The sequence below is a fragment of the Homo sapiens genome, chromosome 20 (genome assembly GCF_000001405.40).
Source record: "Homo sapiens chromosome 20, GRCh38.p14 Primary Assembly".
NCBI lineage: Eukaryota > Metazoa > Chordata > Mammalia > Primates > Hominidae > Homo > Homo sapiens.
This window is the reverse complement of record NC_000020.11, coordinates 24,301,186-24,373,274: the sequence shown is the minus strand read 5'-3', so window position 1 is coordinate 24,373,274 and position 72,089 is coordinate 24,301,186. Positions and strand designations below refer to the sequence as shown.

The window sequence follows — 72,089 nt, the reverse complement described above, 5'->3', positions numbered from 1 at the left end:
TGGAGCATGTTCCTTGGAGAACAGCAGTTGGTTTCCAGCATGGCTCTCCCAGCTGCCACTGTGAAGCAGAATGTCGACTCTGATTTTCATTAGATCAAAGTACACCTGAATGTTTTCCACATGGAAAATGTGATGTGCTGTGGAGATGTGACAATCATCTTCCCTGCAGGGCAAGATGATCCTTCTAGAAGGGCATCTGTTTGTGTAAGCGAAGCTGGGATGTGCAAGTGGCCTTCTGCGGCCTGTCATACGTTGGCCTCTGGTAACTTCTGTTTTAAATACAAGTGATTAAGGAGACTCTGTAGAAGTAGAACTAATGCAATGTTACACCAACTGAAAGTGTATTTTTACTCTGTGTGATTGAATCATTACAGGCTTTCCCCTGTAGTGATTACAGCAGCGTCTTGAAAGCCAGACTCCCAGCAGCACTGCTGCAGGACCACGGACTCGTGAGAAACGTTTTCAGTGGTGTCTATCTTTTGGCTTTGTTCTCTAGTTAGGATTCATCACTTTATGTTCCATTGTGAAAATGAAGACATATATCAGCTCTGAGAGTTATTCACAAACTCCAAACATGTTTGCCTACAATGTTCCACTGCTTTGAGGCTAGAGAGAAGAATGCTGTTGAAATCCCTAAATCCCAGCATGTCTTGAGGGACACCATAGAAAGATGACTCCATATTCCAGACAACACCTCCGTCCGCGTCAGCCACTCAGGATCATCTGGGATTCCAACTGTCAGAAACACTAATTTCAGAGTGAAAAACCATAAAGTAAAAGAAAAACCCATACCCACAGGGTCACTAATGACAAAGTGGCTGAGTGCCAACAGCGTAAACAACATTTAACTTAGTTAAATTAGGTAAAGTTTAGCTGAGTCTTAACTACTTAAGATTAATTACTGCATAAGAAAAATAAAAGTATCCTAAATTGTACAGCTCAGATATAAGGAATTTGACAGACATCTCCTAAAACTTGGCAACAAGATTAAAATGTATATGACATTGCCAATTATCAGTTATAAAGCTAAAAGAAACACTTAAAACCAATTAATAAGACAAAAACTTTTCATCAACTGTGTCAAGAAAACAGCAAACTCATCTTTCCATTTTCTCTGTGGAGAAGGATGCTGTGAAGTCATTGACGGTGGAGAGGGCCCCAGCGGGCAGGCATTAAGGAAGTACGTTAGAATGGCTGTCGGGCAGCTGGTTCATAGAAATGTGGCATTTTCCCAGAATTTGTGATGTTTGTAGCATCTGCTGGCTTTTAAAATGTATGAGCTGTGATTTCTCTTCTCACTCTAAACAGATAGTCTTTTTCTTAAGAGGATACCCATATTGGAGAAACTTCAAGTCCCATAAATCTGGGTCTATCTGTAGTTTTCAGCTTGTTATTTTGCTAAGCAATAACATTAGAAACTAAATCAGACTCAACCAAAGTGACCTACCAGCTATCTGCATTTTCAGTTCATAAAACAATAATATTTTAACATGAAAATAGGAAAAACAGTTGTTACTGAGATAAAAGGGCACCTTAACAAAAGATGTATGAAAGCACAAACATGCTGCCCTTGTTTCCCCCTTGCTTTTCTGGGGAACCTGAAACAGAGATGATGTGTCCACCGTCTGGCCAAAGCCACCTGGCCCCCAAGCATCCATTGCCCATGAGGCAGAAGGTGGGCCCTGACATCACTGCCTGCCATCCAGATGATCTATCCATGGCCTCCCAGCTGCACACCCAGCACCCGACAGGCCTCAAGGCCAGACCTACAAGGCCTGAGCACCTCCCCTCCTCAGGACTGTCTGCACGTCCCTCCCTGTTAGAGTGACCCAACTGTGAGGCTCTGCTGCTGCCCAACATGGGGATTTTAACCCAGAGGGCAACAGCTCTCCTGTTCTGGCAGGTGCTTCAGTGATCAAAGAGGGCCCCTGCTTATCTCCAGGAGTCTCAGGGCATGGAACTGGGCTCTGCCTCTAACCCCATTTCACTTTAGCCAACAGCCTCATTCATCATCAGCCTCCCTGCAGGGCCTCAAGCACCAAGATGAGGGCCATGGATTACTTTAAACACTTGAGTCAGGCAATAAGATCTAAGTGGACCTGTGCTCCCGTTCCCACCCCTGCCAAAGGAGTGAGTAACTGAACTCAATAACTTGGCTTGGCCTGGGCTCTGTTCCCAGTGAGCGGCCAACATTGAACCAGAATCCATGCTCCAGAGGATGCTCCCAGCATAGAACCAGAATCCTCCCTTCAGAGGAGGCTCCCGGGGCTTTGCTACTAGTACAAAAGATGGTAGGAAGAAGCTCTCACTGGTGAACTTGGTCGTTCAAGACAGCTGGCCCTACAGTCTGCTGGAGACCCTCACCTGCCTTTGTGTGAACATGGCCTGCAAGCCTGGGACCTGGAACTGCACAGATGATCCCGGACTGCCCTGGGCCAGCTGCTGGGTGGGGGATTCTTGGCCCCCCGGTCTCCTGTAGATGATGTGCCATACCCTCCTGCTGGGCTCTGGCTGTGTTTGTCTCAGGTGAACTTTTCATCCAGGATATTTTCTGAGCACTGGAAAAACTGGAAGCTGAGACTCCCAAGGTCTGCTTACTAATAAAGGCTGTGAGCCTGACTTTCAGCAGTTCCCAATACTTACCCAAAATAATCAAATTGGGTAAGACATCGTCCACTTCACAATGAAATCTTGCTTGTGGAGGTTTCCTCTGAGAGAATGGGGACAGCCACCAGGGATTCCCTCCATTGTGGGAGGCCCAGGGCTCCTGGCGGCTGTGCTCCACCCACCGGGGGATGACCCTTGGACCTTCGTGTTGCACATGTGCTCTAGCATGCTGGGACACAGCTGTGTTGTTCACATCTGTGTGCTGCCCACCTGGCTGGACCAGCTGGCATCCAAGGCTGCTCTCCACAGCCTGTTTCAACCCAGCGGCAGGTACAGCCTTAGCCTCTGTTGTTCTAATTGCTGTGACTAAAGCACCAAACTTCTCGGATTAATCCAGAACTGTGCCCCCTGGGTGGCAGGGTGCCCTTGCTGAGCCTAGTTACCAAGAGAGGGTGTGGACTGGACAAAACATCTTCTGGAATGCACTGGGTCTAGCCCTGTGTCATGGCATTCACATTTAATGGATAAATTTAAAATAGCAATAATAGTAATGATTAGCTGTGATTTCTTGAAAGCTTTATGGACCCTGATTTTTGCAGTTCTCGAGGTGTTTTGAGGACCTCAGGGGGTCCCTGAAACCCTTTCAGGTGTCCACAAGGTCCTCCCTTTCCCACCCACATGTCAGTGGAGGCTGGGTTTTGTGCACAGACTGTGTTCAAAGCAACACGTTGCAACAGATTGAGTAAAAAAGTGGATACGAGATTCCAGCTTCTTTTATTAAGGTAGACATTCAGTGAAGAGGTTTGCAGAAATGTAAAGCCAACATCACTCTTCTCACTTTTTTGAACTTTGGAAAATAGTTATTTTTAATAAAAATATGGTATTTATGTTAGCAGGTGGTGGGTTTGTTATTATTGTTTCAAGGTGGATTAATACATATTTACAACAGGTATTAGTTTTCATTGTGAATTTTGATCAATATAAAGCCCTTGGGGGATCCCAGTGATTTTGAAGGGTGCAAAGTGTCCTGACCTGGGCCTGTCTGTGAACCACTTCCCTATCTGTAGAGTTGTTATGAGGTATTATTATTGATTTCTATTTCTGTATATTATTTACCAATGAAATGGCTATTACAACATTGAACAGAAGAGGGAACTGAGGCACAGACAGCAGAACAAATGCTCAAAGTCATTCGCTGCAAGTGATGGGGCTGAGATTCCAACCACAGCTGTCCTGCTCCAAAGGTGACACAGAGTCACTATTTTATAATTGGAGAAATCTCGCAGATCTGTGTAGCTTTTAACCTAGACATGTTGAATTATCTCCATACTGCAGATGTGACGTTTCAACACATGCACTCAGTAAATAATATAAAACTGAGCTCTAATTAAAGAGCACAACTTCAATTATTCTGGAAACTTAAGCATATTCTAGGTGGTATTTTTATATTACACACTTCAATTGGTTGATTTTAAAAGATTTATAATCAGGGCTGAATGATGAAGGATTAGGGATGTGAACTGAGGGCGAGAGATTAGATTTGTGCCTTACCAAATGAAATATGAAATTGAAAAGTTATTTAAGAATGTGGAACCTCTACTGAATAGAATAACATAGAATAACAAAGTCAATACTCAGTGGGAATACCAAGTTTTTGCTTCAAAACTGTGAAGGGATGAGAAGCAAGGCTCACAGTGAAATATCTGCATTTCATCACACTACATTTCGTCAGCATATCAGATGCTCGAAGAGTAAATGAAGGTGCCCTCATATAGGATTTGATTAAATAGGACCTCGTTCACAGGCCTGCTGTGAGTACTACATGCACTCATATTTGTGAATTCCTCCACGCATGGCCCTGGTGGTCCCACACCAAGTAATGCAAATGCATTTGCATGAACATGCATAGCTCATACAAACAAGAGTTTTGATGTATTTGCTCTATTAATTAACCTTTAATTGAGGTTTCCGGTGAGGCAAAAGAGCAACCACTTAACTGTCCAATGGGCTGGCAGAGAAGATGCAAAATTAAAGTGAGATTACTAAAACCAGCATCCTGGAGGTCATGATCAGTGATTAAAAGGAAACTTCAGTGACTCAGAAAGGAAATCTGTTCACCAAGAGTGAGACAGGGGCTGGGTGGTCTATGCAGTGCTGGGGGCCACCCTTGGATGAAACAAACCTGGTCATGGCTTCTGCTCTCCTGGAATCCGGCACCTGATGAAGGTCTCCAAAGGACGATGAGCTCTGGGAGAGGAAAGTGGTGGTGTTAGCACAGGGTCATCCTGCATTCAAGGAAGATTCTTGTCTTTTTGTAACCACATGAAGTGCACATCCACTGAAGGATGAGGCACCACCAGCAGCACGGTCATCATGCTTGGACTACAAGTGCTGTGTTACCACCGCAAGGAAAGTTAGATGGGAAGTGGAGCCTTGTCAGATATCCTTGGCTCCCTCTCAATCTCTGGTTTGCTTCCTCTGATTGGCCTTACCCTCCCTCTCCTGGGGGCAGCCTGTGGATAGAGAGGGTGTTGGCCCTTCTGGGGATCCCAGCAGGTTTCCATTCCCCTCTCTCTTGCAATCCACACTTTGTTTTCCATACTCACCAGGAAGGAGCTTCTACTTACGACTCAGGCTGCTGGATCATGTCTCGTGCTCTCCCTGCCTATGGCTCATCTAAGCTCTAGCTCCTGATACACAAGGACAGCTTCTGGGTTTTAGAAATCCTTTTCTCTCTCCTTACTTTTGCCTTTAATTCTATGGTCTCAATATACAAAGACTTCAAAAAATCCAATTTCACAGCCAAAACTGATTAATGATTCCACTGTTTTGACTGGTATCTATCTTTATATTGAAGAAATGAAACTCTTCCATGGTGTAGTGGGGGTTACACAATGCATTAGAAAAGAAAACCGATGAGAGATATACAGGTGTTAAAAGTTTCATTAATAGTGTATCCTTTGCATTAACATAAAAACGAAAGTGGCAGAAAATGAAGTAGTAACAAAAACTCAAAGAGATGGAAGATCATGTAAAAACAGGTTAAATATGAGGGAAAAACTAGGACAAACAGAACTATAGGAATAACTTAGAAAATTTTGCCGAAAAAATGTGATGATAGGTTTAAACAACTATAAAGCAAAACAATATGTTCTACAAAAAATGAACAACAAAATAAGCCCTTAAAACAGAGACCACAAAAGTTACATTTCCCAGAACGGATTCAGAACTGTAAGGAGAGACAGAAATGGAAGCCCACCAGACTTTGACACCTGATAAAAATGAAGGGGATCAGTGTTTTTGTGGGCAACAGAACAGCTCCTTTGTCACAGTAAAATCCAACTGATGGATAGAAAGTGTTCCCGAAGTCCTTGCACCTAAGCACTGGTTGCAGAAGTTTTCATAGGATTCCTTCTGCCCAACAGCAGAGGATGAGCTGTGTGTCTAAGCAGAGGCGTGAGAACTGGACAAGGCTGATGGGCGGTGCCATCCAAAGCCCTGGGTTCCCGTGTTGGTTTTATCACTGTAGAACTGAGGGATCCTGGAGCAGTCTCTCCTCCTGCTGAGATGCCTCATCCTTAGCTGTGCATGTGTAAAACCGGGAAAAATAGGAAGGCCAAGCTCAAAATATTTGCCGTGAGATTAACTGGGATCATGAGAAAATGTGTGGCAAAATCCAAGTGCACACAGGTAATCAAAGCCTCATGCTCATGAAACATGTTGGGAAAGAGGAAAATATACTTCTATTGAGACCAAGGAAAGCAGGTGGGTTCCCCTGCTCTGATCTTCTGTTAGGACCATGCAGTGGCAGAGCAGCCCGCAGAGCTGCTGAGAGATGCAGAGTCGCGGGCACCGACAGGGAGAATGACGTGGCAGAGACCGTACGGTGGAGATATACGCTGGGAATGGCAATGGCCCTTTGTTAAAGGCTGCCAGAGGGTGTTCATTCTGTAAAGAAAGAAATGTGTCTTATAAATGAAAAGGGAACGTGAACAGTGACTAAGGCTGCAGCCGTTTAAAAACGAGATGGTAGGAGAAAGAGCAGAGCTTCAGATGTTGAGAGGAATGCTCACTGTCAAAGCATTAGTCTGGAAGTCCATATTTCCGTACGAGTCAGGAACAGAGCTGACCGGAGGACTAGAACACATTCTCCAATGAGGAGTCAGAAACAAAGGGCTAGAAAATGCAGTGATGTCAGTGTGTTGCATTTATGAGAGGTTGGAATCCAACACTTACCAAAATTGTTGGTTTTGGTAGTAGGCGCAATAGATAAGGAATACATATAATTGCAAAAACGTTTAACATGGTTTTGAACTCTGTCATCATCAAGTAAAACATATAAATGTAAAATAAAAGAAAACTGTAAAGGGCTATAAAAATCCACGAATTTCAACGTGTTTGTTGATGTTTTTGCTAATAAAGTTTTGAGGCTTTGTGTGTATAAGTTATATTTAAGTTAGTGTAAGACAGGCAGTTGCATAGGTGTGAGACTTTCAGGCATTACAAAAACTACATCTTTGATTTTAAATAGTCCCTAAAGGATTAGTGTACAAAGAAAGCCTCAATGTGTCAATTTTATACACATGAAAGTACATGGTTATTAATTAAAATAATTTCTTTGTACAGCTCCTCAGATTCTGGTGCACCCTACAATCTGCCATTGTTCTCTGGCCCGTGGTATCTGTGGAAGTTCAGTGAAGAGAGAAGCCAGGCCCTGAGGCTGGGGTTTCCACAATCTCCTTCCAGGTTCTAGCTTACAGGTGCAAGTAGTCTATGTATTTCCACTGGTTTTCCATCTAGCCTGGGTTACCCTTCCAGTTAATCATTTATAACCAACACTGCGGACCTCTGGATGGCATGCTTCCATGAAGTCGGTGAAAATGTTTAGGCATGGATAAAATGTGACCTATATGTGCATTGCCATCTGTAAGTTTGGACTATTTGGGTCAATGAAGAACCCATGGCAAATTCTCCTATCACTTTCTCATTTCACAAGTCAATGTAGTTCTTCAAAGTGTGCTGTGCACTTTTTATTTTTAAAATTCTTTAAAATCAGGATTTAATTCCCAAGTATGTTTCTAACATATTTAAAATGCAGCAGTTTTGTTAGCACTTGAATACCTGTGCTTGTTATGAAAAGTAGATGCAAATATATCTGTTTCATACGGACTGGCGAGCGTCATGAGCATTGGAAACAGTGGTTCTTAAATCCCCGATGTTCCTGCCTCCAGAGGCTGCTAGATGTGGTCAGTTCCCCCCAATAGGTTAGCCTCACTTGTCCTCCACCTTCTGTAGTTAGTCAGCTCTGCCCGACCCATGTTACTGGCAAAACGCCTTCATGTCTCCCCACACATGGCTCTGTTTCACTGAAGTCCTGTGTTGCTTCAGAAAGGTTTTCAGATGGAAAGGATATGCCTAAGCTCCCTATCTCTGTGTCACCATCCTATTTCAATTCACTACAGTGGGGCAGTGCAGTGAAGACATATCTGTGTCACAGATTACTAGCAAGTACAAAAGGACACATTTTAGCCAAGAAGGTGAATTGAAGACTTAACTTAAAATCAAAATGTGATATGTTTCCGAGATACAATAAAATGTATTTGCTATCTTTGGATAGCAAAGCAAAAAGCAAATGATAGAAAAATACTGATGAATTAGATTACATTAAAGTTAAGAACATCTATTCTTCCAAAGACCTGTAAAGGGCTGGGAGATAAACATACATGTGCAAACGAATGCAGAAATCATCTAAACATGGAGCATGATAAGGGCTGTTCAGAATATGAAGAAGGACAGTGGCACAGAGAGAAACGGGGTGGAGAGCGATTCACCCCAAGTGGATAAATGCAATAGGTTCTGTCTTGCTATAACCTTCCAGGTTATCTTTTCTGTTTGAATCCATCTGGGACTTCAGGCCTACTGTGAATGTTGACACTGAATTTCCTCAGCTGCTCTTATCTGATGATCTCATCATCACAATCTACGGCAGCTGCTACATAAACGTTTGTCTTTTTGGCTTATTGTCTTTGCTTTTCCTCCCTGATTTAAATCCCTTGTTGGTTTGCTAAGTCTCTAGATTAAAACAAACAAAGAAACTGATTCCACTCACTATCCACCCTCCCTCCCTCAACAAAGCTAATCAGTATTCTGACTTCCTGTCCCATAGATTGGTGTTTGTACACTTCATATAAATGGAATCATTTGATATGTGTTCTTTTAAATCTGGTTTCATTATATCTGTGACATTGATCTAATTGTTCTATAGAAGTAGAATATTTTTTTCATTTTCTGTATAAGCATCTCACTATATAAGTAAGCCACACTTTTAAATTTCTTCTGGCATTGATGTATATGTAGGTTATTCAGTTTCCTTGCTAACAGTCCTCCTGTGAACATTCTTGTACACGCCATAAATACCTGAATATAAGTTGTTGTGTCATGAGGCATATGCATGTTTGGATTCAAGAAATACTGCTCAATGCTTTTTTCCTAAATGTCAGGCCAATTGAGAGTTTGAGTTGTCCACATTCTCATGAATGCTTAGTATTATCAGGATTTGTATTTAGCTTAGTTTAGGCTATTCCGGTATATGTCTAATGACATCTCATTTTTGTTTTAGTCTACATTTCCCTGAAAACTAATGACATTAAGAGCCTTTTATATAAGTTTGTTAACACTCTGGATAGCCTCTTTTATCAAGTGTTTATTCAAGCCTTTAAACCCATTTTCCCATTAGGTTTTCTTTTTAAATTAATTTTTGGAAGTTGTTTTTTTGTTTTTTTTGACAGAATCTCTCTCTGTTGCCCAGGCTGGATTGCAGTGGCATGATGTCAGCTCACTGCAACCTCCGCCTCCTGGGTTCAAGCAATTCTCTTGCCTCAGCCTCCTGAGTAGCTGGGACTACAGGCATGTGCCACCATGCTTGGCTAATTTTTTTTTTTTGTATTTTTAGTAGAGATGGAGTTTCACCATATTGGCCAGGCTGGTCTCGAACTCCAGACCTCAAGTGATCTGCCCGCCTCCATCTCCCAAAGTTCTGGGATTACAGGTGTGAGCCACAGTGCCTAGCAATTATTGGAATTTTTAATAGCTGCCTTTGCCATCCTCATTCTCTGTCCCGAAGCTTTCTTTTTCACTTATTTCATGGTGTCTCTGATGAACAGACACAAATGCAGCCCAATCCAACAGTCTTCCCTTATTACAGTTCATGTTTTTGTTCATGTTTAAGAGAGCCTCTCTTCACTGTAAATTGATACAGGTATCTCCTATATTGTATTCTAGGAGCTTCTTATTTTTCAAAGTTATGTTTTGAGGACATGGTACTTCTTTTCTTTCTGTGAATATGTACACATATCTGGAATATAAGAATGCAGAGAAATCAAAAGAAATGTTTATGCAGTGAGGGCTGCGCATACCTGGAGACCGACGGCGAGCGGCAGCGCAACCCCTGCCACCACACACAGCTGTACCGGCAAGTTTCAAAAACCAAAGAAGTAGGGAGCTCTCAGTATTTCACAAAAAAGGACAGCGAAATAAGTTCCTTTAGAGATGAAAAAACAGTCAGCATATCACCAAGATAATCTCTAGGCAACCAAAATCTTGTCAACCTAAAGCATGCCTTATGCTAGAAAAGCTGAGTTTCGCTTCTCAAAATCAAATGCATCCCTGACATGAGGCTCTGGAACTTGTGGAAAAAATGCTTTTCAAAAGAAAAAAAAATACACACACACACACACACACACACACACCACGCCTTGGTCTACTAAAGTTTGTTGTTCTTTTTGGTGACACAAAGGAGAGGGAGGAGGTGGACCACACTCAGAAGCGGCTTTTCTGCTTCAGCGCTTCTGTCCACACACACACACGTGACGTTCCATGTCTAAGAGTCTGTGAGTTTGTTTTCCTCCTGAGGTAGAACCTGAGGTGAGGATTTTTCTGTAGGTTATCTGGGAGGTGATCCCAGGAAGCTCCCCTGGGCAGTGGGGAAGTGATAAGGGAAAGAGAAGCTGGCCAATAAAAGGCATGCTATCCAGAAAAGTATAGCCATAGGCCATGGCAGCTTAACACCCCTCAGAAAATTTAGTTTATTGGTGTGGCACAGACTTCTCAGGGTTATCAGTCTGAGGGACATGGGAGCTGGGGCCTTCTTGGCCATGCCCGTCAGCCAGCAGTTGAGGGCAAGTGGGGGAAGGTGTTGATTCTCAGGCACCTTTTGCCATGAGCAAAGCAGACTTTCAATGCCAGGCAGAGTCCTCTTGGTGTGGAGGCCTGGCTGCCAGCTCTGTGATGGTGCAGGCTGTGGGGACATGGGTTTTGCCACTGCAACTGCTGGAGTTAGGAAACTGAATGAAACTCCCAGGGGACACTCTCAGGGGCAGCACAGCTGGGTATAAAATGGAAGAATCCAGGGCTTCACCTCTCAGAAGGCAAAGGCTTATTCCTATGTGGAATTCCATACAACAAAACCAACAAAAACAAAATCAACTCCTGCCCTGTGCACCAGCTGGATTAGTGAAGAGACATATGTTCAAGTGAAAAAAAAAGGACACAAAGGAGTACACAGTAAATGACTCAACTTAGAGAAAGTTCATAAATACTAATCCATGTAAATAGAAGTCAGACTTACTTTTGGAGGAGGGGTAGTAAATGGGAGGGGGGTCTTGTCTATTTTTTCATTTGCTTAATTTGTGTATTTAGCAAGAAAAAAAAATGAAGAACAAGAATAAACCAAACACAGGCATTTATGTAGCAACATCATGACCTTTCCATCTTGCTCCACACAGTGCCGGCTGCAGTGGGGCATGGACCAGAAAAATAAACAAAAAACTGATGTAAGCTGGAAGTGCATGGGCCTGGGCGTTAGGAAGCTAGGATTGCAGCCCCAAATCTCTTACAGATCCTCTTTCTTCATAGACAAGACCCACTTATTCCCCTGGGAGTTGGCTGTGAAACATGTAAGTGATAAGTGGATTCTACCAGCAAATTCTCATAATTCCTTTCATATATTTGATCAAAGTCAGCCACTATTACTCCCTACCCATGTATGCAGGCTCAGGTCCTTCTTTCTCCTGGAGGAATCTGCCCTTCAATCTGCACTGGCTCTGTGACCTGCTTGGCCAATAGAACATGGTGGCAGTGAGGTTGTGACTCCTCCAGGCACAGGCCTTAGGAAGCCCGGCAGTGACCACTCTCACATCTGTAGGGAAACCAAACACCCTGCTGTGAGGATGCTCTGGTTAGACTATTGAAGGATGAAACACTTTGAGTGAAACCTTCTGGAAACTTCCAGCCCAGCCACCAACTGAATGCCACCAAGTGAATGGCTTCAGTGGGTGCCACATGGAAAGGAAGATCTTCCTAGCCACCCTTGCCTGAACTCCTGGCTCACAGAATCATGAGAAGTAGTAAATTGTTGCTGTTCTAAGCCGAGTTCTGTAATGGATTGTTATATAGCCACAGATAATGGAAGCATTGGCAAAATATATAGGCAAAGTATAAGATGTGTGTTGTCCTTCATGACACGTGTGACTTGCTCTTTCTAACGCTGGGGTTTGGACTTTTTCCAGCTTGTCCTTGGTGCACTGGCAGATGGGCCTCCCTCCCAGGCATTGTCCCTCTGGCCTTTGCAGTTCATTCATGCTTAGCTCTACCCCAGCTTCAAGGGGAATAGGTTGTGCTCAGTGGGTTCTTGGCCACTGTTTTCTATTTGCTAAATTTCCCAGTGCTGGCTCTCTGCAGCCCAATCCTCCAATGGCTCTTTAGCCAACAATGATGGGTGGTTCTGGCTCCTCTACCACTGACGCTTCCACATCCTAAAGGAGGGCCCTGCATGAACTTAGCTCCTAGGTCCCCGCCAGCTCCTATGCACAAAGTTGTTTGATTGCTTAAGCCTCTTCCTTTCCTTTCCTTTCCTTTCCTTTCCTTTCCTTTCCTTTCCTTTCCTTTCCTTTCCCTTCCTTTTTCTTTCTTTTTTTATAATTTCAGCTTGTATTTTAGCTTCAGGAGGCACCTGTGCAGGCTTATTATCTGGGTATACTATGTGGCGTTGAAGTTTTGGGTATGAATGAATCAGGTAGGTAGTGAGCATAGTACTCAACAGATAGTTTTGCAACCCTTGCCTCCTTCTCTCCCTCCCACCTCTAGTAGTTCCCAGTGTCTATTATCTCCATCTTTATGTCCATGAGTACCAAATGTTCAGCTCTCACTTATAAGTGAGAACATGTGGTATTTGGTTTTGTTCCTGTGTTATTTCACTTAGGATAAGGGCTTCCAGCAGTGTCCATGTTGCTGCAAAGGACATGATTTCATATTTTTTCATAAGACTCTTTCTTTATTCCACTGCTTCTCCAGGGCTGGAGGTTCCCTGAAGGCAAGTCTCATACCTTGTGAACTATTATATTGCCAGTGCCAGCTCATAGCAGCCACTGACTTCAATGCCTGTTGAATTAAAAACTAAATACCGTATCAGTGAAGACACACAGAAGAGTTCCTTATATACTGTGGTTGGCATGTAGATAAGGAAAACATTAAAAATAGAATTTTCCCCTCATTTGCAACAAATAATGCTCTATCCTGGGCCTGTTTCTACCTATGAAACTGTGTTTATGCTGTTCTCTGTCTCTTAAATGCTTTTCCTTCCTTACATTTAGATCTAAAACTAGACCCAGAGAGCTCCATTCTCTGAAAAGCTGTCTCTAAGTTTTCTAGCAGGAGTGTATCTCCTCTCCTCTGCGCTCCCCCGAGCGTTTCATCTGCACTGTCTCCAAACCTTCTGCTTACATTGTTCTATGTTCAGGCATCTGGTCCTTTAATTCATGCATTCATTCATCCAGCATCCACTTATTCAGTGCTTAACATGTGCCAGCTATTTCATTTGCAGTGACTTTTCAAGGCATGCAGATTTTAAGGAAGAGGCATTTGTTATAACCTCAAACAATATTAAAATTCACCAGGGATGGGCTGGGGAAATGTTAGCATTCTATACACCAGCCGCTCAAGGATACCTTGGCTCCCCAGACACTTAGGACACTTTGACCTCAGCTCCTTTGCTTCCAGGGCTCTCTCAGCATGGGACGCCCTGCCCAGTCCATTCCCCTGTCTGGCCTGCTGAGACCTCTGTGTCATTCAGGGCCCAGCCCAGAGGCCCTCTCCTCTGCGAAGCCTCTCTTAATGCTTCCTGTGGGAACTAAGAACTCCCTCCTGTGTCTCCTTCCAGGAAAGGCATTGGAGCTGCTCTGCAGCGTGTTTCCTGCTCTGCTGCGGTGGCCTTCCCAGTGTGTTGTCAGTTTTCTTCTTTGGATTTTAGATTCTCAGAGAGAGAAGCATGTTTCTCAGCTTTGCATTTGCCCCTTTGCCAACTTTCCCTAACAAAACACAAGATGTAAGATTTCAAAAAAAAAGGTAAAGGTGAAGAGATAGAAGAATCCATTACATACTCACTACAAGGGCAAAAACTAGAAAGCCCCAGCCCAAGAAACCAAACGCTGATGAGGCCACAGAGCTCCCCCCGCCACTCCTGTGCTGCCAGGAGACTGGAGAATGGGGAATGGTGCAGCTCCTTTGGAAAACTGCTTGGCTATTTCTTATAAAATTAAACATCTACCTACCATATGACTTAGCCATTCTACTCCTGGGTATTTGCTAAAGGAAAATGAAAGCATGTTCCACAAAAAGCTCATGCAAATGTTCATAGCAGTGTTTTCCACAATAGCTCCAGACTGGAGACAACTCTAATGTCCACCAACAGGTGAATGGGTGAACACATTGTTGATTCATACAGTGGAATCTTACTTAGCAGTAAAAGGAGCAAGCTACTGATATATTGCACAGCAACACCAAGTAGACATGCCACAGGACTCCATGACATGATATTCTGGAAAACTCAAATCTAATCCGCAGTGAAGGAAAGTGGATCCCTTGTTACCCGGAGAGGACTGACTGCAAAGTGGCATGAGATCATTTAGGGCAGTGACATGCTCCATAGCTTGACTGTGGGGATGGGTACATAGACAACCACTCATCTGAAGTCACCAAGCTATACCGTTAGCATGAGTGCTTTTGAGGGTACATGAATCATACTTCAATAAAGTTAATTCAAAAGAAAAATGCCCCAGGGTTGCTGTTTTGCAGGCTTTTAGCTGAATTACCTGTGACTTTATGGGGCTCTGGAGAAGTTGGAATTTGGGGAAGACAACAGGAGGACTAAATGTATTGTCATAGCAGGTGGTAGGCCATCATTCACCTTTATAGGTGGCTTATGAGGTGGTTTATGGAGCGGAATCTGAGGCTAAGGAATGAGCTGTCCTGCAGCATAACCTGAATAGGAAGCATGTTAAAGATTCACACCGAGTTTGCCTGAACCAAAATACCTTGATTTTATTTAGCTGTTTTCACCATACCTAAAAGAGGGTGAGTTGGAGTAGGAACCCCTCTTAGGGGCATGCTGGGCACCCATCCCCCAGGGATGGAAATAAAGGAAAATCTTGAGTTTCTTCAAGGGCCATTCCAGGCACCCAGCCAGCCTTGAGAAGTGAATGAACAACTTAATAAGCAAGAATGTAATAGTAGCTTAAAACAACAGTGAAGGAAGTTAGAGTCACCTGTCATGAGATGCTCGGTTCCCTACAGGAACTAAAGAGAACATCTTAACATACAACCCTGGGTTGTTCTCACAAATCTGGGCCTCATCAAATGAAAATGTCGTCTGCTGGCACCTGGGCCTCAGGGAAGGGGAGCTGAGGACTGAACTCTGCTGTTCTTTGACCAGAATTTCTTTCCAAGGAGCCTGGAGGAGGTCATGGTCACAGGCCAGAGCTAACGTTCTTTTCTGCTGACCCCCAGATTTTAAACAAAGCGTTGCCCTCTTAACCAATCACAAATCAGAAAATCTGACTCCTCCTATGACTATGACCTGTGAGTCCCCACTTCGTCTTTAGGTCAAAACAACGTAGGGTCTCCATGTATTGATTTAGGACTGTGCCTGTGACCTCTGCCTCCCTGCCTTTAAAAACCCTTAGCTGTAAGCCATTCGTGAGGTCAGATCCTAAGCAGGAGCTGCCTGATTCTCCTTTCTTGTTGCCCTGCAAATAAATGTCTTCCTTGTCCCACTGCAAACCTCTGAGTGGATATTTGGCCTTTCCGTATCAGGCAGGCAGGGTGGTGCAGCAAGGACAGTGGAGGGGTCTTATCGGCATGTGTCTTTGCTGCCCTTCCCTGCAGTCATACTGCAGGAAATGTGCCTTAAGAGCCACCGTCTATGGAGAACTGCCCTTGTGGACATTGGCTTTACTCCAAAGCCTAGCCCTCTGTGCTGGTAGTCAGAATCCAGGCAGGTTCTGCTGTGGGAGCTGTAGCAAAAGGCTCCTCCTCAACATCTGGGCCATTGCAAGGGAACTCTGTGTGGGAGTCCTTGGACTATCAGGCATGAAATAAGCTGAATGAATGAATGAGCTAACCAAATCAGGAAAATATAAGAATGGGCAGTAAGCTCAAATAATTTATGGCAGTTTAGAGGAGAAAGGACACCTTCCTACTGGAGAGTTCAGACAAGGTCTGTGAGGCTGCACTGCATGGGGACCACCTGTATCCCATGGCAGGGAGCCACCAAAGCCCTGAGATGCGGGGACTCACCGCCCAGGCAAGGTGCACACGGGTCTGCCAAAAACAAAACAAAACAAACTCCCCTCAAATATCCGCACTGTTTGGTTCCATCTCAGTGATCACAAATAAATGCCATAATGCTTGTTTGGAAACAGAAGCTCTGCATTTATTGCTCAGTCTCTGCAGCCCCTGCCAGTCCTTCCCTCGCACACCCTCAGGATGGCTGGGGATTGTCAGACATTCCAGCCTCTGATGTGAACAATGCCACATCCTTCTTTTTAACATGAGATATCCCAATAATTATATACAAAAGCATAAAATAAAAGTCAGCTTCCTGTCCTAAGGAAATAAGTTATTTGCTGAGAAACAGGGATGGGAGCAAAATAATCACAGAGCCCACACCATCTGCCGGAAACATCACTTTCAGAGATAGAAAAAGCATGTATCCGCAATTCAAAAGATCCTCTTTTTCTGAGTTTTACTTTTAGGACAGGTCTTAAGGCTGATCTGTGCTTTTTGGGGGGCCATCTTTTTCCTTGGTTCCGCCTTCAAAGCCGTGCATGGTTGCTGAGCTGGTGGTGAGCCTCAGGTCTGAGGGGGTGGCTCCTGCACAGCCTGGGAAGCCTCTGGCGTCCACACTCTGCCTCCCCCTCCCCTCTGTCCTCTTTCTCCTCTCCCTTTTCTGCAGCAGAAGTGATGTCATGTTTCTACAAAAAGCTTCTTGAAAGACTTATTTCATTACAAGGCAAGGTGGAAAATTAAATTTTGGGTGAAATAATTTTAAAATTTGATTTTACCAATTGGAAACCACCTTAGGGGCCTTGGTTATGCAGGGCAGGTCCAGGGCCTGGTCTGATGAGGACGTTTGTCCCTGGGGCCTAACAGGACTGCCCTTCATAATTAGTCAAGGGGACTTTCCTAGGGCCATCTTGTATTTTAACTGAAGATTTATCCCCTCTGGTGGGGAAGGGGATCTTAGAGTGAGCAGAAGAGAAGCCAGCAAGAAGGAACTAGGGAGCAGGACCCCAGCAGCAGGTAGGTCTCCAGGAGGGAGCAGCCATCTGGGCATGGGCTGTGAGATGTGAGCGTGGTTTCCATCTATCAGACATCTTTCACTTTAAGAAACCAAACAGCGTATGTATAAAGGCACGGTGTATACTATTTAAATGACAGGACCTATTCCGTTCAACATTTCGTAGTGCTGTTTGTAGAATGTGGAATTAGTGAATGACAAGGCAAAGGCAGAGACCACAGTGAGCTTGGGGGACCACATGTCCATGAAACTAGAGTGACAGACTAGAATGGAGATGTCATTGGGTCTAACAATGAACCAGTGGCACAATTAACAAGTCAGGGGGGAAGGAGAAAAAAGAGGGGTGCCCTAAGGATATTTAAAACTGTAAATAAAAGAATACATATAAAAGAATACATATATAAGTGATTTAGCAATAGACAAGAGATGGTAATCAATTAAACTCAGGTGGAGGACCAGAAATATGACAGTGGGGGCTGAAGAAGAACGTTAATTAGGTCGTTACTAATAATCGGCAACTAAGCAACACTGTCCAAAAATAAAAGGTATTGTGGAAAGCCATGTTTATAAATGCAATCCACTGAAATAAAAATACAAATCTTCTTTATAATTAGAGAAAATTGTACAAGAAAAACAGAGCATACAGAAATAATTTTAAGCTATAAAAAGGAAAACAATATAAAATGACAGAACTAAAACTAAACATAACTGTCATTTCAATAAGAGCAAATGGGATGAAATCATCTATTAAAATGAAAACCCAGCTTTATTCTGTGACAAGACATGTGAATAAAATTAGTGATTAAAATTTGAACATAGAAGTATGTGCAAAGTATAAACTAGCCTTTGTTTTCAGACAGAAAACAGGTTATTTATCTTAACATCAGATTAAATTGAATCCGTGCCAAACATCATTAATCAAAACAAAGAAAGATGCTTAAAATGCTAAAGGGTGAAGAACACAGCTTGATAGTTGTGAAATAACATAGCAACCACATTAATAACGTGAAAACTACAAGACGTATAATGAGAACTAGACGCCAATAGTGGGAGTCTTCAAAGTACCTCTACAATGTAAGGCAGACATGGAAGGCTTAAATATCATAATTAATAAGGGCTGTTTACTCAACAGATTCAGATAATACACCCTGAAAACAAAGTCTAAACCTCCTCAAATGCCCATGGAACAGTCACAAAATGTGATTTTACAAGGGGTCTAAACAGAAAAAGAAAATGACAGTAAATGCTAAAAGTCAAAAGTACAACCGTTATCTGATCTAACATAATAAAGCTAGAATTTAAAAGCACTATGACAAAACAAAAAGTCCTTAACACTTGGACTTTAAGGTGCTCTCAAGCAATTATTGGCTGAAAAAATAAAATCAAATAAAAATGTCAGAACAGAGCCAGGCGTGGTATCTCAAGCCTGTAATTCCAGCACTTTAGGAGGCTGAGGTGGGCGGATAGCCTGAGAGCAGGCATTCAAGACCAACCTGGCCAACATGGTGAAGCCCCATCTCCATAAAAAATACGAAAAATTAGCCAGGCCTGCTGGCACATGCCTGTAGTCTGGCTACTTGGGAGGATGAGGTGGGAGGATTACCTGGACCTGGGGAAGTTGAGGCTGCAGAGAGCTGTGATTCCACCTGCCACTACACTCTGTGCAACAGAGTGAAACCCTGTCTCAAAAAAAAGTCATAATAACTGTAAACAACAACAAAAATAACAATAACAATTTCACATATCAAAACATTTGGGAGATAGCTAATGAAGGATTCAGAGAAAAATTCACAGCTTTTAGTATAGGAAAGAAGTCACAAACATACAAAATGAGAAATTATGAGAAAAAAATCAGATAATTAAAAATTAGAAAACACCTCATAACTTAACTTTGTCAAATACATTTGAAAGCTAGGAGGAAATGCTAATTTTGTAACAAAATATAATTTGTCAAAACTGACTCGAGGAAGACAAAATCTAGAAGAGATAAAAAACAAATGTGATTATAGAAGAAATTAAGAGATTTATTAAAAGACTACTCAACCTTCAGCAAATAGTGAAGAATCCTGTTATTTGAAGAGTTGATAATTCCTAAGATACGAAAATATTTCAGACCAAAGAAAAATAATTGCTTTTTTCATAATATTTTGAAGAAAAAAGCATGTTATTTACACTAAAATGTGACAATGATTGCATAAGAAATTCTAAATTACAGTCCAATTTTACAAGTAAATGCTCATTCAAAAATCCTAAGATAATTAACAGTAAACCGAATAATTAAAGCTTTTTAATAGAATTGTACAGCGGGGGGGCGGGGCTAGGCACAGTGGCTCCCACTTGTAATCTCAGCACTTTGCAGGCTGAGGTGGGAGGATAGCTTGAGGCCAGGAGTTTGCGACCAGCCTGGGCAACATGGTGAGACCTCATCTCTCCAGATTTTTTCTTTTTCTTTTTTCTTTTTTTTTTTTTTTAAATAGCCAGGGGTGGGGGCACACACCTGTGGTCTCAGCTACTCAGAAGGCTGAGGTGGGAGGAGCCTGGGAGGTCAAGGCTGCAGTGAGCCATGTTCGTGCTGCTCTGCAGCATAGGCAACAGAGCAAGACTATCTCAAAAACAAAGAAAAGAAAAGAGAAAGCATTATACAAGGGTTTGTTTCAGGAATACAAAGAGGTTCTATATCAGAAAAAAAACCATTTTATTATTTCCAAAGATGTTGATGAGGCACATGATAAAATTCAATTTCCATGCTTGTGTGTGTGTGTGTGTGTGTGTGTGTGTGTGTTAAATAATACTCTTAAAAAGAATGCACTGACACTTCTCTGTGGCCATCATGCGTATGTTTGTACCAAAACAAACACTGTGCTTTATAGGGACACACTAGAAGCATTCTCACTAACGTCTGAGAAAATACAAAGCTGAAGCCCCTATTTATCTCCAATATTATTTGTTATTACTGACATTGCACTACCCACCAAAACTTAGAAAAATAAATTAAAAAATTAAAGATATACAATTGTGGGATGAAAGATATAAAATAGCTGCCATATTAGATAATATTTATCATTTGTCATCAAAAACTAAGATAGCCGACCAAAAAATTTTGGTAATGATAAGGGACTTCAGAATTCAGGTATTTGGAAATAAAATTAATATACAAAAATCAGTGGCATATATATATTTTATATTGCATATAATATTTTATATTGCATAAAAATTATATGAATTGTACATATGGAATATGGGAAGCTTTTCTGACTATGAAGAAAAGCCAAGAAGAAGGAAAAAGGTGATTAATAAATTTAGCTACATAAAATAAAAATTTTGGCATTGTATCAACCATACAGTGAAATCAAAAGACAATCAATAAGTTGGGGGAGATTAGGATATGCCACCAACATCACTGAAACAGCTCATTTCCCTAATATGTTAAGTGTTCCTCTCAAACAAAGACCAGCATTTGATACAAAAATGGCACAGTTGGGGGCGTAAGGCTCCAGGGGATGGGTTAGGCGGGTGCTATGTCCAGGAAAGTCCTGCCTGCATCCAGGGACCTTGTATGGGAGCTGCAGGAAAGGGTGAAGGACTGGGTGCTCCCTCTGGGTGAGTGGGACCATCACCATCGGACAGTCACTGAGTGAAGTTAAACCCAGAACATATTCCAAAGACCCAGCCACCACCGCAGGCTTCAGCATTTGCACAAATCCTTTATCCCTTTCAGTCATGCGCAAGCTCTCCAAGGACCTGGTTTGTTTTGTTGTCGTCGTTTTGTTTTTTATTTGTTTCCTTTATTCAATGTCCATCATTTAGTAGCATGAAATGCAAGACTTATGTTTGCTTAATAAACCTAGAATCCAGTCATTCCCAAACTTAGCATATTAACATGACCTGAAGATTTGAAATAATTCTGAAGACCAAGTTAAACCTAAGATAAATTAATTCATAGTCTTGAGGGGTTTGCAGACAAGTGTGGAAACCTCTGGAATAATCCCATGGTGGGGGAGACTTTTCTGTTTCTTGTTCTTGAGACAGCCATCAACCACAGTTAAAGGATCCCATGAAGGGGTGTGTGATCTTCAGCTGGGAGATACACAACAAGCCCTCGACTTCTCTGTGGTCTCCCATATCAAGAACTCTTTCCTCCCAAAGGCAGCTGAGCTAGCCCGCTGAACACCTAAACCACTGACTCTACTAAACAAAAACAGAAATCCAGAAACATTGAATAGATGGAGAATGGTGTATGCAGAATATTTCCTCCTTCCGCAGGGCTGGAAGCATTTCGCTGTTGTGGTTGTTCTCTGTGCCTTTTGTTTCGTTTTGTTTTGATTTTTACTTTTCATTTATGAGAAAGCTGGAGGCCAGCTTTGTTTCTTATCTTGCAGAACAGGAATATAATTTCCAGTAATGGCAACATTTTCAAGAACATTCTATTTTCACTAAAACAAATGACCTATCCTGAATAAATTTTCACTATGAGTGAACAATCCCTTCTGTGCATTTTGTTCTGACTGCGGAAAACCTGAGAGGCTGAATAAGGAGGAGGGAGGAATAAGGAAGCCAGAGGGAGCCGCTTCCTTGGAGTAATCCCCGCATCAGTATGGCGGGCACCAGACAGGGTCTGGGAGGTCACGTCCTACAGGCAAGGCTGTTTCAAGGGCTGCTACCTTAATCAGTTATTCTGGCATGAACGTGATTGACTGGGCCGCGCCTTCCTGCACCACCTGAGAAATCGGCTGGGCTTCACCTCCTGTCCTTGCCAGCTCAGATGTGAGTGATGCTTCTGCTGGGCCGGGGCTGGAAATCACTCAGTGACTGGGGAGGCCAAGATGTTCTGACTGACAGAGGCCTTGGGGTTGGCTTCCTGGAACAGCAGTTCTGAAAAGATCTCTCTGTGTCTTTGGTTTAAAGATTATCTTGGCTCATCTAAATTGCTTGGCCCTCGTCTTCAAATTGGTCTCATCCCAAAAGTATGTCTGTTCTTTGACCAGAATTTCAGATTACTCAGACTTTTCTTAGTCCAGACTCTAGATTAACTGGGGTTTGTTATTGCTCAATAAAACACCGTTGTTTCTCTTACATTTGGTAGGATGTGTGGTGGGTGTGGGTAATAGGATCTGGGCAGGAGAAACTGTATAGGGGAGACTGTGGAAACCGTAGGCACATTCTCATTAATTTTGTTTTTAAAAACTAATATTATGTTTAATTGACAAATCATAAGGAATAACATGTATAGAAGACACTGTGGCGTTTTGATGGATGTTTACAATGTACACAAGGGAAGGGATTTGTTGTAGCAACACCCCACTTCCCTGGTACCAATTTTCTATCTTTGTTTTGTGCTGTTGTAAAAGAATGCCTGAGAACAAATAGTTTATAAAGAAGAGAAATTTATTTCTTACAGTTTTAGAGGTGGAGAAGTCTAAGACTGAGGAGTCAGAAGGCAAGGGCCTTCTTGCTATGTCATAGCCTGGCAAAAGGCATCACATGGTGTAAAGGCAAAGGGAAGGCAGGGTGGGGGGTGGGCAAACTTGTCCTTTTATAAGAAACCCACTACCATGATAATGAGCCCATTTTCCACAATAAAGACATTAATCCATTTGTGGTGACAGGGTCCATCTGGTCTAATCACCTCTCAAAGTTCCCATCTCTTAATACTGTTACAGTGGCCATTAAACTTCAGCATGAGTTTGGGGTGACAAATATTCAAACCACAGCACAGCTTACCTGTGAGATACACTCATGTGCCTGTCCCTGTGCAAGCCCCGTATGTGCAGGAGGAAGCAGCAATCATTTTTGTAGTCACCTCCTATCCCCTTGTCTTCTCAGACTTCATTCTCGAAATTATGCATGATCCCTTCTTACCGGATCATCCTGTCTAGCATGCAGAGACACTGTGTTCATGGGAACCGATGAGAGTATGGGCTGATGCTGGTGGCCTCATGTAATAGATAAGCAGGAGCAGGATAAAAGACTCTATCTTCCCTCCAGGTGGGAGATCCCTGAAGTTCAAGTCAGAAGATGAGAAAATTCTTGCGTTTCCACTTGGAGTCCTTCTGACTCTGTTCCTTTTTTATCTTTTTTAAAGATGTGAGTTGCTCTTCTAGCATCCAGAAGATAATCATTAGTTTCCATTGGAAACAAGATGACGTACAACCCCTTTAGTCTAGTTTCTATAGTTGAGTTTCTTTTTTCTCTCTTTGCTAGGTTCTTCTTTGGACACTAAGGATAAATTTCACCACTGCTTGAGATTCCCCTTTGTTATTTCTGTCAGAAGGATTGTCGGTAAAAGCTGACTTCTCAGTTGAGTACAGGGCTTCTGATGGTCACTCACCTTTGTTCTCATTGACACTGACTTTTGGATTTTCTGCTTACTGCCATTAATTTCCTTCTCTTTATGCCAAACCTAGGCTAAGGGCCTAATTATTTGCAGATAGCATTCTATAAAGACTGGCCATGCTTACTCTGAAGGGAGACAACTCACTTTTGTGATTGACATCATGATTTTTTTAACTGTGGGCCTATGGGCAAGCTCTTCAACCCTTCTTTGTCTTTGCCTGATCATCATTAAAAAGTGGGACATAACAGCAACTATGTTTTCAGGATTAAATGAGCTAATAGGGATAAATGCCCAGCATGGCATGAGACCTCCCTAAATTATTTATTTATTTATTTATTTATTTTTGAGACAGAGTTTCACTCTTTCACCCAAGCTGGAGTGAAGTGGCATGATCTCGGCTCACTGCAACCTCTACCTCCCAGGTTTAGGTGATTCTTCTGCCTCAGCCTCCTGAGTGGCTGGGATTACAGGCACCCACCACCACGCCCAGCTAAATTTTTTTGTGTGTTTTTAGTAGAGATTGGGTTTTACCATGTTGGCCAGGCTGGTCTCGAACTCCTGACCTCAGGTGATCCACCCGCCTTGGCCTCCCAAAGTGCTGGGATTACAGGCTACAAGCGTGAGCCATAGCACCTGGCCCAATTCTTTTTTTTTATTTTTTATTTTTGAGACAGAGTCTTGCTCTTTCACCCAGGCCGGAGTGCAGTGGCACTATCTTGGCTCACTGCAAGCTCCGCCTCCCAGGTTCACGCCATTCTCCTGCCTCAGCCTCCCGAGTAGCTGGAACTACAGGCGCCCGCCACCACGCCCGGCTAATTTTTTGCATTTTTAGTAGAGACGGGGTTTCACCGTGTTAGCCAGGATGGTCTCGATCTCCTGACCTCGTGATCCGCCCGCCTCGGCCTCCCAAAGTGTTGGGATTACAGGCATGAGCCACTGCGCCTGGCCAATTATTCTTTATTATGATCAAGATCATTATTTCCATTTCTGTCTATATACTGCAACCTCAACTCATAGTGATGAGAATCCACTCACTACGTTTTTATCAGCATGGATAGCATGGACATATTGGAAATATTAATTTTATTCAGGAAGACAGAAAGACAGTGCACAAGAGGAGTTTATGAAAATCAGAGGGCTTTTAGAGCTCCTACTCTCCTGTCGTTTGATTTAAGTGATGTTTAGAGCTTAGTTTTGGTGATTACTGGCACTAAGAGATGGAAAGGCCCCAGGAACTGTAGTCTTTGCACATGAGTGGTCTCTATGGAACAGAGTGGTGCTCTGGGCAACAAGTCTCCTGTCCCTGCTGTGGCATTGGGAGTGCAGCCTTGCAGACAAGTTCCCACAACTGTTCTATGAGGAAATGTGATTGGTGGGCACCTGAGTGTCTTAGTAGCAATAAAACATCATGTTCCATAGAATAACCCTCTGTGGGCCAGCCGCGGTGGCTCACACCTGAATCCCAGCACTTTGGGAGGCTGAGGCAGGCTAATCATTTGAGGTCAGAAGTTAGAGACCAGCCTGGCCAACATGAAGACACACTGTCTCTACTAAAAATACAAAAATTAGCCAGCTGTGGTGGTGGGCACCTGTAATTCCAGCTACTCGGGACGCTGAGGCAGGAGAATCTTGCTGAACCCAGGAGACAGAGGTTTCAGTGAGCCAAGATCGTGCCACTGCAATTTAGCCTCCGTGACAGAGTGAGACTCTGCCTCAAAATAAAAAAGAAAAAAAAAAAAGAATAAAAAAAAGAATAACCCTCTGTGTCTGATCCTAAGTGCTTCATGTGGAAATCTATGCAAGAGATACTGCAGGCTAAACACAACCTGCATTCGAGCAGTGTAACCTGCACATTATTCATCATGCATGTATGATAACTACTAGGGTAATTGAGCTGTCGAGACCAGAGACCAGGTGGCATTCAGTCTCCCCCAAACAGTTAACTGTCTGGATTATGTATTTAGAACATTGCTAATAAATATTTGGAAACAAGAAATTATAATTTCATTTTTTCTTCAAGCATGATACATGAAGATTTTAGAAAATAAGACATCCTTCTTGGTTCTTGAAGGCAAATTATAAGCTACATCACACTTGATTTATACTCTCTGGCTTTCCTTAGTGGTTTATGCAGATTAATGACATGATAGCTTTTAAAAACTATAAAGTCCACTGCAGGTTTTTCAGATTGATATTAAAGGGGGAAGTAAAGGATACCACGGTGAGGCCAATAGATTAGTACTGTCCAATAGAAATAGAACACAAGCTGCACATGTTACTTTAAGTTACTTTAAGTTTTGTAGTAATTACATTAAACGAAGTTTCAAAAAGTGAAATTAATTTCATTTTAAATTTCTTGAATTTTTATTATTATTTTTTTTGACACAAGGTCTCACTTTGTTACCCAGACTGGAGTACAGTAGTGCCATCTGGGCTCACTGCAACCCCCGCCTCCTGGGCTCAGCCTCCCAAGTAGCTGGGACTACAGGCACTCACCACCAGGTCTGGCTAATTTTTGTATTTTTTGTAGAGATGGGGTTTTGCCATGTTGCCCATGTCTGGTCTCGAACTCCTGGACTCAAGAGATCTGCCTGCTTTGGCCTCCCAAAGGGCTGGTATTACAGAAGTGAGCCACCGTGCCTGTCTCTGAAATTAATTTTAATACCAAGTTTTATTTAAGTGTAGAATATCCAAAACCTTGTTATTTTGATATCATCAATATAAAAAGGTTTATGAGCTGTTATACAAACTTCTTTCATATTAAGTCTTCAAAATCCAAGGTGCACTTTACACCAACAGCACCTCTGACTGTGGACGCTCCAGGTTACACGAACTCAGTGATCATGTGAGGCTCGTGTCTGCTGTGTTGGATGGTGGCAACTTATAAGAAACAATTCAGAGAATCTCCAGGACCCTTTCCCTCGTCACTTCTCAGTTTGTTGAGTGTTCCCAGTGGCTCTTCCAGATCTGAAGATGCTGCAGGTCTCCATGACTTCGCACTTCTGCTCCATATTTCTGAATCATTCTGCCCACCACCCTCTCCCCACCTCTTGTCTCTGACAAATCCTTGTTCTTCCTTCAGAATCTCAACCACGTGTCAACAGCCTGGGGAAGAGTTTTATACCCTAGCTTCCAGACACAATTAATTTGATGTTCTATTTGTACCCTTGACTTATTTTATCATTTATATTTATTTGTTTTCATGTCTTTTTCCCTATCGTGAGTATCTTGGAGACATGAACTGTGTATATCATGCTTATTACCACAATGAATATAAATGCTAACATACCGTATGTGCTATAATAAATAAATGGCTCTAGATCTTAATTTTAAAGTCAGGCCTAAGGATGTTTCTATGGGCTGCCCGTTGCTTCTTATGTAGTCTATTTACAAAGAATGCTGGAAAGGCCAAATCAGATATTGGTTTCGCGCAATGTAACAGAACCATACTAATAAATCTTAATAATTAATAGTAAATATTAATATTACCTTTTACAAAATTTAACTTTTAACTTGTATTTTATGTACAGCATATGTGAGGTTTGTTATAGGTAAACTTGTGTCATGGGGGGTTGTTGTACAGATTATTTCATCACCCAGGTATTAAGCCAGTACCTATTAGTGATTTTTCCTGATCCTCTCCCTCATCCACCCTCCACCCGCCAGTAGGCACCAGTGTGTCTTGTTCTGCTGTATGTGTCCACGTATTCTCATCATTTAGCTCACACTTATAATAAGAACATGTGATACTTGATTTTCTGTTCCTGCATTAGTTTGTTAAGGATAATGGTCTCTAGCTTCATCCATGTTCCTGCAAAGGACATAATCTCATTCTTTCTTATAGCTGCATAGTATTCCATGGTGTGCATGTACCACATTTTCTTTATCCAGTCTACCATTGATGGGCATTTAGGTTGATTCCATGTCTTTGCTATTGTGAATAGTGCTGCAGTGAAAATATGGGTGCCTGTGTCTTTCTAATAGAAAAATGCATATTCCTTTGGGTATATACCCAGTAATAGGATTGCCAGTCAAATGGTATTTCTGTTTTTAGGCCCTTGAGGAGCTACCACACTGTCTTCCACAATTGTTGAACTAATTACACTCCCACCGACAGTGTTTAAGTGTTCCTTTTTCTCTGCAACCTTGCCAATATGTATTTTTTTTTTTACTTTTTAATAATAGCCACTCTGACGTGTATGAGATGGTGTCTCATTATGGTTTTGATTTGCATTTCTCTAATGACCAGTGATGTTGAGCTTTTTTTCATATGATTATTGGCCACATGTATGCCTTCTTTTGCAAAGTGTTTTTTCTTGTAGTTTGCCCACTTTTTAATGGGGTTGTTTGTTTTTTTTTCTTGTAAATTTGTTTAAGTTATAGATGCTGGATATTAGACCCTTGTTAGATGCATAGTTTGCAAAAATTTTCTCCCATCCTGTAGGTTGTCTGTTTGCTCTGTTGATAGTTTCCTTTGCTGTGCAGAAGCTCTTTAGTTTAATTAGGTCCCATTAGTCAATTTTTGCTTTTGTTGCACTTGCTTTTAGTGTCTTCATCATGAAATCTTTGCTGATTCCTATGTCCAGAATAGTACTGTCAAGGTTGTCTTCTAGGGTTTTTATAGTTTTGGGTTTTACATTTAAGCCTCTAATCCAGCTTAAGTTAATTTTTGTATATGATGTAAGAAAGTACTCCAGTTTCAACCTTTCACATATGGCTAGCTAATTATCCCAGCACCATTTATTAAATAGGAAGTCCCCATTGCTTGTTTTTGAATAGGAAGTTCCCCATTGCTTGTTTTTGTCAGGTTTGTTGAAGATCAAATAGTCATAGGTGTGTGGCCTTATTGCTGGTTTCTGTATTCTGTTCCATTTGTCTATTTGTCTGTTTTTAAACTAGTACCATTGCTGATTTGGTTACTGCAGCCCTGTAGTATAGTTTAAAGTCAGGTAGCATGATTCCAGCTTTGTTCTTTTTGCTTAGGATTGCCTTAGCTATTTGGGCTTTTTTGTTTGTTTGTTTGTTCCACATGAATTTTGAAAGTGTGTTTTTTTTAGTTCTGTGAAAAATGTCATTGGTAGTTTGATAAGAATAACATTGAATCCATAATTTGCTTTGGGCAGTATGGCCATTTTAATGGTATTGATTCACCCCATCCACGAGCATGGAATGTTTTTCTATTTGTTTGTGTTATCTCTGATTTCTTTAAGCAGTGTTTTGTAGTTCTTCTGGTAGAGATCTTTGGCCTCCCTGGTTAGCTGTAGTCCTAGGTATTTTATTTTATTTTTGTGGCAATTGTAGATGGAATTGCATTCTTGATTTGGGTTGGTTTGGCTGTTGTTGGTATATAGGAATGTTAGTAATTTTTGCACATTGATTTTGTATCCTGAGACTTTGCTGAAGTTGTTTATCAGCTTAAGGAGCTTTTGGACTGAGACTATGGGGTTTTCTTGATGTAGAATCTTATTGTTTGCCAACAGATAGTTCGACTTCCTCTCTTTCTATTTGAATGCCTTTATTTCTTTCTCTTGCCTGATTGCCCTGGTCAGGACTTTCAATACTGTAATGAATAGGAGTGGTAAGAGAGGGCATCCTTTTCTTCTGTCAGTTTTCAAGAGGAATGCTTCCAGTTTTTGCCCATTCAGTATAATGCTGACTGTGGGTTTGTCATAGGTAGCTCTTATTATTTTGAGGCATGTTCCTTCAATACTTAGTTTATTGAGAGTTTTTAACATGAGGGAGTGTTGAATTTAATATACCTTTATTTTTAAATTTAGTGTCCTTCTCAATCTTTGTGCGTATGCCTGCTAATGAGCTCAGTGATCAGGTAACTAGGAAGCAACATGAATTTGTCTGAAACTAAATGCAGCTTTCAAAAAGGGTAAGCAGATTCTGTCAAGAAAGAAGAGGGCTGGGCACAGTGGCTCACTCCTGTAATCCCAGCACTTTGCGAGGCCGAGGTGGGCAGATTGTTTGAGCCTAGGAGTTAGAAACCAGCCTGGGCAACATGGTGAAACCCTATCTCTACAAAAAAAAAATAAAAAAAAAAATTAGCTGGGCATGGGGACGCATGCCTGCAGTCTCAGCTATTTGGGAGGCTGAGGTGGGAGGATCGATTGAGCCTGAGAGGTTGAGGCTGCAGTGAGCCATGATCACACCACTGCACTTCATCCTGGGAGACAGACAGAGACCCTGTCTTAGAAAAAAAAATAATAATAAAGAAGAAGAGGAAAGAAGGAAAGATAAGATGCATATGAAGACCATTTTATTTTGAATATGAGAGTCAAGGAAATGGAATACGATGGACCATAGAGCTAATACAAGAAATTATTAAGATTCTAGTTTTTATATTGAGTAATAGGTTCACAGGGTTGACATTACCCAAAATAACTAACAAACAGATTATTGAATAAATAATATAAAAGAAGAAATATAAAAAGAACCTAGCACTTTGGGAGACCGAGTTGGGTGGATCACATGAGGTCAGGAGTTCGAGATAATCCTGGCCAACATGGTGAAGTCCCGTCTCTACTAAAAATTCAAAAATTAGCCGGGTGTGGTGGCACATGCCTGTAATCCCAGCTACTAGGGAGGCTGAGGCAGGAGAATCTCTTGAATCTTGGAGGCGAAGTTTGCAGTGAGACAAGATGGCGCCACTGCACTCCATCCTGGGTGACAGAGTGAGACTCCATCTCAAAAATAAACAACAAAACAAAAATCCTGTATTCAAATTCCTTGCAATGTACTCAATTAAGACACATATATTTTGTTGTGCTTTTCCACATTGATGACAACTTACTGACGGTTTGCATCTTATCCTTCTATTTGATTTGTTCAACCAATACCTGGATGCTTTTCTTCTCACTCAAATAGTTTCCCCTAGAATTTCTTTTACAATTTCCCACAATTTTTATACATCATTTAGTCAATTTTAAACTTCTTGAATATTTTAAAACTTTACCTATTAAATATCTATAAATCTTTGTACAGGTTACCTATTGCTGCATAATCATTCCAACACTTAATGGCTTAAAAAATGTGTTAAATTTCAGAAATCTGTGAGTTGCCTGGGTTCGGCTGGGTGATTGTTGCATGGGATCTCTCATTTGGTAACAGTCAGATGGTGCCAGGGCCGCAGTCACCTCACCTGGGCTGGACATCTAAGGCAGCTGGCAGGTTGGGAATGCTGGCTGTCAGCTGGGAATGCAGCAGGGGCTGTTCACACATTCACTGCCCAGCACCCTTCCTGGTGGCTCGGGCTTCTCACAGGTTCTAAGAGCAGAAGCTTCACATCTTATACTGTAGCCCTTGGAAAACTCAGGAAGTCACTCCTGCTGTTTTCTACTGATCAAGTGAGCCACCAAGGCCATAACCAGGGGAAGGGGATTAGACCCCACCTCTCATTGGGAAGAGAAAGAAATTAGTGGCCGTATTTACCACACTGCTTCTTACATACCTTTTAATGCACTAGAACTGTTTTAATTCAATGATGTTTTAAAAATATTAAGCTTAATTTTAAGATGAAAATACATTCTCAGAAATATATGTAGTTTGGATAAAAAGTCACTGCATATTCATCCCATTTGAAGTTTAATATGATTGGCTTTTATAGAATCACTGGATGCTTGTGCAATCTGTGATTAAATAATTAGATGGAAACTCTGTCCAGTTGACCTTGAGGGAGCATCTGTATGTAGATAGCACACGTAGTGATGAGCTGGCTGCAAAATATGACCATGATGCATTTAAAGTCAAACGCTAAAAGCATTGTTGGGCCATTTGTTCTTTTTATTGAGTGACGTTGCTTCCTTTCTTCATACCTCTGGATAATAAACATGGCTTTTATCTAGAGACTTTATAGCCATTTCATACTAAACCTGTGTGCTCTTGCTTTTCCCTTCAAGGTTGGTATCAGCACCTCTTCTTTGTTGTGGCAGATTATATTTTTCTAAAAGGGTTTCAATAATATATGCTGACCCATATGCTCTTTTTTTTCCTTTTTAAAATAAGCTTTATTTTTGAAAACAGCTTTAGACTATTGATAGGAAAACTGTGGCGCTAGTAGAGAGGGTTTCCATGTACTCTACAACCATTTCCCTTATCATTAACATCCGAAATTAGTATGGTATATTTGGCACAGTTAATTAACTAATACTGATGCATTGATATTAACTAAAGTCCCAACTTCATTCAGATTTCCTTACTTTTTATCGCATGCCCCTTTTCTGTTCCAGGAGCCCATCCAAGATCCTGCATTGTTGTCATGATTTCTTAGCTCCTCTGGGCTGAGATGTTCCATATGCCCTTTGGCCCTTCTCTCATTGAGAGATGGGGCCTGTTTTCTGCCCCAACTCTGTCAGGCTGATGACTACATCACATGTGATGCCATGCGACTCCTGATACCAGGTCAGAAAAAGTATAGGGCTTCTACCTGTTCCTTTAGTTTACTGGCGCTTGGAACTCAGTCATGCTGTGAGGAAGCTTGAGCTAGCTCACTTGGAGACACCACATGGAGAAACCATGTGTAGATATTTCTGCTGACAACTCAGCTGTGGTTCTGGTCAATATCCCACAGCAATTCCCAGACATGAGTCTTAACATGTTTTCCATCAATTTCAGCCTCTAATCATTGAGTCATCCCAGAAACAAGTCTTCAGCTGAGGCTCCAGACATCACAGAGAAACAAGCCAACCCCACCTTGCCTGGTCTGCCCTTGATACACAATACAGAAGGATAATACAGTGGCTATTTTATGACACAAGTTTGGGTCGTTACAAAGCTGTACTAACTAGAGCACTTGATATTTCACAAACTGCTATAAACCTTGACTGTCATACTCTTACCTGAGAGGTAGTTGCTAAGAGAGAGGCTACTCCTGAAAGCAGCTAGGTGCAGAAATCAGTCCTAATTGCTACATGCCTGGCATTTTTCCTGTTTTCCCATTTAACCTAACAATGACCTGATTCATTGTTGCCTAAATATTTATTGAGTCCCCACCATATGCCAGGCATGATTGTAGATGCCTGGGATGCATCAATGAAGAAAAGATCCTCACACTTGCTGAGCTTCCACTGCAGCAGAGGAACAAAAAATATCATGTGTAAGTTAAGGCATAGCAGCTTAGAAGGTGTTGAATGCAATACAAAAATATAAGTAATGCAGCAGGCCAAGGGGACCAGGAGTCCCATGGACATCTCAGAATCACACAGGTGGTCAGAATGTGCCTTCAAGATACATGAGCAAAGGCACTAGGGCATGACTGAGCCCAAGCCTTCTAGAGAGCAGAACCTGAGGCAAGGATAAAGGGAGAACAACTTGGAGGTGGAAGCCCAGGACTTGGGTGGAGAACAGGGCAAACGAGCTCAGGACGTGAGCAAAGCAATGTGAAATGGTGGGTTACCAAAAGGAGCCACTTTATCAATGGCCACAGAGAAGGGCAGATGGCATGGCAACGTGCTCCCTCAGGAATCCCATGTTCTCTGGACCAACTGCATTTGGGAGCCGCCATAGAGAGGGGAGGGGGTGCTGCCTGACTCCCATTGTCTTTCCTCTCCCAGTGGCCCGTGTTTACCTTAAGGATAGCTACTGGCCTGGCACTCAAAACCTGTGTCTTCCTTGGTAATGACGCAGGAGTCCAGACCCACAGCCAGCATGTGCCTCTCATTTGAGTGCAGAAGCAGACTGGTGGTTGAGCAAGAAGTTGGACATGAGGTTATGTGGGCCTGTGGCTGTGGCTGGGATCCTTGCTAGTAATGCAGAGAATCTGAGAATGGGCTCCAGGTCTGTGTCTATTATTCCATAGGTGAGGGACTTGGCCATGTAGATATCTGGGCCAAGAACACTCCAGCACAGGAATGAGCTGGGTCTGGCCATGGCCTGAGCCAGATTAGCTTGTTGGAAAACAAGCAATAAGGCCAGCATGGCTCAGATGTGGGAGGAAAAGGGAGGGTGGGGGAGAAAGCTTCTGAGAGGAACGGGGCCCAATGCACTAGCGCCTGTGGGCTTCAAGGACTTTGGCCTTCACTCTGAATAAAGGATGGTTGATCAGATGACTGATTTGAGTGAAGAATGGTATGGCTTGATTTACATTTTGGAAGGTGACTCCGGCTTGTAAGTATTCAATGAGGAATGTGTGTTGGGGAGCTTAGAGAAGCAGAGGCACTAGTTAGCAGCCTACCAGGGTAATAAAGGAGAGAGTGGGTGGGGGCTGAGAACAGCATGGTGACGGGGAGATGTGGATTTTCTTTGAAGGTGGAGCACATAGGCTTTCCTAATGGATTAGCTGTTGGGTGTGAGAGAAGGAAATATATCAAGATGACTCCAAGCTTTGTGGCGTAACAGGACGGATGGAGTTGACCTCACTTTGGATGAGGGAGGCAGCATGTGGAACTGCTTCCTGGGGAGCTCAGACATGCATGTTTGGACCTGCAGAATGGAGCCATTTTAAGCAGACATTGAATATATAACTAGATGAGTCAGAGAGAAAGACGTTGCTCTTCCCTATTCAGGGTTGAAACAGAGGCTGAGAAAGAAAGGTTCAGTTGAACCCCGGCTCTGGGCTGTCCAGCTCTGGACGATTGGGAGCCTGTCCCCTGCTGTGGCACTAGCACAATGGGCAGAACTGGGGCTGGCTCCAGACGGTGGAGCAGGCTAGTGGGTCCATCAAACAACTGCAGTATTCTGGAAATTAAGTGGAGCCCCTTCAATTTAATCAGCGAAGATGCACACCTGAAGTATGTTTGGCCCTGTGGCCTCCACCTGGTTACAGCCTCCCAGGTGCGGGTTGGAGGAGCCACTGGTTAGCCAGGGCTGGATGTCACTGTGGCAGGCTAATCTGTTTTTGTATCCCCTTCACTCGTTTAGAATGTCTTACCTTGAGGATGTCACTGGCCACCTTGCCACCACCATGTCCTCACTTTAAATTGGGAATAGTGGTGACCCTTAGCTCACAGCACTGTTTGAGGAATGGGCGAGATGTTTCTTGAGCACAGCGGAGTCTGCCACTTAGCAAGTGGTTCGTAGATGGGAATTGGAGGAGTTCTTTTTTATTTTAAGAGACAGTCTCACTGTGGCCCAGGCTGGAGTGCAGTGATGTGGTCACAGCTCACTGCAGCCTCGACTTCCTGGGCTCAGGTGATCTTCCTACCTCAGCCTCCCAAGTGCTGCCACCATGCCTGGCTAAGTTTTAATATTTCTTGTAAAGACGGGGTCTCACTGTATTGCTCAGGCCAGGTCTTGAACTCCTGGCCTCAAGCACTCTTCAGGCTTTGCCATCCCAAAGTGCTGGGATTACAGGTGTGAGCCACTCCTCCAGGTTTGGGGTGATTATTATTATTATTATTTTAATAGAATGCGTTTTTTTCTGAGAGCACTTCCTCTAATTTCATAAACTGGGAAAGTGTTTCATTATGTGACTTCTCGTGATGCTTCTGGGTGTGTAGGTTTGCGATATTTTGGGGATTTTGTTTGTTAATAAAGCCAGCTTTTAGGTCTCAGTTGACAATTATAAATTAGCAAAAATACCTCTGTGGCATCAACTATCCATAGCACTCTCTAAAACAGCAGGAGAATGAAATCCAAAGAGATAAAATGGGGAAAGTTGTATCATTTGGGACAATATACTGAGAAAACATCACGAAATTTACACATGATCAAGCCCTCAAATGCTCAACTAACAGATACAGTGGAGCAGGGAGGTGTGAAGAAGCATTTTTGAGCAGCTTCTCTGGGCCAAGATTCATACTAAAGCATCTGATAATTCACCCTCATGAAGGTCTTCAAGGACATCATCAATGTTGTTTATCTGACTAGGGATCTGCATCTGAGAGACCGTCAGTAGTGTGGGCAGGGGCCTTGCCTGAGTGAAGCACCAGCCAGGGCCTGAATTGGCTGTCTGTCTTCACACTCCTGCTCCCCTCTGACCTCACTGAGGGGCTGCCAGGGCCATGGAGGGGCGGCGGGGCTGCCGGGCCAAGCTGTCCTCAGTGGGCAGGAGTCTATCACCCAGCATTTTGGTTCCATCCATGAAAGATTTTTGTGCTACTGGTCTGCACTACATGATCTTGGAATGGAAGAAAAGAGTCAGTGTCATTGTGGGACAGAGTTCTTCATTGCTGGGAGAGGAGTGGGGTTTTGCTTCACCGGTGTAGAAATAGTAAGACTCTATTTTTGCACTTTCTTTCAGTGTTCACCAGCAGAAACAGTAGCTTTATTTTTTAAATGCATCCCCCTGTGCATTAAAACTTTCTCTTCAGGTGCTATTTTTTCCTATTAGTCCTCTTCTGTGTTTTGTGACATCCAACTGTCTCAAGACTATCCAGCTCAGGGAAATGAGGCTTCCTGCAGCCCTAGCCTGTGGCCATCCTATTCAACCACATCCTTTAGCCTCAGTTCCTGCTGAAGCTGACTCAAGTCTCCTGGAACCTGCCGGGTCACAGGGCTGCCCGGGAGGCGTGCTGAAAACATTTCATCCTTCTCACGTACCTTCCTTTTCCCTGCAAGACACAAACTGAACAGAAGGGACCACTTCCTTTCAACTAAGAGAATAAATGCTGGTCAGAAACAATCTCATCACCCCTTTGAAACCAGGGGCTTGGCACTAAAACTATTTACAACAGGCCACAGAATGAACTCAGAACCCTCCCATGAGTGCCCTTGGAAGCACATTTTCTAAACTGCTTTAGAGGGAAAAAAGAAACCAGCTACATGACTGCTACTCAGAGCTTTCACTTAAATGATAATTTACTGATCTTTTAAGTTAACCTTACAAAAATCTTCTCACATTTGGGTTTTTTCCTCCTTGCAAGATTTGGCACCTTATCTCTGTAAAGTTCCATTAGCCCCTGCTCTGTGTAGCCCTGCTATCTCAGCTCCCGTTTGAATTAGTACACTTCTTAAAGTTTTATTTTGTTTTTAATTGACACGTAATAATTGTACATATTTATGGGGTGAAGCGTTATGTTTTGACACATGTATACATTGTGTAATGATCAAATCAGGGTAATGAGTGTATCTATCATCTCAAACACTCATCACTTTTTGTAGTGAGAGCATTCAAAATTCTCTCTTCTAGCTGTTTTGAAATATACAATACATTATTTTTAACTCTAGTCACCCTAGTGTGCAATGGAATACAAGATCGAATTCTCCTCATCTAACTGTAACTTGGTAACCATGGAGCAGCCTCACTGCGTCCCCCCCCTCCCCATCACTCTCCCCAGCCTCTAGGGAAGCAAACAACAAAGGGGAGAAAATATTTGCAAACTGACATTACACACCTGACAATATCTGGAGTTAATATCTGGAATATATAAGGAACTCAAACAACAGCAAAAAAAATTCTGATATTAAACGGATTTTAAAATAATCTGATTTTAAACACCTCAATGGACATTTCTCGAAAGAAGACATACAAATGGCCAACAGGTGTATGACAAAATGCTCAAGATCATTAATGGGTACAAAGATTAGGTTAGGTAGAAGAAATAAGACCTAGTGTTCAAGAGATCAGTAGGCGACTATAGTTAACAATGATCCATTGTACAATTCAAAATAGCTAGAAGAGAAGAATTTGAATGTTTCTGGCATAAAGAAAAGATAAATGTGTAAGGCGATGGATATCCCAGTTACCCTGATTTGATCTTTACACTTTATAGGATTGTACCAAAATATCAAATGTACACCAAAAATATGTACATCTATTATGCATACATTTAAAAAACACAATGAGTTTTCACCTCGCCAGAGTTAGAATGCTATTATTAAAAAGACACAAATTAACAAATGCTGGTGAGAATGTGGAGAAATGGGAGCTCATATACTGTTAGTGGGAATGTAAATTAGTACAGCCATCTGGACAACAGTGTGGAGGTTCCTGAAAAGATTAAAAATGGAACTACCATATGACCCAACAATCCTACTACTTGGAATGTATATAAAAATAAAAGTAGTGTGTAAGAGATATCGTACCCCATGTTTATTGCAGTGCTATTCATAATAGCCAAGATATAGACTCAATGTAAGTGTCCATCAACAGATGGATGGATTTTAGAAGTGGTATAGATACACAATGGAATACTATTCAGACATTCAAAAGGGTGAAATCCAATCATGCGTGATGATACGGATGAGCCTAGAAGACATTACGTTAAGTGAAATAAGCCCAGCACAGAAAGACAAATACTGCCTCATCTCACTCATATGTGAAATCTAAAAAAGTTGATCTCTTACAAGTAAAGAGTAGAATACATTTTTTTATTTTAGACTAGTTTCAGATTTGCGAAAGTTTCAAAGATAGTACAGAGTTCCCATTTACCCCTCACCCCGTTTCCTCAATTATTAACAACTTACATTAGTATAATATATTTATTGCAATTAATGAAATAGTATTGATAAGTTATTATTAACGTCCTTATTGTAATTATAATTATAATTAACTTAATTTAATTATAGTTAAAGTCCTTACTTTATTGAGATTACCTTAGTTTTTACCTATGTGTGTATGTGTGTGTGCATATATGTGTGTGTGTGGTGTGTGTGTATGTGAGGTGTGTTTGTGTTTGTGTATGTGTGTGTCTTTGTGTGTATGTTTGTGTACGTGTGGTGTGTGTGTATGTGTTTGTGTGTCTGTGTATATGTGTGGTGTGTTTGTATGTGTATGTGTGTGTATGTGTGTATTTTTGTGTGTGTGGTGTGTGCGTGTGTGTGGTGTATGTGTGTGTGGTGTATGTGTATGTGTGTGTATGTGTGTATTTGTGTGTGTGTGTGGTGTATGTGTGTGTATGTGTGTGTTTGTGTGTGTTTGTGTGTGTGTGTGCTCCAGAATCCCATCCAGGATATTATATTGCATTTTGTAATCATGTACATTTAGGCAAATCCTGGCTGTAACAGTTTCTTATAATTTGCTTGTTTTTGATGACAATGTCAGTTTTCTTGCTTTCTGTTGAAACTACTATTTTTTTTAGCATGCTTTCTATTGGGGTTTATATGTTTTTCTCATCATTAGAGAAGTCATGGAGTTATGAGTTTTGGAAAGAAAAACAACAGGGCTGAAGTGTCATTCTGATTACATCATGTCAAGGGTACATGTCATAACAGAGAATCTATTTTTCTTGTCTGCTTCATTTTCTAGAGGCTGCCTGTACTCTGTGACTTGTGGTCCCCTTTTACCTTCAAAGCTCCCAGTGGCTGATAGAGACTTCCTCACATACCGTCACTCTGAAATGGACTCATCTTCTGCCTCTCTCTGCTACTTACAAGGACCCTTGTCATTAATTTGGGCCCAGCCAGATAATCTAGAATAATTTCTTCATTTTAAGGTCATCTAATTAGCAAATTTAATTTCTTCAGCAACTTTAATTTCCCTTAGCCAGTAACCTATCATATTCACAGGTTTCTGAGATTAAGATGAGGAGAGTTGAGATTAAGATGAGGAAAAAAATTAATCTGCCTACCACAAAACCCAAAACCTGGGTGTTAGATATATTTATTGCTGCTGGGGTATCATTGTTTCTAGACCCTCTCAGCAGATAGAGCAAGGAAATATATGTGTGTTTACTAACATCTATTTTTCTATCTTTATATTAAGCTAAATATAAATTTATGCTGATGTCTCCAACTCTAATCCAGCATCACATGAGTTCTAGCCGTTGATTTTCTACAACATTCCACTCCAGCAGTGAGAAACCTAGCTCCACCTTCTGCCATCAGTTTACTCATTTGTTCCATTGAAGTTTACCTGTACACTGGTTTCAGAACCATTTACCCATGTGCCCCATTGGAGACAATTTTATTAACTAGAACACAGTGCTGATGGGCAGTTCCTTTGCCTTCTACATTCTATTCTTCTCTAAAATTACTTAGGTCAATACCTTGCACCTCTATACCTTTCAGTGAGATTATTTCATACATTTGTAATAACACTTTTTTGGGGGGTCATAATTTGAATTCTGGGATTTTCAGTCCCTTTGAATAGAAAGAACTGAAACAGAAGGGTAGGATGATAAATCAGAGTCCAAGGGTCCCTGAGAGTAGGGACATGTTATTTGTAAAAATAACCCAACAGCCCAGGCAGTATACCTTCCCAGATCGCCCAGCATCATCTTGACTGTCCATTGAACTACTAGTCATCTTTTAAAACCTGCTGTGAATGTAATCCTTTCCCTGAATGTCTTGTCTTCTTTTCATTTCCAAACTAAATGAACTCATGCTGTCCTAAGAATGAGACTGCTTCATTTTTAAGTCTGGGGTAAATAGACACCTGTGCATTCATTGCTGCTCTTCGTAAGTGAATCCCACTGTTTCCCCTTAGTGCTTCAAGCATGCCTGTCTTGTAAATCTTCACAGAATGTGTTCACATACCTATCTGTCCTGTTACCACAAGCATAGCCCAAGGACATGTTCTTTCTTTTTAGTATATGAAGACCACAGGTCTTCAAAAGGTAGTGATAAAGAAAAGTGTGCTCTAATATAACACATCAAAGAATGACTGCTCTTCCAGCTGTAGGTCTGCCACATCCTCATTCTCTGCCTCATACTTCACCATTTGTAGGGTTACTCCTGGTTCCTACATGTTAGTGGTGAGTGATCTATCCCATTATACACCCTGGGGCAATGACTGCTAGATAGAATTGCCAAGCCATTTATGTTGGGTAAAGGTGGGGAACTATTTTTCAGAATTATGATATTAGTGTCTCTTAGTACTGGTCAGGAACATAGTTATTTTTCAGAGCCAATTTCAAGGTTTATGTATCTTGTGATGTGTTTCGTCACTACTCTAGTTTCTACTAATACTTTCAATCTCTGAACTCTGAATGAGCTGCCTTTTTGTGCTTGACACTTGGGTCTTAAATACCATGCCACCATGCTGGTCACATTTCCATATGCTTATACCTCCTAAATTATGATAACTACAAGAGATTAATTCAATTTATTCTCCTCTCTAGCTTTCACAGTGCATGTCATGAAATTTTCTATGTAGTAAGTGACCAGTAAATTTATGAGGATTGAGAATGGAAAGATACCTATTGAAATCAATTCCCCATCAAATGAGTGCTGTTATCCTAAGAATACCTACCTTCTGGCCTTATCCAACACAACAGTAACACATATTCACCACTTCCCAACATGGAAAACCAAACACATGGGTTTCCACATTTTCATAGGTTGTAGGCAAGCCAGTGCCTTTACCTGGGCTCTGCCAAAAGCAGAGCCCAACACGTCGTTCTGGGTGCAGGTATTTTATTTGAGAGGTGATCCCAAGAAGGATAAATGAGGGGAAGGAGACAGGAACAGACAGGAAATCAATAGAAGGAACATAATTGAGCTGGTTATTGCTGTGGGCAATGGCATCTTTGTCTAACTAATGATCCTCTGAGAAGCCCTGTAGAATTCACCTAAAAGCTATCCCTTTAAAAATGGGACATTTATGCACTGGCTGCTGGTTCTCATTGGCAGTAATTGTGCCTGGGACACACACCAGCACTATCCCATCACCATTCCCCTCCCACATTCCCAGGCTGCACCTTTGGAGAGAGCCTTGAGGTAGACGCAGCTACCCCGCTGTGTGCCCTTGTGGTGGGAGCTGGCGACGTGCATGGAGCTACCTTGCACAGTTGCACTGACATTGATAGGGCCAAGGGGCTGCCTTGTGAGGGGCAAATGATGTCTGCTATGCAAAACATTGCTTGATTTTTTGAAAGATAAGCTGAGAGTCTAAAAAGCATCATCTAAGTCCCAACTGGGATCTGAGATGAGATTTTCATTTAAAAAAATTTATCCTAAGCATTAGTCTTAAGTGTGTACTCTTCTAAATTTGAGTTTCATAAAATTTGATGGATGTCATTCTAATTTAATATGATGCCTTGGCAGCAAACCACATGAATTTTTGAACATAGGAATTAGAGTATTTACCAAGGCCCAGTTTCTCAACTGGTGAGAGATTATGTTTGAGCCGGTAATGCGCTAATCTGCAAATGTGTACTCTTCAGCAAAGGAAGTGTTATACTGCATTTGTCATTTAGGAACTACTCACCCACAGTAGGAGGGCCCAGAAACCATACTTTTCATCACTACTGTGAGAAACAAGTCTGTGAGGGGAGCCCCAGCATCCTTGAAGAGCTCTATGGTCACTCTTCTCTGATGGCTGAACCTTACATTGGCAATGACAGCCACTCAATTAAGAAACCTAAATGCAATGGGAGTAATTAGATCCTGGGGTGCCAGGGGCCAAGAGGCAGCACTCAGCCACCAAAGACGAGATAGGCATGGTTACTCTAATGGAGGGCAGGGCCAAAGCAGCAATCAAGTAGACTGACTCCAAAGCACCTGTGGCATCAGCTAGGTGATCATGGTGTTCCTAGAAGTGAAATAGACAGTAAGCCTACTAAATTCCTACATGATTTTATAAACAGAAAAGTTTTAGGTCAACTGAATAAAAATCTAACCTGAAACATAAAAACTGAGAATCACGGTCCCTCAATCAATTCCCAGACCTAAGCCAGTTTATAGACCCAGAACTCCTTGAATGAAGGGGAGGACAGGTCACCTTGAGGAAGGATCCTGGCACTCCCAAAAGTCTGTGCTGTTAATCTTGCTCCTAGTCTTCCCAAAATGGAGGCATGTATGTATATATCAGTATAACTGCATTGAGGAAAAGGAAGTAAACCTTTCAGAGACTGCTAGACACTGACTCTGAGCAAACATTAATTCCAGGAGACCCAAAATTTCACTGTGGCCCACGAATCAGATGTGGGTTTTTTTTTGATGGGGCTAGGAGTGGGGAGGGATTCAGATGATAATGGAGTTTTAGCTTAGGTCCATCTCACAGTGGACCCAGTGGGTCCCACAGCCCATCCTGTGTTTATTTTCCAGGTTCTGGAATGCATAATTTGAACAGGCATACTCAGTAGCTTTCAGAATCCTCTCCCACACTGGTTCCCTAACCTGTGGAGTGAGGAGTAGGAAAAGCCAAGTAAAAGACACTAGAACTGCCTCTATCTGGGAAAATAATAAACCAAAAGGAATGCTGTATTCTTAGACGGATGGCAGAAATTAGTGCCACCATCAAGGACTTCAAGGATGCAGGGGTAGTGATTCCTGCCACATGTATTCACTGGCCGATGTGGCCTGTGCTGAAGACAGACACATCTTGGAGACTGACCGTGGCTTATCATAAGATTAACCAGGCAATGACTCCAGTTGAGCTGCTGCATCAGATGTAGCTGAATTGTTTAAGCAAAGTAACACATCCCCTGGGTCCTGGCATGCAGTTATTGATCTGGCCAATTCCTCTTTCTTCTTACCTGTTTGTCAAGCCCAGGAGGAGCAGTTTGCTTTCAGTTGTCAAGGTCAGCAACACACCTTCACTGTGCTGCCTCAGGGCCTATCAACTCTCCAGCCCTACCGCACACTTGTTTGCAGGGATCTTAATTGCCTTTCCCTTCCACAGGAGACCACATTAATCAACGTCATTAATGACACTATGCTTTACTGGACCTAGTGAGCAAGGAGCAGTAATGACTCCAGACTTACTGGTAAGATATTTGTGTATCAGAAGGTGGGAAATAAATTCAACAAAAATTCAGAGGCCTTCTACCTCAGTGAAATTTCTAGGTTTCCTGTAGTGTAGAGCCTGTTAAAATATCCCTTCTAAAGTGAAGGGCAAGTTGTTGCATCTGGTTCCTCCTACAACAAAAAAAAGGGGCACATTGCCTTGTGGGCCTCTTTGTAGTTTGGAGGCAACATATTCCTCATCTGGGTTATTCATCCCATTTGTCTTGTGACCCTAAAAGCTGCAAGTTTTGAGTGAACAAGAGCAGAAGAAGCGAACACTTTGCAGCAGGTCCAGGCTGCTGTGCATGTGACCCAGAAGATCCAATGGTGCTCAAAGTGTCAGTGGCAGATGGGGATGCTGCAAGGAGTCTTTTGCTTGCTCCTATAGGGGAATCACAGTGCAGGCCCTTAGGATTTTGGATGAAAGCCCTGATGTACTCTGTGAATAACTACTCCCCTTTTGAGAAACAGCTTTTGGCCTGTCATTGGGCTTTAGTATAGACTGAACACTGGGGTTTAGTATAGACTTAACCCATGGCTAAGTAGCCATGGGTCACAAAGTTACCATGCAACCTGGGTTGTCCATCATGAGCTGATTGTTATCTGACCCAAAAAGCCATAAAGTTGGGTGTGCACAGCAGTACTCCATCACCAATTGGAAGTGGTATATATGCGACTGGGCCCAAGCAGGCTCTGAAGGCACAAGCAAGTTACATGAAGAAGTCCCCCAAATGTCCATGGTCCCCACTCTTGTTATGCTGCCTTCTCTCTCCCAGCCTGCACCTGTGGCCTCATAAAGAGTTCCCTAGGATCAGTTAATAGATGAAGAGAAGACTCAGGCCTGGTTTACAGATGGTTCTGCACAATATTAAGGCACTGCCAGAAAGTGGAGGTTGCAGCACTACAGTTCCTTTCTGGGACATCCCTGAAGGACAGCGGTGAAAGGAAACCCTCCCAGTGGGTAGAACTTTGTGCAGTATACTTGGTTGTGCACTTTGCTTAGAAGGAGAAATGGCCAGGCATGGGAAACAAACTGATTCATGGGCTGTGGTCACTGGTTTGGCTGATGGTCAGGAACTTAGAAGGAACGATTGGGAAATTAGTGATAAGGAAGTTGGGAAGAGGCATGTGGATAGATCTATTTGGAGGTAAAAAAGCATGTGAAGATATTTGTAATCTGTGTGAATGATTTCCAATAGGTGACCTCAGCAGAGCAGAAATCTAATAATCAAGTGGCTAGAATGACCCAATCTGTAGCTATTGGTCAGCCTCTTCCCCCAGCCACCCCTGTAATTGCCAAATGGGCTTATAAACAAGGTGGCCATGGTGGCAGGGATGGAGGTTATGCATGGGCTCAGCAACATGGACTTCTACTCACCAAGGCCAGGCTGGCTACAGCCACTGCTGAGTGCCTAATGTGCCAGCATCAGAGACTTACATTGAGCCCTCAATATGATACTATGCCCTGGGGTGATCAGCCAGCTACATGTGGCAGGTTGATTACAGTGAACAGCTTCCATCATACAAAGGGTGGTGTTTAGCCTTAGTGGAATAGACATTTACTCTGGATATGGATTTTTCTACCTTGTATGCAGTGCTTCTACCAACATTACCATCTGTGGACTTACAGAATGTCTTCTCCACCATCACGATAGTCCACACAGGATGGCTTCTGACTAAGGAACTCATTTTACAGCAAAATAAGTGCAGCAATTGGCCCATGCTCATGGAATTAGCTGGCCTTACCATGTTTGCACCTTTGTGAAGAAGCTGGTTTGATAGAAAAGCAGAATGCCCGTTTGAAGACTCGGTTTCAGTACCAGTTGGGTGGCCATACCTTCCAGGGTTGGGACAGTGTCATCCAGGAGGCTGCATATGCTCTGAATCAGCATCCAATGTATGGAGTTGTTTCTTCCATAGCCAGGATTCATGAGTCTAGAAATTAAAGGTGAAGTGAGAGTGGCACCTCTCACTATTACCTCTAATGACCCACTAGCAAAATTTTTGCTTCCTGTTTCCAGAATCTGATACTTTACTGGCCTAGAGTTCTTAGTTCCACAAAGAAGAATGCTTTCATCAGGAAACCCAAAAATGATTCCACAAAGATGAATGCTTTCATCAGGAAACCCAACAACAATTGTTAAGACAATCACCTGGCCACTTAGAACTTCTCATATCTCTGAATCCACAGGCAAAGAAAGGTGTTACTATGCTGGCTGGGTGGTTGACCCTGACTACCGAGGGGAAATTGGACTGCTCCTCAACAATGGGGGTAAGGAGGAGTATGTCTGGAATACAAGAGGTCCCAAAGTGCATCTCTTAGTATTATCATGTCCTGTTAAAGTCAATGGAAAACTACAGTCTCATTCAGGCAGGACTGGTAATGGTCCAGAGTCTTCAGGAATGAAGGTTTGGGTCACACCACCAGGTAAAAAGCCATGACCAGCTGAAGTGCTTGCTGAAGTTGCAGGGAATGCAGAGGAAGAGATGCAAGAGGTGAGCAAAACACCAGCTGGGACCATGTGGCCAGTTACACAAGTGAGAGCTGTCATCACTGTGAATATAACTCCTGATTTTTATGACTATGTCTGTGTGTACATACATATGTTTATCAACAAATATATATATATATACACCTGTTAAGTAAATGTCTGGTTTTCTTTCTTCTCTTATACCTTTATCATGTACATAACATGTATTGACTTAATTAATTAATTTTTCTGAGACAGGGAGGGTCTCGCTCTGTTGCCCAGGCTGGAGTACAGTGGCACAATCACGACTCACTGCAGCCTTGACCGGATCACCAGGCTCAGGAGATCCTCCCACCTCAGCTTCCCAAGTAGCTGGGATTACAGGTATGAACCACCATGCCCAGCTGATATTTGTATTTTTTTGTAGAGATGGGGTTTTTTCATATTGCTCAGCTGGTCTCGAACTTCTGGGCTCAAACAATCTATCCGCCTTAGCCTCATGGAGTGCTGGGATTACAGGTGGGAGCCACTGCACTTGGCTTGTATTGACTTTATATCATAGTATTTTAAAATTGCTAACTTTACATCTACTATGTAAACATTAATATTAAGGAATTACAAGGGCGAGTGTAAGGATCCCTCAAGGAAGGATGTTACCTCCTCTTCTGGGGAAGGGGTTAGTGCATTTGTGGTTGTATACAGGAAAGTTGTATCACGTTAGACAGAATTTTGATCTTGTTATTGTCTTTACTTGCACACTAAGTACAGTTTAAAGAGGTGCATATGAGTGCGAAGTTGACAAAGAATTGGCTATTGATGGTAATTTTTTGTGTCAACTTGACTGGGCCACAGGATGCCCAAATATTTGGTTGAGCATTATTTTGGGTGTGTCTGCAAGTGTGTTTCTGGGTTTCTGGATGAGATTAACGTCAGTAGACTGAGTAAAGCAGTTCCCCTCCCAGTGAGGGTGGGCCTCATCCAGTCTGTTGAAATCCTGAGTAAAACAAAGTTTGCACAAAGATGGGCTCTCTTTTTCTCCCTGACTGTCTTTGAGCTGGGACATGGGTCTTCTCCTGCTCTCAGACTCAGGCTCAGATGTGTTACACTCCCCGTCTCCCGGGTCTCTGGCTAACTGATTACAGATCTTAGGACATCTTAGGTTCCATAACTGTGTGAGCCACTTCTTTACCATAAATCTCTTGATGACTGTCTGTCTATCTCCCTCCCATTTTAGCTCACTTGAGCCCTTTCTGGTATCTCCCTCAGCAAGGGAGAGATCATCTCAAAGTGTCTCTGGCTCACCCAGAGAAAGGAGCAGAAATACCTAGGCAAGACTGGTCTCACATTTCATCAGTGCAAGGGGCACACTAGGTTGGCTCATCATGGACTGGAAGCCTGTGCTACTGGAAGGAACCCTTACCTGCTGTGTCATGCTTGCTGATGGGCCAAGCTGCCAGGGTGGTCTGCCATCAGTGAACAAACTCCATGGGAGGCTGCTGAGGGCTCCTCCTGGGCCTGCCTCCCACATCAACACTTGATGCTCTCTCTGGTCTCACAGCATAGACAAGCTGCCCAGGAAGTGGGACGAGCCACAGGAAGCTGACCAGGGTGTGCACTGGCAGTGTAGCACCTGGAGTCAGAGCCAACCAGAGCTCCTCACTGGCTCGCCCCATTTCCTGGAGCACTGGCCTAGCTTTGATTCCCCATCCCTGTGCTAGTGGCAGTCTCTGAAGTGCAGGGAATCTCTTCCCTATAGCAACCCACAACCAATGGCCAAGGGCAGCTGGCAGATAAATACCCCAGCTCCCTAGCCCCTTGGGTGGGAGCTCTGAGATGTGTGTTGTACACTGGTCCTCAGGGTACCCAGCAAGATCGACCCCCTGTTACCCACCGTCATCACAGTGTAGCAACACTGGTGGCTTAGCCACAAACTCTTTCTCAGCTTCTTCTCTTCCCTATCTCCCTTTCCCACCTTGTGTTTCCATTGTTGGTGTTTCCTCTAACTCTTGAATAAACTGCTTGCTTCCAGAAGAACCTGCCTGATGACAGGCAGCCATGGCCAGGTAAGTGGGGAGGATTCTTGTGTTTATTACAGTCATGAAGAGGGCCTGGGGTCCACAGAGCAGGGATGTGGCCACACTCAGTCCCTGCATTGCTGCCCCACCTGATTATAAAAATAGCCCTGACAGTAATAATAATAGCACTGTTATGAGGTTACTGCCCATCAGGCCTTGCTACCCTAAATCCCCATGACAATGCAGTGGTGTGAGTATTTTAGTGCAATCTTCACTGTCTGGGAAACCACCTCTGAGAGAGGTTAAAAACTAAAGTTCTTAGCTAAAAAGCTATATAGATGGAGTGAGATTCAGATGCAAATGATTGTGTAGAATTCCTTCCTCCTTCTTGAAGTCTCCCCTGACTAGCCCAGTCTGGGATAACAGGAAGTGGTCAGGCCTTAGTGTCAGACAGACAGGGACACATTGGGGAACAAAATAAAGCCCATTTCACAGACCCAGAGAGACGGTGCAGACACATGAATGCTCGCTGTTCTGATGCTTGGTGAGCTCGCTCCTGACCTGAAAGCCATGACTGATGGTGGGTGTCATATGCAGAAAGCTCCATCCACAAAGATAATAATTATAACATAATTTATAATGGGTAAAAGCGGACACAACCCAAATGCTGTATATTTAGTGATTGGATAAATACACTATGCTAAATTCAGCAGGAGAATATTAAATAAGTATTAAAATAATATCATATAAAACAATAAATGATAAGGGGAAATAAACATCTCATGCTGACTGGAAAAAAAATAGGTTGCAAAAAAAACCCAGTCATACCAATGTGAGTATGTACAGTATTGATAAAAGGGAAGGCAGGAATCCCTCGGCCCCTGAGATTTTCAGTAACTTTTACCTACTATTTGGTCTTTTATAGGTTTTCTATGATGAATACATAAATATATACTTAATATAGTCTCCATTCTTCAATAGAAACTCAGAGGTTATTCCTCAGAGATGGTGTAGTGAGGCAGAAAACCGTTGAGGGAAAGAATGTGTGCGGGAACAGGAAGCAAACTTAGATTCAGTTATGTCTGGCGCTGGGCTTACTGTTCTGGGCAGAGGGCGTTTTTTCAAGCACACAGTGTGAAGCGATTCCCCTGAAGCCAAACGGGTTGTCGATGCAGGCGAAGTCACGGACGGCAGCCCAGGCTCCCTGTCCGCTGCTCCTTCCTGCTCGCCACACTGGTCTCCAAGCATCTGGACCCACCTCACAGATCACTGGGCTTGCTGGAGTCTTTGCAAGTGTCCAGAAGAGAGAAAGTTTTTCTCTTCCTGTTAGAGGACACACAGTCAGGGCTGCGATGTTTGCCAACTGGCCCAAGGGCTGCGATGTACCACACTGTGGTGGAGAGGCCAGATGCTGCCCTCTTAGAATTGTCTTGGGGTGTCTCTTACTGTGTGTGACCTCAGCAGGCGCTCAGGATCTTGGCTTTTCTGGGCTGGAACATCCTGTCTGATCTTTGCTGGGATTCATACTGGTTCCACTGTGTAGGAGGAGATGCTGTCACATCCACCCAATGGCTTCAGAACGAGAAGGAACTCAGCAGAATGCAACAGAGTTTCAGGGAACCCAGTGTGGAAGAAGGGAGGAAAACAGGGCAGAAGAGGATCAATCATGTGGACATGTCTGGGGAGCTGGTCCCTGTTTTCCTAAAGGATTTCCTGCAGTTTCTCTTGGAACTGGGTTGAGGCACAAATGCCCAGTGGGAAGAAGATTTGGTGAAATTTGTGGGGCTTCTTCATCCACATCTTCATCATTCTCTGCTACTGGGTCCATCCCTTTCTGACTCTTGGACTTGAACTATGAAGATCGGGTCAGGCTTCCAGAAGCTCTGAGTCCACAGTCTAAATTATAGCTTCTGAGAATGTTCTTAAGGTAGGAACAGGAGCATGGCAGAATCCGTATCTGTATCTCAAGACACCATTGAGAACTTACATTATGCCTGTATTATACTCCCTCCCAAATTTGCCTGTAAGGTTGTTTCTCAAAGATGTAATTCATAGCTGAGTGGAGTGGCTCACACCTGTAATCCCAGAACTTTGGAGGCCAAGGCAGGAAGATAACTTGAGGCCACGATTTTGAGACCAGCCTGGGCAACATAGAAAAAACCTTTGCCACAAAAAATTTAAAAATTAGGACCTGTAGTCCTAGCTACTTGGGAGGCTGAGACAGGAAGATCACTTGAGCTTAAGAGGTTGAGGCTTAAGTGAGCTATCATCACATCTCTGCACTGCAGCCTGGGCCACAGAAAGAGAACCTGTCTTAAATAAATAAATAAATAAATAAATAAATAAATTAAAGACATAATTCACTGTAGATATTGGAAAAATTGAAATCTGTTCTAATCTCAGCCAGGTCAATACTTCTACCCTAATTCTTCCAGCAACTTTTAATTTATGTTGGCTTTGACTGCTGAGAAATGTGGGTAAGTCTGCTTTTTCAAAGCTTTGTAATTGGAGACTCTCCATCACTGTTTCAAAGGAAAATGATAACACTCTCTCCACTTATGCTGAAAGTGGGTGCAAGGTGAAGTGTTGGAAGGAAAGACATGAAGAACTTGACCTTCCTGAGGGCAGTGGGGCCCCAAGGATGGGAGGAAATAAATGAATTACATTTATGCCCCTGTCCCGGTTGTCAGGCAGATCATTGTTTTTCCTACACTGGGTAAAACTAAAGTGCAAGGTGTGAAATCATCCCCCTGAACCACACATGCTGTTAACAGAGTTGCTGGGGCTGATGTGCAGGTTCCCTGAACCCTGGCCCATGTCTCTCTCCTCCACCCCACACCTCACATCTGGACCCGCTTCACAGATCTTTGTTCTCCTTAGATTTTTGCAGTAACAGCCACTTGGTTAATGGCCCTGGAGAGAGAGGCTTCTGATAAGTCTGTGAAAGAACTGCCTGCAAAAGGGACTCTAGCAAAAAGAATCACGCAGTTGAGTGTATCCTGTGAAAAATGCAGCCTGACTAGGTATCACTCTTGGCTTAATGCTGCCTTGTTTATTAGACAAACTTACCAGTATTATTATCAAACAATACAAATTAAGGTAACAGTAGTAGAAATGAACAGACTTCATTTGTCAGATGTTTTGTTGTTTGAATGATAATTCACAAATATCCTCTGCAAATTAAGTAACTGGCTCATCTGATTGGGACCTCTATCACATTTTGTGTGCAACGAAAAATCTGTCCCTTATTCAGACACCTGCACTTCGGAACTGAGGAACCAACTGCATAGCTGCCTTGGCAGAACGAAGAGAGGCAAGAGCTGAGCGTGTCCACTTCCATCACTCTATAGATGAGGAAGCTGGAGGCTGGACGAAGGGTGAGGGCTCATGGTCATTAAGTTAATTACAAAGAGATCCAAGGTCAGGGTCTGGACCTCCTCCTGTAACTCACCTCTCACTGCTGTGCTCACTGTGCCTGAAGGGGAAGCAGCCACACCCACCCAGGGTCAGCTGATGATGTCATATCTGCAGCACATCCTGGGTTTTTCCAGAATATGTATTTGTAATAAACTCCTCAAGAGATTGAGACCTTCTTACTGAATTCACTGGCCTTTTTGATGATGTGTTCTTCTCTGCCTGTGAATATCTCTGAATGCAAGAATATCATTCCACATTTCCCATTGCCTTGTGCCCCTCTAAAAACCTCATTGACTGATCCTAGATCAATCCTTGGATCAAGGGAGTATGTTAATTCCATATGACAGACCTTCAGTTATTTCAAGGTGGTTCGTCGGTTCTTCCTACTGCCAAATGTCATCTTCTGAAGGCTAGAGACACCAGTCCTCAAGGCTGGAAATGCCACACTTTAGAAGAAGCTTAGATGTACTTTCTTTCTAGGGAAGGCCCATGATTTACTCCCGTGCATGAGGTATTTGGAATTACAGTTTAGAGATAACATAAAGGGGTGCATGGCAAGATGCCCATGATGCCACAACACCTGGGAAATCCCTAAACTCCTCAATATGGTTACAAGAGAGACATTTCCCAGAACAGGCAAGTGAAGTCTCCTCCTGATAGGAAGGAGCTATTGACCCAATATTTATTTTACATTTTGACTTTTTCTCTCAGAATGTTTCTCATAGAACACGATAATACCTGTTACTATTGCATGTAGAAGAAAGAGTCTGTTGTTAAATCAAAACAAACCTTCAACAAGCTGAGGTTATGTCTAGAGTAAGGAACACCACAGCTGGGATGCAAGGCTTTGTCCAACTCCTATTGCTGAGAAAACGATTGTGAGTGGTCAGTGTCTGGTTTGGGTCTTTGCCTTTTTAAAAGAAATTGGGATGGAGAAGAGAGGAGAGGGGATTAAGGGAGGAACAGACTGACTGATTGAAAGGAGAGTCTGGTACTTATGGGGAAAGGTTAATGGAGTTGAGGCCACATCTCCAGCAGAAAGTGCCGAGGAGGCAGATGAGTAACGGTCTTTAAGGGTACGAAAGGTTATGATGAGGACACTTCACAGTGATTTGCTTCCTCCCTAGAGGAATAGATAGGGAGAAATGGACTAGCATTGTCACAATCACACCAGAAATGTTCAGTTAGAAAAATGAGAATGAACTTATTGACAGTAAAAGCACTTTGATCATTCAACGGGCCTCACAGAGAAGGCTGCAAAACTTGGAGAGGAAAGAACCCATTCCAGATCCTGGAGCAAAAAATGTGCATCCTCAGTCCGCAGCTTCTGGAAGCCTTTGCCACTTTGTGCACATCCCCTCCAGGCACACTGAACTCCCAACAGCCAGCACTTGGTCTCCTAGTCAGAGGCTGCACCATGTTCTGAGGAAGACCCACTTTGTTTGTGCCACAGCCAGCCAGAAGTGCCTGGAAATGCACACTCCTAGAACTTAAACAATGACCGATGGGTGTAGGGACATCAACGCTACAGTTCCCTCACTCCTGACTGGGACAACTCTGAGGTGTAACCTACATTGTCCCTAGAGGTTTCCTGCAAGGTTAAGCCAACTCATTCTCTCTTTCTGGGCTTTGCTTGACATCTTGCTCATGTTAGACTTCCTTCCATTCCCCACTCACTACTGGCTTTCCCTGGGAACTCTTCCTAATTGATCAGCTTCTCATTTTATCTCAACATCCATTCCAAGAGAATCCAACCTAAGACAAAGTATCAATTATTTTTTGCCACATAACAAACTACCCCAAAACATAGTGGCTCAAAACAACCACCATTTACTGAGCTCATGATTCTGCAGTGTGGTGATTTGTGCTGAGCTTAGTGGGAAGACTGCAGTGGACTGTAAAATGACCATGCTACTTTGCAGCTCCTCCTATTAACAAGTAGAATGTTCTTTATTGCTACACTTGAATTTGGGCTAGCGTTGTGACTTGCTTTGGTCAACAGGATATGACGGAACAAGTTTCAAGCTTAGGCCTAAGGGCACTTGCAGTTTCTACGTTGTGCTCTTAGAATCTTATCAATATCTGAACACATCTGAGCTCACCTGCTAGAGAATGAGCGATCCCATGGACAGAAGCATCAGTGATCCCTGCCACCCCAGCCCAGGTCATCCTAAATCATGAGCTCTAGCCAACTGCCCTGCTGACTCCAGATGCATAGGCAAGCCCGGCAGAGATCTACTGAGCTCACCCCAGCCTAACAGAACCACTGGCTACCCAACCCAGCTTGCCACCTTAAATAATAATGTGTAAAATAGATGGCTTTTGTTTTGAGTCACTACAGTTTGGATGGTTTGTTATGCAGCAAAAGCTGACCAATGCAGACACTGACTGTCTACTCTCAACTCTGGATATTCCAGCCTTGATCATAATCCTCCTGATGTACTATGAACCTCTCTGACCAGCACATATTACTTTTTGTTGGCTCTCTGGCATTAGGAGTTTGCAGATAAGTAATGGAAAAGGTAAATGTCTTCATGATGTGAGATCAGGCCCAGATCATCCATTTAATCAGCACATAGGAGCATGCACAGTGCTGGGCACTGTGCTGCCTGTTGGAGTTAGAGAATCACCCTTTGGCCCATGGTTCAGTCTGTTCTTCCTGCGTTTTGTCAGTGTGCATTCAGAGAATCTGTTTAGTGTGCTTTGATTTAGTTTTAGTTTAAAACAGTGGGTCTTACATTTTTCTTAATTTTCTTTCTGACTCAGGCTTTCCTTTTATAATTTTAGACAAATTCTCCCCAGAAAAGTGCACATGGTTAGAAAAAATGGATCAACAGTGTAATTTCAGGGTTTCTGATCTGCCTGGAGTCTATCCATGGACTCTGTAAATCCTCACATTAATAACATCTGCCCTAGAGAATTCAAAGCAGTTAAACAAAAGAAAGCCTAGCCACTAAAACTGTTTCCACAGATGAACTATTTTCATCAGTTTTCCAAAGGACTTAACTGTGAAGAGAGTGTGAAAATTGGAGGCTGTCGAGGGGAATGTGGCTGAGGAAAGATGATGCTGCAGGAGTGCCCCAGGGTGAACAAGCCCATCAGGGAGGCCTGAGTCAGAGGCCCGCGGGGTCCCAGGCTGATCCAGCATCAGCCATCCTGGACCTGCCTCATCTGCCCAGGCAGCATCCTGCCTACCCCCACCCTGGATCCTGGACCGGGCCCCCAGTTGCTCGCATCTGCATGTCTTTGCCTGGGGGTCTCTCAGGATGGCAGTTGTAAGTGCCAGGGAGCCAAGACCCTCCAGGGGCAACCCTCAAACAATGACTGGCAGGAACCTGGGAGCCAATATCCAGCCCCCATCCCTCAGGTGGGAAAACCAGGAGGCAGAGGGTTTCCTGAAGAATCCCAGCGCTGCTGCAGCTGCCGGCAACAGGAAGCCACTTGATCACATGTCCGTCACCGACTGCCTGCCCTGCCCTGTCTCACTTCCTCACACTCCTGCTGCAGTTTCCTGGGAGCACCTCTGAAATAACCTGTGTGTGCTCCTTGTCTCGAGTCTGTTTCTGTTTCTGGGGAACGCTAATGAAGGCAGCGTTTCTCTAGTGTCAGGCATGGTGGCCAACAGGGCCAGGTTGGAGTGATGACACCGGGTTTCCGGGGGCGGGGGGTTGTCTTTTTTTTTTTGAGACAGGGTCTTACTATGTTGGCCAGGCTGTGGGACACTGGCACGTTCATGGCTCACTGGAGCCTCGACCTCCTGGGCTCAAGCATCCTTCCACTTCAGCCTCAGAGTAGCTGGGAACACAGGAATGTGCCACCAAGCCCAGCTAAATTTTTTTTCTATTTTTTTTTTCTGTAGAGATGGGGGTCTCACTCTGTTGCACAGGTTGGTTTTGAACTTCTGGGTTCAAACAATCTTCCTGCTGAGATTGCAGCTGTGATCTCCCAAAGGGCTGAGATTACAGATGTGAGCCACCATGCCCAGACTCCAGAATGCTTTCTTGTTGAAGTGGTTCTCCAGGCAGAGCCGGGATGGGGAGCAGGGCTGAGCTGTTGTCAAGGGCAGGCTGGCTGTTGGCTTGGCCAATGGGCTGAGATTAGCATAGTGTTCTAGAACCTGGGGAAGGGGACCCAAAACCCAATCTACAATGGGAGTCTGAACTGGGGCCACTTGAGGGGGTCTTGTAGAAGAGGAAAACTTGTGGCGCAATGGGATGTCCAGGGACACAGATAGCCAGGTGCTGGGCCTCAGGATGGAATCCAGCCACCCCTGCTGGGTGCGAGCTTTCCCTTTGCTGGTGCCTGGGGGCTTGATGGTGTTAGGGGCTGGATGGTCCAGAGCTTTTAAGTGAAGGCACCTCTGCCTGTTGCAAGAAAGGGCAGTATCTGACAACACCACACTGAAGTGTGTTTTCCTGGTCCTGGAGGAAGTGGGTGGGGTGGAGTTAGAAAGCACAGCAGGTGACTGTCCCACAACCACCTGTTACCATCTGAAGGGGCATTTTGAAGGAGATGGAGTGAATTCTGAGCAGAGGCACTGAAGCACCTGCCTGTGAGGGGGAAGGAAGAGGAGCTCAGGTAGAACCTGAAGAAGTGATGTCCCACAGCAACATATGACCCTTGAGAAGAACGCACGGAGCCAAGAAAAGCAGCTCCTTTCCTCACATAAATACAAGCAGCCCAACCAGGGCAAAGGGCAGGGAGCAAGGCAGAGGAGGAAGGAGATGATCAGAGACGCTTGCACACTTGGAACAAAAGCAAACTGAAAGCGAGAGAGGAAGGAGGTGCAAAAGGCAGAAAGGCACAGGAGATCTGGCACTGTCCTGAGGTCCAGACCATTGACACCTGCTCCAGCCCTGGGTGACTCGAGGACAGGCCTCACTGCACAAATGCTTGAAAACCACTGGGGACCTAGAGGGTGCTCAAGCCTTTATTATATTGAAGAAGAAGGAGAAGCAGCAGCAGCCCCTGTCCACCCTCACAGGCTAGAAATCATATTTGTTCTCCATGATAATTAGTGTGGTTTTTATATCTCTCCAGGTGACACACAGTGACCTTCCTCAGGAGAGTGGAAGCTCTGCAGGGTGAGAATGAAACATGGGTGGTCAGGTGGGCTCTCACATTTACTGGATCACAGATGCTTTCCCTCCTGAAACAGCTGCTGGCCTCACCATTATGTCTCCAATCTAATAATACACTGATGTCTTAATAGCTGATATTTGCCCAAACTCAGCCATTAGGAAATGTCAGTTTGCATCTGATATAATTTATGTGGTTGGTGGTTTCTCTTAGCCTTTATTGAAAATGCTCATGAGTGACTCAGGTGGATAAACAACCAGTCATTGCATTTTCCATGCAGAGCTCTGCCTGTGATGGACACCTTGGTCACCTGCCAGGGGTCAGTCCACTTGGCTGTGAGGGCCTCTCAGGGACCTGCAGCGTTTTGGTGAACTTTAGTGAGGAGTAGGATGCCCACAACCCCTGCCGCAGGAAAGCCCTGATGCCTGATCAGCTGTAAACACACGTCTGTGTCACCCAGCAGTCAGAGCTCAGGGTGCACACCAGGAGGAGCACATCCACACGTCCTGGAGCTCAGACACACACCCTCACTCACATGCACTCAACACAGCATGCACAACCTCATGGGCAACATCATCATGCCCTTCCTGCAGTCCACGGTGGGGCCACATGGTGACACCTGGGTCGTTGGTGGAAGTTAGCAACCATCACATGTTGCACATGGGAGTATGAAGGAAGGGTTGCAGAGAACATCTGCTTTGGAATTAGCCTGAGCTAAGATCAATATTGGATCTGTCATGTTATGTGGCCCCTTTAAGTCACACTGGATTTGCTATATAATTTGGAGTATCTAAGTACTTACATTGCCTGGGCTGGAAATAAAGAGATGTTTATCAAAGAGCACAAACTTTCAGCTATAAGAGGAACAAGTTCTGAGGATTTAATATACAACATGGGTGGTGATTGTGATAATCATTACACAATATATATGTACATCAAATCACATTGCACACCTTGAATATACACTATATTTGTGAATTAAATATTTTAAAATTAAAAATTGAGGAAGAGCTTAGCATACTGCCTTGTTCACTTTTATACGGGACATAACACATGAGTGGGTGACAAAATTAATTAAGTGTATTGTGGCAAACATTTTCAAAAAGTGACAGAATAAAATAAAATATATCAGAGTACATATATGGTCTGCAACTTATGATGTTTCGACTTGCAAATTTTTGATTTTATTATGGTGTGAAACCATTACAATTTGGATATAATGTAGAGTATTCAATAAACTACATGAGAAATAAACTTTATGTTAGATGATTTTGCCCAAATGTAGGCTAATGTAAGTGTTCTCAGCACATTTAAGGTAGGCTAGGCTAAGCTCTGATGTTTGGTAGGTTAAGTATATTAAATGCACTTTTGGCTTATGATGTGTTCAATTTATGATGGGTTTATTGGGATTTACCCCATCATAAGTCAAGAAGCATCTGTGTTTTGAATATAATGAGGCTAAGTATTTGTAGCGTGCTCTATTTTTGAAAATAGCCGCAATAATCTCTTACAGTCCATGTGCTATTCTAGAATGGTACCTCCCTGTTCTGCCATCAAGATGTAAGGTCTATTTCCCTCTCCTTGAATCTGGGCAGACCTGTGATTACTTTGAGCAATAGAATATGCCAGAAGTGATGCAATGATTCCTGAGGCTGGGTTATAAAAACAATGCAGCATCTGCCTTGTCAACAAGAGCCTGGGCTTGGATCCCTGAACAGCCATGTTACAAGTGAGACTACTCTGAGGCAGTCATGCTGTGAGGAAGCCCAGGCCACAAGGAGACACCACATATTGGTGATCCAGTTTGGCCGAGGCATTGAGCCAGCCCAGCCCAGGCACTGGACATGTGAGTGAAGCCATCCACAAACCTTCCAGATTAACCCGTCCACCAGCAGATTACCATTGAATGGCCTCAGTTGATTCCACAAGGAGCAAAATGATTGCTTAGCTAAATGCTGCCTGAATCCTCACCTGAAGAATTCATTAGTATAAAATGCTAATAGCTATTGTAAGTCTACATTTTGGGGTAGCTTTTTACACAATAACAACCAAGCTGGTATCATTTATGATGTGACACAAGCTAGTAGGATTTTTATTTCAGTATGCATATTGAGTTACAAAGTAAAATTCTTTTATTTATTTTTTTGTAGAGATGGGGTCTTGCTATGTTGCCAGGGTAGTCTTGAACTCCTGGTCTTAAGTGATACTCCCACTATCACCTCCCAAAGTGCTAGGATTCCAGGTGTAGGCCACCATGCCTGGCTGTAAAAGTATTCTTTACTGTGTGTCTTGCACTTAAACAAAAGTGTACAAACTACTGGTTTAGCCTAAAATAAATGCTATTATATTTGTGAGTATTATACAGAAAGTTACCTAACCTCTCTGTACCTCTATTTTCTCCTCTGCACAGTGGGGATAATAGGACCTACCTAGCTGGGCTGTTATGAAGGCTAAACGAGGAAACACTTGTAAAGTTCTCAGAACTGTGCCTCGAACAAGGTAAGCCTTCCTGAACGTCATGTAAATAGAGTATGTGAACCCCCAGATGGGGACTTTCTTCATGGCATTGATAAAGGAACTGGGGGTGGCAAAAAATGACAGACTTGCCCAGGACAAGAGTCAGCAGTGGGAGAAACAGGATTCGAGGCTAGATCTTCTGAATGTTTAGTAGGTGTTCTTTGCTGCATTTAGTGGGCTCCCTACTCAATACTGTGATGTCGGGATTGTTGCATTTTACAGCTGTCCACTCACAGCCTGAGGATCGCAGGTCAGAAGCAATGTCTCAGTGCACTGGCATCTTTGCTTTTTGACAGACTGCTCTCTGGGCTTGCAGACCTATACATTTGTGTTATTAGTCTGGCTGATTCCTGCCTAATAAATCCCCTGGTAATCCCTGCCCCACCTGGCTTTAGAGCAGGACATGGCGTGCCCTTGGGTGAACTCTCTCCAGAGTTCGTCAGCACTCTCCCCTCTGGGCCTTGCTGGCTCCTGTGGCATGCTGGAGGTGCTTGCTCTAATGGATTCCCTCTGTCTCACTGAAGCAAGCACCCAAGGAAACTGTGCCAGGGGACTTGGTGCTGGATTAAGGGAAGAAATCAAGTTTCTCTTAATGACAGCAAGTACCTATAACATCTCAACCCAGATCAAGGTGATTTTAGCACCATCAAGCTCAGATGCTAGAAGCAGTACTCACTTAGGGACTGTGTCTAATTTTCAAGTGAGAAACTGAAATAACCTAAAAGTTACACACCCGAGGCTACATTTCATAAGTTCAGCAGAAATGTCTTGTTTGTGCCTCCAGGTTTGGTTTCAACTATCCATTTAGTCCAGTCTTTGAGGTTTGTACCTGAGTTAATCTGCCACTTATGATTTGGACACACACAACTGGGATGAACTCTAAGTCTAGTATCTGGAGAGCAAACCCTAAAGATCCCTGCAATATTGACAAAGAAACCTTCTAGAAACAGAGCCAGAAAAGGAATTTCTTCTGAACACACCGGAGTATGTGTGTTGTGGCTTCCCTGTGAGCACAGCCCACACTGATTTTTGGAAACTGCAGATTTTGGGAAGAGGTAGGGAGAAGAAAGGAGTGGGAATTATCAAGCCACATCAAAGAAGAAGAGAAGAAAATGGCAGTGGAGAGGCCAGGGGTGCCTGTCTGCTACCAGAGCTTAATTAGGCAAGTCCATGTCCTACATTTGTCTGAGATGGACAGGACGAGAAGGGCAGCTCCCAGGTTTTGCAGTGAGGGCTGACTCAGAAGCTAGCCTCCTGCAATGCTCCTTCATGAGGGCAGAGCAGCCTGCTGTCCCACACTGTTTACTTCTGGCCTTCAGAAAATTCCTTTCTGGAGTCACAGCCCAGTGCATTACCACCAGGTTTATTGAAGTCCAGACCTCCAACATCTGCCTCAAAAACACCCGGGGGATTGAAACGTAAAATGTCAAACCAACAAATATGTTCGTTCATAACTTTGTGTAAAGATAGCGACAATACCTGTAACATATTCTTCCCTGCCTTGAAGCTTTGCAGATTTGATATAGAAATCCAGGAGAAAATTCTATGAGAAGAGCTCTTACCATATAATGAAGACAAGACTTGAGCAAGACTTTGTAATTTTCTACTAATCAAAATTCAAAGTATGAGTCTTGACAGAAGCCAAACAAAGCCTCCTGCCTGGAACTCTGGAACTCTTCTCTTTTTGTTCTGAAGCCTTGGACCCATCTTGCCTTTTGCTATGAGTAAAGTTTACCGCAGAGGCTTGGTATCTTAGTTTAGAGTTCACATTTCTGGTTTTCGATGGCTGTAGATCAATCCTAGTGGAAAACTCCACAAAGTGCAGAGAAAGTTGTCCTTGTGAAGTCACCTTGCAGAGGAGGAAAGCGGTCTCTAAATAAGAAATCTATATTCCAGTCTGACAGCTCGTACGGCGTGGGGTATGAATTTCTCCTCTGAAAGTCTGATGGCCATCCTTGTTCTTCCTCAGCAGGGCTGCCTGAGTATCTTTGAGAAATGCCCAAGGGTCCTCTTGAGGAAGGGGATCGTCCATTGGCACCTGGAGCCTTCCATGGAAACTGGTTGGCTGGCTCTCCATTTTACGCTAGAGTCATCTCAGACATCAGTTAGCTACCAAGGCAAGTCGTTAACATGCATGACAATGAATCCAGTCTTGGCAATCATCGTAATTAAGTGTGCACACTGTATCAGGGTGCTGATTAAGTGGCTTCAATTTTATGGGTATGATTCCTAATGATCGTTCTTTTTACTGATTAAGATGCATTAAGCCTCAGAGGACATTGGGGATTCCTATGCACTTGGAAGGAGGAGACTGAAGCCACACAGTGTCTGGAAAGGAAAACCCTTGATTAATCACCAGAGAAGAGGAAAGGAATTTTCTAAGGTGTTTTCTAAGCTGAGTTCATCCCAAAGATGTCAGAGTGCTAGAAAAGAGATGACTCCAAACAAGTCCAACCTGACTATGGCATTTGAGAGTTGAATGTGGCATTGGAGCTTGTTTTGTTTTTGTTTTCCTGAAAAAATTAACCAAGGGAAATTTCAAATTTTTCAGCCTGTCTAAATACGGACAAATGTCCCAAGAAGCTAAAAGCACCAGTATATGCCACCCTTGGTTCCTGTCCTCATCCCTATCCCTGCACAGTGTAGCTTTCACGATTACCAACCAACACCCATCATCTCCTCTAACCATCACCCATGGGCATCCTGCAAGACACATACAAGAAAATGACACCGCATTTCACTTACCTGAAATCAATATAGTACGACTGGAAAAAGAAATAAAGGTTTATCCCTTTGTCCTTCTCATGTTTAAAATACCCATGGACTCATACATGACCCAGAAAAGGGAGCTCACAGCCAAATTACAGAGAGGAGCAGAAGTTTGTCTTGGGTTTTGAGTTTTCTGATGAGTTAATGGAGGTGTGTGGGATGTAGGGTATTTTTAACACTTGAGAAGCCCCCAGCTTTGCTTCATTCTCTGTCTCTCTCTCTCTGTCATAATCACCTCTCTTGCTAAAAGAGAAGCTCACCATCCCATAAGACACCATGCCAGAAGCAGGGATGTCCTCACCCATCACCACCTCCTCTCTAATCTCACTGCCCCACTTCCCCTCCATAACCTGCTCCTCCTCCCCTCCTCTCCCGTCCCCTCCGCTCCGCTCCCTTCCCTTCCCCTTCCCTCTCCTCCCATCCTCTTCCTCACTGTCTTTCTAGCATATCCACTTCTCTATCCCCATTGATGTGACTTTAGCAGGATCCTCATTCACAACTTCAGCTATTGCATTTTCTCCCAACTGGGCTCCTGCTTCTTTTCTTATGGGATCATAATCCCTCCTTCATTCAGCAACCAAGATGAATTTTATGTTGTACAAATATGGTTATATTCACTCCTTGTTTAAAGTAAATGCCTCTTAATTTCCTGGGTATAAAGCAAAAATACATTAGCTTAGCTTAGAAGTCTTCCATGGTCAGCATCTCTCTGCCCCCAGCACTCTCTGACTTCCAGCCATAGAGACATTCCTGCAATGTCCCCATATACTATACCTTCTTGTGTCCCCATGCATTGGACACAGATAGGGCTCCCCATTGCTCTTAGAATAAATGTTCATGTACCTCTACTTTGTGGCACTTAAACTACAGCTGTGCGTTTTTACACTTACCTGTGCATGTGTTTTGCTTCCTTGACTTTCTGTAGACTCAAGAGGGCCGCAGTCTTGTATTGGTGGTGTTTGTTGGTTTGAGTCGTTCCTTACTATGTTATCCCCAAAATTAGCACAACATCTGGCCTATAGTGGAAGCTCAGTAAGTAAATGTTTAAGGAATTAATAAATTTTAGCATCTCTTGAGACTTTTATTGAGCTTGTAATGCATAGTTATAGCATAAATGGTTGACGAATGAAATGGCCAAGCCATCTGGCTAGATGCCAAGGTATAGTGGCTTTGGAATCTGGACCCTGTCTACTCCATCTTCTTGTATTCAATATTCATTCTGATTTTGTGGTAATGTAGAAACTTCTTCTTGTTCCTTGTTCCACGGAACACCCTACCCCAGGGGAAACTGAGGAAAGGGGGAGAGGAGATGGCCCCCACACTCCTGCTGCTTCCTCTGCAATTTTCCTTTTCCCTTCTCAACCCAGCTTTAGCCAGACGTCTGACCTCTGTACCTCAGTGGATCCAACCACCTACCTGATTAGATGAGATGAGGTGGGACAAGGACACGGAAGCCCAAATCAGAAGAGAAATTTCAAGAGCTTTAGAAATGAGGACTTCAACTGTGCAGACTTGGGACTTTTCTGGCTTGAGAGGTGGTATGCTCAGCCATCATTCACTCTCAAGGCACTGCAGATGGTTGGCCCAGCAGAGGCAGACATTACAGCTTCAGGGCTAAGTCCTTAACTCATATTTGCCTCTTGTACTTTGTATTTAGCTTACGTGGAAAATGGATTTTGGAATCATTTGTTTCCTTCCTTGAATTTGCAGGCTAAACTAAAAAACTGCAGGTCATATTTTGACTGGCTGGGGGATGGGCTGGTGAGGATGAGTGGAGGAAATTTCAGCAGGCAATTTGGCAGGTGAGCTGTGGCTTCTGGGGAACATTTGTGCAAGTCTGAGCTTTGTGACAATCCCTCATTGCCTTTCGCCCTAAGTTTCTTTAAATTTATTTCTGTTGCTCCTTAGATACACTTTAGATATAAATAATGTTTGTTCCTTCTCTCTATAGTTCAATATATCATGAATTCTTCCCTGGCTGACTCACCACTCTGAGGTTGACTTCTTATCTAGTTATCACAGATCCACCACCTGCTCCTTTTTCCTACTTAATTCTTTCCATCATTTTTCCTGCAGCTTGTATCTTGACATCTGTCTGGCTCATGCTAGAAACTTCAGTCATCCTTGGTCTGTGATTCGTTCCACGTCCTGTCACTCACCCTCTTCCCCAACCATTCCCAGGCTATGTCCCTTTTTCTCCATACTTTTGCTAGAGTCTCATGATCACTTACTCCCTTGACAGCAAAAGATCCTAACTTGACCCTGAGAGTTCTGCAAGCCAGAAATACCGTCTGTCTCACCTCTGATATATCTCTGGTTTTCATCCCACTGCTTGGAACAGAGTGACTGCTCCAGGTGTATAATTTGACTGAGTTATAAGTCTTCCTTTTTCTGGGTTCATACCCTCACTGCTCTGTTCCACATCGTTAATGACTCCCCATCACCTATAGACTAAAGCCCACACTACCAAACATGGATATACAAGACTTTCATTCATTTGGCCATGGATTAACTTTACATTGTAATATTAATTTTCATCTTCTATCACTCTTATACATAAATTCTCCATTCCAAATACTGATAATTTCTTGTTCTTCCCTAAACCGAAGGAGAGAACTGTTACCAGAAAGGAGTCTTGATCTAGACCCCAAGAGAGGTTTCTTGGATCTCGCACAAGAAAGAATTCAAGGTGAATCCATAGAGTAAAGTGAAAGCAGGTTTATTAAGAAAGTAAAGGAATAAAGAATGGCTACTTCATAGGCAGAGCAGCCCCAAGGGCTGCCAGTTGCCCATTTTTATGGTTATTTCTTGATTATATGCTAAACAAGGGGTGGACTATTGATGAGCTTTCTGGGAAAGGGGGTGAGCAATTCCAGGAACTGAGGATTCCTCCTCTTTTTAGACCATACAGGGTAACTTCTTTATGTTGCCATGGCATCTGTAAATTGTAACTGGTGGGAGTGTTTCTTAGCATGCTAATGCATTATGATTAATATATAATGAATAGTGAGATCGACCAAAGGTCACCTTTTTCACCATCTTGGTTTTGGTGGGTTTTAGCCGGGCTTGTTTACTGCAACCTGTTTTATCAGCAAGCGCTTTGTGACCTGTATCTTGTGCCAACTTCCTATCTCATCCTGTGACTCAGAATGCCTTAACCTCCTAAGAATACAGCCCAGTAGGTCTCAGCCTTATTTTACCTAGCCCCTATTCAAGATGGAGTTTCTCTGGTTCAAATGCCTCTGACAGAACCACTATTTTTAATTCTCTTTTATTTCCTTTTCTTCTTGCTATTTCCTTTGCCTCTTTTCTGCTTCCAAGTCAGTTACTCCTTCCTCTGTTGAAATTCTACTTATTCTTTAAGACACAGTTCAGGTGTCACTTTCTCAAGCAAGTTTTCCATGACCCATTTCCCCCGCCAGGCATTCTCAAGCATTATGCTGACTGAAATCCACAATTCTACGTGGACCTCCCTTTTAGAAGCTAACAGAACATGTCATTATTATTTCATTATATATTACTATTTGTCTTGTCAAAAAGATTGTGATTAAAGTTTGTTTCCTATGCTACTCCCTAATTTTTCAAGTTGACTTGCCTCTTCTCTGTGTCATATTATGACAATAATTTACATTCTTCATGTTATTTTCCTCAAGTATCCATTCTTTAGTGAAAGATCACTCATCCTTCAGTGACAGAGGCACTAGACAAGGTTAACAGGATGTTGAAACTCTGTTTTAGTCTCATCTGAAGGCTCCACATCCTTGCTCTTCAGTACAAGAGATGTTAAGGATGCTGTGTCTTAAAGCAATGTGTATTGCGGACCTCCTAAGAGATTGTGAACTTGTTTTGTCAGTTTAAGCCCATCATCCAGATGTAGGCTATGAAGTAGAAGCAGAAGAATAGGATGACTTTGGAGAGAGTCATCCTATGTGTTGCATGTTCACCTTCACTCCAGGAAGGGAAGGAGAAGGTGAGTTAGTTTCCCATCTGTGTTACCAACTGGACCACCCAGAAATCTGATAGGTATCCTCCAGAGTGTACAGGGCACAGAGATGGGTTCTAACTGTCATAGGAGGAATCTAAATTGAAAGGGTATGGAGATGGCCCTACTTTTGAATCAAGAAGTGTGGCTCTCTGGGAGACAACTGGACTTCCACCATGGCAGGGGAAGGGAACTATTTCCTAAGAATTAAGAGAGATGGTGTAGGACTGCAGGGAAAGAGGAAAGAGAGATGACTAAGGAAAGAGAGATGACCTTCAGAAGCCTGAGGACTGGGAAAGGAGTCAAAAGTGGCCCAGTCACAGTATCTATATGGGAAAAGCTGCAAAATTCCAGTGGTAGAAATTAAAGAAGGTCTAAATATATGGAGAGGTATTCAACATTAATAGGTTGGAAGACTTGAAATTGTCAAGATGCAAATTCTTTCCAACTTGATCTATAGATTCAACATAACCCCAATCAAAATCTCAGAAAGCTATTGTATAGATATTGACAAATTGATTCTAAAATGTATGTGGAAAGTGAAAAGACTCCGAATGGCCATACTGAAGAAGAATAACAAAATCAGGGCCAATTCCCATTACCATTACCTAATTCCAAGACTCACTATAGAGCTACAGTACTCAAGATAGCATGGTGTTGGTGAAAGTATAGACATGTAGATCAATGGAACAGAGTAGACAACCCAGAAATAGATCCACACAAATACTTTCAACTGATCGTTAGCAAAAGAGCAAAGGCAATTCAATGAAGAAAGAAGAATTTTTTTAAAAAAATAGTGCTGGAAAATTTGAATATCCATATTAAAAAATAATTGAGCCTAGACACAGACCTTACACTTTTCACAAACATTAACTCAAAATCAACTGTAGACCTAAATGTAAAGTGCAAAGATATAAAACTTCCAGAAGAAACCATAGCAGAAAGTCTATGTGATATATTGGGTGATGAATTTTTAGATACAAAACGAAAACATAATGCATGAAAGAAAAATTGATAAATTGGACTTGATTAAAATTTAAAAGTCTCTGCTCTGTGAAAGAAACAATTAAAAGAATGAAAATACAAACCACAGACTGGGAGAAAATATTTGCAAAAAACACATCTGATAAAGAATTTATATCCAAATATAAAAAGAGCTTGTAAAATTCATCAATAAGACCCCGATTTTTAAAAATGGGCAAAAGACCTGATGGAGTACCTTATCAAATATGATATACAGATGACAAACACACAGAAAGATGCCCAGCATTATTTGTCACTGGGGAATTACAAATTAAAACAACAGTGAGACACTAATATACCTATTATTACTGGAATGCTAAGATCTAAAAAACCAATAAAACCAACTGATGATAAGAATGTAGAGCAACAAGAACTCTCACTCATTCTGATGGGAATGCAGTAAGCTTGTCAGTTTCTTACAAAGCTAGATTGTCTTACCATATGATTCAGCAATTGCAGTTTTAGGTATTTACCCAGATTATTTGAAAATCATGTCCACGCAAAAATCTGAATGTGAATGTTTCTAGCAACTTTATTCATAGTCACCAAAAGGGAGAAGTAACCAAGATGTTCTTCCAAAGATAAATTAATGAATAAACAAAGTGATATAGTCATACAATGAAATATTATTTAGTAATACAAATAAATGAGCTATTAAGCCATGAAAAGACATATGAGAACCTTAACCAGATATTGCTAAATGAAGGAAGCCAGTTTGAAAAGAGTATACACTCTATGATTCTAAGTATATGACTTTTTGGAAAGGCAAAACTATAGAGACAGTGGAAAGATCAGTGATTTCCATGGATTCAGAGGGAGGAAGAGAGGGTTAAACAGGTGAAGCACAGGGGAATTTTAGGGTGCTGGAACTATTCTGTATGATGGTATCATGGTGGATACATGATATATGTATTTGTCAAAATCCATTGATCATTATAGCACAAAGAGTGAAACTTAATATATGCAAATTAAAACAACAACAATAGCAAAACAATATTCTTTAGAAGTTTGGGGGAATCCCAGGATGGAATGCAGAAGATGACAAAATGATATAATACAAGAAAGAAAAAAGAAAGGAAGGAAGAAGGGAAGGAAGGAAGGAGGAGAAGGAGGAGGAAGAGGAATAAGGAAGGAAGGAAGGGAGGGAAAGATAAGTGGCTTGTATGAGGCACAGCTGATATGATTGGAAATCTAGTTGTAGGTCCCCGTGTGAAGGCCTCAGAGGGATCCGCAATGCCGTCCTTGAGGGAGGAAGCCAACCGCTCTACCAGTCACATTGGGGTTTTCCTTCCTCCTCCTCCTTCAACCCTGAAGCTGTGAATATCTGCTAGCACAGGAGGTGGAGCTAAGAAATCAGAGAAGCTGACAATGCCAGCCTCTCTACTCCGGGCATTCACTGTCAGGGCCAGACTGGGAGCAGAAGAAAGCCTGAAACCGAGGGCCTTGATGGGATTGGGGGCTAATGGAGAGCTCAGTTAATGTATTTGGTATCTGGACCTTATTGGGTCCAGCTCATGCAACACAAGGGCCAAACAAGGAGACAGGCAATACCACCAGATAATAAAATCTAGAGCCAGGGAGAACTGAGGCAAGGGCTACATGGTGGGATTTTGGTGGAGTGGTCGAGGGGCCCATCTGCAAAGAATGTCTGAGGAGATACCTAAGTGAAGTATACACAGCTGAGGCTCTCCAAGAAGCCTCCCAAAGCAGAGGGGATAACCACTGCAAACCCCCTGAAGTGAGATGAAATATTTGTATTTAAGGCAAGGCTGGAAGACAGAATCCCCAGTCTCTCCACACAGCCAGAACACACTAGCAGAGAGGAGAGGGAGGGAAGGAGTGGAGTTGGCCAAGTAGCCAGAGTCGGGCTCACAAAGCATATTCCAGGCATGGTGTGGTATTGGACTTTATTCCACCAGTGATGAGAAGCTACTGGAAGTAGGGGTTCAAGAGTCAAGTTTTCCAAATCAAAATTAAATTTAGGCTTTGGCTTTCTTCAAATAAAGACCAGGATCATTAACAATTCACAATGCTCATTGAAAATATAGGGTAAAATCATTTTAAAAACATTAATTAACCCTAATCTCAGATTTGCATGTCTTACCTGGAACCAGGCAGGTCCTAGATAGATTTGAACATGATGTTCATGTAGGTGTTGTTGGTCCTATGGCTGAGAACGGCAACATTCTCCAGATCCTTTCCAGGGTAGGATGGGCTCTGGTTGAGTGTGGGCTCCTGGCATGATTTGCCTTTTGTCCTGCATGGTGGCCTGAGTCCCAGGTACTGACCCCATGCTGGCAATGCATCTGACAAGCACATTCATCCTAAGTCAACAAAGGCTCCAGAAATCCAGCCCACTCATTGCCTCACTGGGTTCCTACGCTCACTTCCATGGAGACATCAATCATGAAGATGGTGAGCTGCAGGGTGCTGTCAGGATCAACTGTTTCTCTCTCTCTCTCTTTCTCTCTGTCTGTCTCTTCACCTCAATTTTGGTCCCTAAATTTATGACCCTATATTGATATGTAAAGCTGGTTGTTCATGCAGCCAAGCTCCTTTATTGTAAAATCACGGAAATTGAATTTTAGCATGGAATGAAAAAGATAATTCAAAGCACTATGCCTATGCAGCTGGTACCCGGCATCTCTCCCAGCCGCACTCAGAATTCTTCTTGTCCTCTTCCTCCTTTTACTTCTCTTCCATAGATGTAGTGTTCACTCTATACCAAATTTCTGGGAGAAATTCAGTTCTTGTCCTAACAAGTTGAGCAACTAGACACTCAGGAAGAAGAAGGTCATAGAGGATGCTCCGACCTTATTAAAGGTCAAAGGAATTTAGATGACATGAAGTTCGCTGAAGGCACGACCCCTTACGGACCGGAGGAAGGAGGCAGAATTCACCACTCCCTTGGTGAGGACAGGAAGACACCCGCTCCGAAGCACAGTGCATTTGCAGAACATGGAGACAGGTTCCACTCACTCCTGGCCACACACTCCTCTTCTTGAGTATCTAGAGAAAGGAATCTCATCCTCTGTGAAAACCAACTCTTCCCTCCAAGCAGTAGTAAAGCATATTTAATATAGTGAGTCTATAGATCTCAGCACACAGACACAAAATCAGCCCTCACCTCAGCTCATGCCCAGCCCTAGTGATGATTTGCAAATGTAATATTAACAACACTGTCAATAATACTGCAAATAATAACATTGACATTTATGGAGCTTTTGCTTTGTGCAGACAGCACACTTTCCTTCATGTAATTATCTCTGCAAATCCCCACAGTGACACCGTGAGGCTGGATGTCTTAGTGTCATCCTCCTTGGACAGAAGTAGCCAATGCTCCTGAAAGTTAAGTAGCGTCTTCAAAGGCACGCAGCCACGTAGCAGGTGACTGCCTGCTCTAAAGGTGGAGCCCCCACGCCACATGGAGTGCCCACTCTGCGCCCACTGCCTGCAGCGGTGAGCTGATGGCCAGCAGGTAACTTTTGCCTCAATGATCTGGAGAAGGCAGGAAGGCACGTGAATTAGAGCATGAGCTCTGCTTAGAAAGACACGGGTTCAGATTCCACTGCTGCTCAGCGCTTGGCCAAGTTACGTCTCTTTGAAGCCTCAATATTTTTTGTCTTTAAAATGGGGATAAGAATGCCACCTTCCTGTGGCTCTGAAGAGTATTAAAAGGTGTGTTTCATATGAAGTGCTTGGTGCTTGAGGTGATGGATTTTCCAATTACCCAGATTTGATCATTACACATTGTATGCTTGTATCAAAATATCACATGGACCTTATAAACATGTCTATTATGCATCTATATATATTTTTAAAATGGCTGCCTTTACTAAAGGAGGGTTCATGAGTAATTTTATGCCGTGATGGGTAGAGGTACCATTAACTCCCCGCTTCCCCTCCTGCTGGGGAGGAGTAGGGTCTGCAGTGGATGCAGCAACACCTTTCCTTATGTTCAGATGTCATTGTCAGAACAGCCTCTCTAGTTGCCAGGTGTCATTCTCATGCAAAGCCATTCCTTGCCCTCCTTGCTTTCCTACTTTATCCTACCGCCTGGGGACACCCCTCGTGGGGGCACCCCTCTTCTCCAGCCCTGTTGACACTGGGCTGGCTTCTCTTATGATTTTGTTTGGACATGGAGCTTCTTCATCAATCTCTTCTCCCCTTGCCCAAGGGACTCTTCACCACCTGAACTGCTACCAGTTTCCTGTTAATGATCTCCCCCATTCAGCTCAGTTCACTGCACTGCCAGCATGGGAAAAGGATGGAAGTGCCACTCCTGGGAGCTAGGGCTGAGGTTACACACACTGTCAGCAACTTTATTAAATTATTCACTCTATATGCAGAAGAAGGAAACTCTGTTAAGGATACATATTCATTTATTTAAAACTATATTTTGGAGGTTCTGTGGTTATCTGGAAGTTTTCTTAGTCTCTGGTGATATAGCACTTCTAAATGAAATGATGACTGGCCTCTCCTGCGTGGAAACAGGCATGGAGCTGTGGCCTTGGTGCCCTCTGACTCTTCTTGAAAAGCCTTGGGGTCCTATTTCATTCTCTGAAGAACTTCAAAGCCCTCTTCAAGTGTTTCGGGATTTTGGGATGAGGAGCACAGTCATTATTTCTGTTTTGAGGCTCCCACTCACAACACACTTTTTTGTTCCCTACCATCTAGCCAGAATTGATGCTCAGTGCCTTCCGGGTTTGCCACAAAAACAAAGAGAAAAGGACAAAACCAACCAAAACTGATTTCTAACATGCACACACTTACACTCAATGTCCCAGTGAGAATAGGAGCAATCAAAGAGTTTCTATTTCAGAAAAGTAATCAACTTCGAATTGACAACTGGGCATTCCTAGCCTAAACAACTGCCTTAGCCACCTCACCACCACAAACCCTCATTCATCCAGTGAAAGTAAATAATCCATCTTTAAACACAGGTGACATTTATATTGACAAATGTTGCCATTTTCCAATTGAGAAACTGAGGCCCAGAGCCATGAAATGATTGAAAGAAAACCACGAACTTAAACGGCAGAATTAGTTGCTTCTTCTTCCCAGCTCAATGCCCTCTCTGTTGAGCAGCGGGAGCCCAGCTCTCCTGAACACATGCAGGTCAGGCAGATCGTCTGGCGGGCACTGTGGGGGCATCAGGATGTGCAGGTGTACTAACATCAGACACCAGGACCCGAGGATGCCTCATTTGCAATGGGTCAGCCTGAATCATATTTGCAACATGTCTATCACAGGCTTATCAAGACTTTGTGAACTGAGCAAACACCAGACAGCTCAGCATGAAGTAAAGCATGTTGTACCCCATAGGCCAAACATCAGAAAATAAGTAGACATGGCACCAGGCCACGGGGCCTTGGTGTGTATCACGAATGAATGACACAACATTTGAGAAGGATCTTCTTCAAATCATAAAATCACTGAAACATAATGGAATCACTTTTCATAGATTCCTAGAAAACATAGTGATATTCCAATTCAATATATTGGTGGCTAGTAATAAAAAGACAAACACCCTGTGGAGATTTACAGAGCTAGTTACAAGTAGACCTAGACATTGTACTCAGGTGTATTCACTGTATTGCTCAATATTATCATTATTGGAGAAAAAGTGACAGAGGCCTTAATTATAACTTAGCTCCAAATCAATTCAACTCCAAATGAATTTAAGATTCAA

At 42.9% G+C, this 72,089-nt stretch overlaps 1 long non-coding RNA gene across 8 annotated transcripts, besides 1 other annotated feature; it reads left to right on the top strand.

Moving 5' to 3' along the window:
• The first annotated feature begins 21,833 nt into the window (after positions 1 to 21,833).
• On the top strand, positions 21,834 to 65,009 carry LOC105372577 (uncharacterized). Of its 8 annotated transcripts, none has more exons than XR_937395.2 (4): positions 55,161 to 55,304; positions 56,068 to 56,111; positions 58,517 to 58,605; positions 60,131 to 63,333. It is a non-coding gene; the product is annotated as an uncharacterized LOC105372577 (long non-coding RNA). The 8 variants fall into 8 exon arrangements; XR_937391.3 differs by having other exon boundaries at positions 55,184 to 55,265; positions 59,408 to 65,009; XR_937398.3 differs by having other exon boundaries at positions 55,184 to 55,265; positions 60,596 to 63,333.
• Positions 54,259 to 54,760: an enhancer, noted in NCBI's record as "H3K4me1 hESC enhancer chr20:24299151-24299652 (GRCh37/hg19 assembly coordinates)". NCBI's record gives its function as "activates a minimal SCP1, AML or CMV promoter by ChIP-STARR-seq in naive and primed H9 embryonic stem cells {active_cell/tissue: H9 hESC(naive and primed)}" and the evidence as "EXISTENCE:reporter gene assay evidence [ECO:0000049][PMID:30033119]".
• Positions 65,010 to 72,089: the final 7,080 nt, after the last annotated feature.